The following is a 72,089-nucleotide window of genomic DNA, read 5'->3' as shown; positions in this document are numbered from 1 at the left end:
TTGACTCCTCATCATCTTGAAAACACACCTACACATGTTTGCAGGCACAGTCAGGTATAAAGTCTTTAATATATTTCCATTTACCTTAGTGTCCCTGTTGCACTTCTACAGAAATTTCTGATTATTCTGAAAATCATCTAACACACCCCAAAGAGCTATTAGGCTTTTCCAAACTACTGCAATGCAAATAACAACTAGAAAACTTAATTCTAATACTTCGACCTGGAAGCTGGGGTAATAGAAAATCCACAAACCTGTTGATCCTGCACTTTAGAAAGTATATAGTGAACACAAAAAACCTCCTAAAATATTAAAAAATAGAAAAGCTTGATTAGGGACGATTCATAAATTCTGAGTGATTACTTCAGTCTGTATAATTTGATTCGGCAGAGCTCAAAGATTTCTCTCTCCTCGCCTTGATACTGATGGAAAACAAGGTTTTTTATTAACTTATTAAACAGGGGTGTAGAATAATCCTTTACTATTATCTTAATTATTAGTCATTTCTTCTTCTCCCCTGTACACACACTTCCACAATTTACACGGTTAAAAATAACAACAACACACTGTTGGTTTATTTTCTGCATCTTCTAATGTACACCTGTTTGTTGCTCATCAGCTGTCATTTACTTAGCAAGAATATAATTATGATGCTCTAATTTATATGTAAAAAAAGTTCACAACTTCATTTGGAAAGAAGGGAGCTGAGGGAAAGAGATGCAATGTTTGTATATCAGGGATCCACAACTTTCTGGAAAGCTAAAACCACATAAAGACAGAAACTGCAAAAATTAAGATAGTGTGGGCTAATACTTGTGTCTACCTAGAGTTTTTCTGAGCAAAATCTACATGTATATTCAGGAGTCCCAAAAATCCAATCAATCATCTAGTTTTTATGAAAACATCTAGAAAGGTTAAGTAGCGAACTCTCCAAAAAAACAATGGAGTTTTGCTGCTGACTTCAGTCACACCATCCACATGAAGTCCAAACTTCATTTTCAGGTAGCTCAGTAAACCAATTTTGCCTGTAGGGGTTCTGAAATAACTTGAAAGTTTTTTTTTCCTGGAAAATAAGCCTTCTACAATCCTATTACCTGTGTGTGACTAGTTGCTTACATGCTCACCCAAGAAATTTCTGAAATTATTTTTTGTGAGTGGAATCGCATTTGCTGGGGAATTTAAATTCCAAAGATAGCATGCTCTCCACATTTGATGGAATGCCCTTAGGTAGTAGCTGCAATGCAAACTTGACCCCTTCACAGGAGAGATCCTTGGAAAAATTATATTCTGACCCCAAAGCATTCTTGTTATATCTTCATGATTTTAGTATCAGGGAAAAGGTGTCAATTCAATGCTGGTTGAACTTGCCTTTGGTCTCTTTGCTTGTTGTCATATCCTAGAACCTGGTTGTCCTATTGACATATGACAAGGCTGGAGACTCAGAAGGAGGTAATTTGTCACACAGGCAAGACATTTACAGTTTTGTTAAACATTTACAGTACTGTTAAACATTTACAGTTTACATTTACAGCTTAATGTCCAACATAGGTTCTTTCCATCTTTAGGATCACGTTTGTGCTGTAGAGGTTTTCCAGCACTGTTTAGGAGCACATATGCAAGAAAAGGATTTTAGAAACAAATACAGGCCATTCCTTCCCAACAGATTCCTCAAACTTCAACAAAGTCCATGGATCTAACCACACTTATGTAGCTTGGGGGTCTTTGGGGGTTATTTTTTGTTATTTTGATTTTAGCTATTACAGAACACAGTGTGTACCTTTTGTGAAGGCTTTCTCTGGAGATTTGGAAACTCTTTCAGCACTCTGAGTATCACAAAACATTTTCTTTAATTCTCAATTGATTTTGATTGTCAGGTTGAACAGAAGAGGAAATTAGAATTCGGGACAGATATTTCAGTCGCACCACTCGAAAAATCTGAAACATACCCATGTGTGCTAACTTGTAGTGACAAGGAATTAGAGCAGTCTTTGGTAGGATGGCAACTCTGCCAGGAAGCTGACAATAGCAGGTTGTGAAAGGTGCAGGGTCGAGGGCTACATCAAATTTAGGATAATGAAGGTTTTGCTCCCAGAGACAGAGAATGCTCTTCAGCAGCACATAGAAATGTTGTGACTGTGACAGATCTGGGGGAGATATTTGATTTGCAACACAAAACTGAGTTATTTTCTACCTTTCTGCTAAGGATCTTGCTGAAGAAACTGAAAAGTACTTTGGCCCCTGGCACCTCTTTGACTTCTCATTATCATCAGAAAATGGAGTAGCTTAAGAACAAATATTTATAGTATAGACATGCTCTGAGGGCCTGTGATGGGATTCCTTTCCTCAGCCTGGTGCAACAGAGCTTCTGTGGAACAAGAATTTTGACCAGCTTGTCCTCATGGCATGATCATAGTGTGATTGGTGAGATGGTTTAATTTAATTCTTTTAATGGAGCAGGAAAAAAGCAACCTGCTCTTAGAACATAGCATATTGTGTTTTGCAGCACGAAACAGGACATTTGGGTTGAAATCATGGTTTGTAGAAGCAACTGATAAGTTTAGAGACCTTTACTATCAGAGCTGTTCTCTCCTTTCTGTGCAGGACCAGCAAAATCCCAGTACGCAAAATGTTCTGCTTTCCTTGTCCACTTCAGACACCTTTACAAGATGCCAACCCAGCAATCTCTATCACAATATTTTTTTTCTGCTATGGCAAAGAACTCGGTTTATGACATTACAGATGTCCAGTTTCACCCTCCTTCTCTCTGCAAGGCCATTGGAGCTTTTTTAACAAGAAAGATTTTATTCTGTAAAATGCACACAAATCTGTAGCTAAAATATTTTGTCATCTAATAAACTGGACACTATCGATTTGGTCTTAAGCAATGAGAAAAGTAAATTCACCACTCAGAAGGTAAAAGTTTCAATCAGAAAATAAAACTTTTTGAGAAAATTGTGCAAAAATACACATTGCTTTGCAGGTGTGGAGGAAATTTTTGGCTGGTTTTTGTTGCCAACCAAAGAGAGAACTCCCAAAGACTGTCCTGTGTCTCTGCATGTCCCTTTCCTCAGTGAGCTGCCCTTCTGGCTGAGACTTACCAAGAGTTCAAAATACAGTGGCCCAGAGAAATAATTTCACTTCTTTTTGGTTGTTTGTTTGTTTGCTTGTTAACTGATCATCTCTCATTATGCTACAAATACCAGTGCACGTGTGTACAAAACCAGTGTCCAAAGCCATTCTAATGGGAGAGTGCTGGAGTAGATGGGAGGGGCTGTCACTTTGTGCTGGAGTCACAAGTACATGAAAATGTACCCAACTCTGTATCTTCTGGTCAGGAGTGGTTGTGTTGTATGGCCAAAGCACATTTAGTTCATAAAGGTGTTTGTATTCCTGACCAACTCACTGGTTGTGGCAGAAAAGAGAACACTGCTAAGAACCTGGCTTACAATATTTCACTCCCAGCTGAACCCTAGTGAAAGCCCACGTCTCTGCCACAATTAGCTGCTAAACTTTGAGCAGCCTTTTAAAAAAAACAGTGGGTTTTGTGAATGATCCTTGTAATTATTATAGCATCTGGAAAAAACAAGGAAACTGAAGTCAATGTGTGTATTCCCTGGGTAGTGATGGAATGTAACACCATCTTGCCCTATTAATAACCTGTCCTTTTTTTATGATGCCTGCTGATATCCAATAAGTGTATAGGGCAAGGTAAAAATATGAGTACAAGTTCAAATCAAGAAAAGATGAATTAACACTGTAAATAGCTACATACACAGTTAAATTTGAGCTGACAACTAGAAAATAAAGCAAAACCCTTGCAAATCTGTAATCTGTTCCAGCTGGAAGGGGATTTCAGTTCCTGTTGTGAAGATAAAATGTACTGGGTTCCCATGGCAAGGTCTTGGTGTGAGGCGAGACTACAGGGTGGCTGCTATGAGAAGCTGCTGGAAGTTTTCCTGATGGATCCAGTGCTGTCCAGCTCTGAGATGGATGCACTGCTGGCCAAGGCTGAGCCCAACAAGGAGGGTGGTGCTGCCCAGCCAAGGTGCTGCTCATCAAGGCTGAGTCCTAAAGAGCATTTCTGTGATATTTATGCGGCCTGAGGAGATATGGAGAATGCTCCAAGACAAGTCGGTACTGCCCGTGAGGGTAACTGTGTCATGACCCACTCCTGGAGTCAAGGGTAAGTCCTTAATTCTTGTTAATTAATCTCTTGAGGCTGATCAGAGTGAAAAGGCACTGAATGATTGATGTTTGTATATATATATGTATCTGTTGTGTTTATTTTTGAATTTGGTGTAATGGAAAGCAGGTGTGTAGCCATTTTGGTTATTATTATCTGTAGTAATATGACAGCATGAAAGCATAAAATATCACTTAATAAAGGAATATAGGGGAAAGAATGGAAGAAGAGAAGCAATATGTGCAATCACCACCCATGGATTTAGAACAAGACTTGCTTGTCACCTTTGGACAAAGTGATGATCAAACATCTTGATCCATTGAGAGTGGGGATGGGAATCTCACAAAACACAAAATGCAGTAGATAAGCTCAGACTCAGGTGGGAATGCCCAAGAACTTCCTCTGGTGAGGGGAGTAAAAAAAGCACTGTCTTTCGATCATACACAGTACTCTGGTGGAAGCCTCAGAAATGAGTCTGGGTGTGTTTGTGGGGTCTTTGATGGTTTCAGCCAATATCAACCCAAATACAGACCAACGGAAATACAGACAAAAAATGAGTCCGCATTACTTAACCTGTATTTTTACATTACCTAAGAGCTTTTAATTTCTATTTTGTGTTTTAGATATGACTTATGAATTTTTATTAGAATTATTATAATTAGGATATTAAATGCATGAATTTGAGACCACAGACAATAACTCAAAACTACCATATCTTGGAATGGTGCTGGTTCATGGAATTTGAAAAAGGTATGACCCAAGCTTTTCTTCCAGTCCCAGATTTTTCCATATCTTTTGGGATAGTTTAAGAGGCATGGTAATAGCCATGTATTAAATGTATTTTTCTTTGTATTTTATTCTTAACAAGGTTAAAAAGTTAACATACATATCCTGTATTCCTTTGTAATTTATCTATTCATTTAACTATCAAAGTGCTGTAATCTGCTACAATTTCCCTCCTCGCTCCTTCCCCCCTTTTTCCTGCAGTTTGTCATGCAGTTCATTTCTCAGCTTTGAAACATGATGGACTGAAGCAATTTAGGTGCAATATATATGCATTTTTTCCTTAGTTGTGGCCGCATTGAATACTCCTGATAAACAAATGAGAATAAGAAAGAAAGTTCCTTTGTGAAGTCAGGCATAACTCTGAAATCCCTTGAGCTATTAGAGTGCATCTGTTTTTATCCATATAGTACAAAATGAACAGAGATGCTTACAAAATTAAATGTCACAGGTTCAAACCTACTTAGATGCAGTAAAATAGAAGCTCAGAGTTGAAGGAATTTAAGTTGCTGTAGATTCTTGGTTTTAACACAAAATGGATTCATCATCACATTTCCAACATGGCTGAAAACTTAAGTTATATCTCCTTGTTGTTGAATAGGCTCCTCTTAAATGTGTGTCAGTCTGTGTTCTCATAGCAGAAATGAAAAGCAAAGGGAAAAGCACCAGTGTGTGTGGGGAGGAAAACATGAATTCTGCTAGATCAACCTTGGTAAAAAACAAATAGGCAGGGACGTTTAGGGTTAGGCCAAAATAATCTTCCTTCAAGTGGCTCGAAGGAAAAGCATTGTTAACAGGGGAACATGACAATTCCGGAGTAATCATGTATTTCCCTGGCAAGGCCCTCACAGCACCTGAAATTCACTGGTAGCGAAACTTCCCACTGACTGATGTTAAAGAGATTTTTGCTTTCGCATATATTCATAGCTCTGTAGACTATTATTGTATAATTAAGTAGTTTCTTAGCCAGCTCCAGTACTTTTTTAGGCAAACACATTCGTGGAATCCTATTCTAATCCTGCTTCCTCAGTGAAACAAGGCCTTATAACATTCCCATGAATTTAGACATAAACAATATGGGGCTGGAAGCCAAGTGGGAGCCTTCAGTAGGGGGCTGAACTAAGAGGGGAATTACTTCATCAACTGTGTTTCTAACTTGGGATTCTCGTCAATTATGCCAATTTTCTACATTTATAAATTGTTGAATTCCTATATCACATGTGCATTCCACCATAATTGTACCTGAAGGACGTTCATGGTCGTATCATGGTCATAATAAATGGTAAGCTCTATTTTTTTTTTTTTAATTTTAATCTTGTTTGGCTTGTGATTTTAAGGTGGATAAAAATCTCACAGCAGCACAAAATCTCACAGGCTGGAAGGATCTTCAGAGTTTCCTTGGACCAACCTGCTCCCAGGAGTGGGTACTATAACAAACAGCTGCTCAGGGCTATGTTTGGTCAAGCTTTTGACCTCTTCCAAGACAGACTCTGTGATTCCTTGAAAGCATACAAGCAGCCTAATACTATTTTTTTTTAATTGACATCTAATTGAAATGTTCTTTCTTTCTTCTTTTTTCTTTTTTTTTTTTTTTTCTGAAAAGAGCCTGGATCTTTATTCTCTGCATTCCTCTATTACATAGAAAACTAAATATAAATAACTGCTTGAAACAGTAGAATATTTTCTTTATAAAATGTAAACATATGTCAGTAAAACCTAGATATATGCTTCTCAGAGCCTGGATTTTTCATTAATCCTAATTTTGGTGTAAATCAGGAAGACTTAATCCCATTTACTTTTAAATCTCTTAGACTTTAAAAGGCCTTAATATCTATTATGCTAAATCAAATAAAACTGAGGCCTTAGCTTCAAGTGGTTGAAGACAGGCAATATTTAATTACTTTTGGAAGACATATGTAGGTCATCTTTTTAAATACAGAAATAAACCAGCCTATGCTTATGTAAAGCTGTTTGGCCTTAATATCTAAAATACACCATGACTAATTCAGCAAGTCATTAACTTCTTTTCCACTGCTGGAACCAGAGAACTCACAACTCTGACTGGAAGATCTGACACCAAAAACATTTAAATTTATGGGCTGATGAATACAAAGAGTAATGGCTGTGGTTATCCAACAGACCTTTCACAAGTGAGTGATCTGTATTTACATTAGAACTCAGATGATTTACAAATGCCAAGGTGCCACATTTTAATTTCACGATATACACACGTCAGGAGATTTTTTATTCAATATATCATACCCATAAGCCTTTGCACTGCATTTTATATGAAATAAAAAATGAGTAACAAATTAAACCACAGTCACAAAACAGTCAATGGACAATATAAGGAAAATAGGGCTATGTTTCAGTTATTATTGCTGTCAATGTCCGTCTTTGTATTCTGGAAGGAGTCTGGCTTCTTGAAAGATGAAGGAGATTTTGAGGTATTTATCACAGTTATTTCCATTCTCAACTTTCATGGATCAAAATGTTAGGAAGGGTTACAAAAACATTTTCAGTTAAAAAGTTAGATCCTAAAATGCATTGAAACATATGCTTTCCTCAAGGAGACCCTAGCAGTTTTTCTAATGCAACTTCTGTCATGTTACCCATATCAACATTTCAAATCAAATAAATGGAATCTGTTTAGTTAGTTTAAAAAAATAAAATAAAAAAAAAAGTTTAAATATCTATTAGGTCAGGAGTAAGAAAACCTTCTATTTTTGTTTTCCTACTACAAAATATTAACTTTTTAATAATGCATGAAGCATTAATCTACCTACAATAGATGAGGCATAACAGGGCTAATGGACCAAAATTGACAGCAAGCTGACCAGTATTTCTCAACTTATATTAACAGGGAAATACATCTCAGGGGGATATTTTTCCTTCCAGAAGTTAGAAGAAAGAAGTGAACAAAAGAAAACCTCAAACGAAAAGAAGAAAAGAAAAGGAAAAGAAAAGAAAAGAAAAGAAAAGAAAAGAAAAGAAAAGAAAAGAAAAGAAAAGAAAAGAAAAGAAAAGAAAAGAAAAGAAAAGAAAAGAAAAGAAAAGAAAAGAAAAGAAAAGAAAAGAACCACACCACCAAAGACATCCAAAAAGAAAACCAGCAGTGTAGAAGGATTCAGATCTTTAAACATAATGGCATCTAGAAATGTAATTCCTAAAAACACCCATCTTTAGATGAATCTGGTCTGTGTCTCAAAGTTCTGAATTAACAACTTTTAAAAAAGCTTTCAAATACACGCAGAGATTTAAATGTAAGGTTCCCAATCAGTAGCTGAAGACTAAAAATACCTTGAATTAATTTAATGGATGACAGCTAATAAACATTTTTCTACCAGAAAGAAGGCATAGCATCACTCTGGAAAAGATCATGACTCTTGTTGCTAAGGGTGAAATTAGAAATATGAAACTAAGGTAAGAAACCTATCTAAGTCATCTGAGAGAGAGCAAAATGGAGCAAGACTTCTTCTAAAGAGCCTGGTATTAAAAGACATTTATTAATTATTTTTAGAAGAGAAGAGGTTAAGGCCTTTAAATAATTTTATAAGTTAAAATTTTTTCTTTCCCTTTTAGAGTTCATTTACTCAACTTGCAAGCCTTTCTTTGCATCACTAATATAAGTAATTTACATTCATCAAGTCTGCTGTATATAGAGGAAAGATCCATTTTATTTTGAATAGAAAAGGTCACACAAAAAATCAAAACATACAGAGTCCTAATGGACAGAAATGACAGCGCTCTTATTCTTCTCCATGATGACATAATTTCATTTCAGAGAACAGAAGAGCTTCCTTTACTTTTTTCCTTTTTTCCCAGATGAACGTCTTTTGACAGAAAAACCTACAATTAATACTATATAAAAATGATATGTAATTAATTGCATCAAAGTGGTATGAGCTATATGAGCATTAACTTTGAGTGATGTGCAAGCCTTGCTCTGCTACTGCTATCAGCTCAGTGATTTTATGATTCCTGTCAGCAATGGATGATAAAACAAAGAAGATAAAGAGAACTAGGCATATTTCTCCTTTGTTACAGTAGAGAAAGGGCTAGTTTAAAGAGACAGGCAATTTAGTGAGTTTGAAAGACATGCTGAACCTAATTACAATGTTCTAATCAATCCTTATTCTTTTAAGTTTTTATTTTCTATAACCTCAGAAGCTTAATTCTTTCTGGGTACCTTCCAGCAATTCTTTCAGAGATGAATACCTCTAAAAAGAGCCCAAACCCAAAAAAACACTTAAAAATCCCAACAAACCAACAAAAAGCCTCTGTGCTCTGTTGATTCATTAGTTTCAAACACCTATCATAGAAACTCTGCTATCATACAGAAGAGCTAAATTATAGGAATAGGAATTAATCAGTTATAGAATCTAATTTCTCCTTTTAATGATCCTCGTATCAGAAGTACTTCTTGGCCCTCTAAATACCTAAAATGGGAAATACAGGGACAAGAATGCTGATCAGCCTCTCCTGGAAAAGAAAAGAAGCAAGAATAAATATTGACTTGACTTTCTGTCCTTCTGTCAGATATCATCAAAAAGAGAACTGCAGCTGCCAGCACCAAGCAGGTGTTTTGCATCAGCTGTAAGGAGGATCACCAGAGTGAACACTGTGGGAACTTCAAGGTTTGAGCTGAAGGGATACTAAACTGAAGTCATAATTCAGATTTGTAGTAAGAGAAGCAGGTAAGGCTATTGAATGAACCCATTCAAATGATAATGGTGCGTCTTAAATTTCAGATCTGGTTACTTCTTTCAATGAAAGCAGGGTATTTGTGGGGGTAATACATATAAGATAATGCCTCAATGCCTCCAGTCTTTCAAACCACCTTTTTTTTTTTTTTTTTTTTCCTGTATTCAGAGTTCTAGAACCTGAGTAAGGCTATTGCTAACAACTGGAATTACCCAGGGGCTTTAATAAGACATCTTGTGCCGGGCTGATGCTGGCTGGATGCCAGGTGCCCACCCATTCTGCTCTGTCACTCCTTTCTTCAGCTGGACAGGGGAGAGAAAATATAATAGTAGGTTGAGAATAGGGCAAGGAGACATGACTCACCAATTACTGTCACAGGCAAAACAGACTCAAACCAGACAAATTTACTTAAATATAACCAAATCAGAGCAGGTCAATGATAAACGTACCCAAATCTTAAAACACCTTTCCCCCGCACCCTGTGTTTCTCACAGGCTCAAATTCAGCGTTGAGTTCCCTCTCTCCTCCCCACCAGAGGCACATTGGGATGGGGAACGGGGCTGTGCTCAGCCCATCTATTTATCTCTGCTGTTCCTTCCTCATCACACTCTTCCCCTGCTCCAGCCCTCCCACAGGGCTCAGTCCTTCAGGCAGTTCCACAGTGTGTCCTGCATCTCTTGCTATACAAAAAAATCCTGCTGCTGTAGGCTTTCAATACAGGTACTTCCACAAAGCCCAATGGAAGGATTGTTCCTGTTTAATTACTAAAAAATATGAGTGCATCCAGAAAGATATTTCTGTACTTAGCAATTTTATCTCAGATTGGATTGGTGGAATCAAAATATTCAGGCTGGAATAGTGAAATTTGTATACACAATTATAGCTGTGTAAAAGGAAAAACTTTTCCATTGGACTAAAACTTTCCATTGGACTAAAATCTTGCTCCACAGCTTTGAATTAATGTATTTCCTCTCTTCAGTTCCTATATCTGTCAACATATTTTTTTTTCAATCCTAATTTCATGATATTATTTCTCTATTGGTAATTTGCCTTATTTATGCTGTATTTTTCCCTTTTAGTTCTTACTAATACTGTCAATGATTCCAAATTCAGTATAATTTGAAGGATTTTGTTGAGCTGTTTACCATCCTAGTACCTGTCCTCAATCTGATGGTGATTTTTCAACTGTAAGCTTTACCTTTGTAACTCTGCCTGTCATGGCCATTGTGCACGTGTGTTAGTATTAAGGACACTAGTTGTTTTTTAATTAATTTTGACAGAGAGGATTTTTACTCTAAACCAATCAAGCAGTTAATCTTGTGCAGTGTTGATCCACGGCCCAAGGGAGACCTTCCCAATGAAAAGGAATTAAAGCTTTTGCACAAAGGACTGGTAAGTACAATTTGTACATCAGGAAAGACAGGAGCAGATCAGAGGAGTGAAAAGTCCATTCTGTTGGGGTGAAATAAAATAATGGGACTTTTTAAGGTAACAAAATAAAAAAAATTAAATATGGATAACCAGGTTTAATCTTGTATGTGAACTCAGCTTTATAATTTAAGACCAGTGTAAAAGAAAATATCTTGGTAACAGCAATGAATAAACATTTAAATATTTTATTTTATTGCACCGAAAGTGAAATGTACCAAGATATCAGTTTAAGTTAAACTTCATGCTAGAGGCCCTAGTCAATGTCATATATTTCTACATACCTCGGTTTAGCCTAGTCTCAAATTATTTTGTATTGCAGTTATTGAATTAAAGCAAACATGATTTTCCATAATTTGGGAGACTAAGTTATTGGAATGGCAGTCACCATATTCTTCCTTTTCTCAGTTGTCTGTTGTCGGGCACCATCAGTTTTGTGGAAAAGTAGATATTTGATATTTATTCTGACATATAGAAATACTTTTGGTTTCATCCTTGTTTATTCTGAGAACAATTAGAATGATCCTTCTAATTTTTAATGTATGATCACAGAAGGGAGCTAAGATGTAGGAAATGTATGTAAGACAGCACTATCTTGCAGAGCAGAACAAAATAAAAAAGTTGATATTGACTCCTTTCTGCATCTGGATTCTCTAATAAGTAACCCAGAGTGTCTTTTCTTTATTATGACTCACCATTTTCATCAAAAGGTAGAAATTTAATTTGCTTAGAAATGTCTGTTTTGTAAATTGGGCTGCTATAAAATGCCCATTTCAAAAGCTCTTGGAAAAAAAAAAAAAAAAAGCCAACAAAAAAAAAACACAACAAAAACAACCAATTACACTTATCTAGCTGCAGTACTATAAAAATTCTCCTCCTCAGGATGCTACACTGAGGAAGATAATGTTATTCACCAAAAATTTTGTTTTCTGAGGTTAGAGGGATATTACCCAACTAATACAATGAAAAGAACAGAGAAGACAAAACCAGAAATTATCTGAAGAAACTCATTTTAATACATGCATCAATCACAGTCATATCTCATAGCTTGAAATCAGAAAAGGTTGGGTTTGGGGTGATTAAACAAATGTCCACATTTCTCAAAGCATCTCTGAAGAAATGCACATTTATTGCACTATTTTTCTGTTGGTCACATGCAAAAATAGCACCAAATAGCTGCAGCATATGGCCCCCAAAACTGAAGTTCCCTGCTGGTAAGTGCAATAATTTATAAAATAGAGGTATCAAAAATAGGGTTTCTAGTTTCATTTTTAATCTGCTGCAAATGCAATATTTAATGCAAATACAATATAGGGAAGTTGATTTACCCTTCTTCATTATTGCAATCATAATACAAAGGGAATGCAATATTTCTATAAATGTCTATTTGTTCAGGTTAGCAAAAAAAAAGGTCGATAATTATATGAACATGGTAATAAAATGAAAAATGGAAGTGTTTTGTAATGGATTATTACATTTTATGACCATACATTTATTTTACATAATTCAAACTGTTTCATCCCTACTGTGTGTAAGGAAAAAAAAACCCTGTAATATGTAGGTATTAATTTTAAAATGGAGTCAGGTAAAGACAATCAGCTTAATGAAACGACAAAGAAATTTGAATTTTCCTGGTTTTAACATGTTTGCAGTTAAGACAGACTGAGTGGACAATTCAATGCAAGCAATACATGGGGGTGAGTTTTGGCTAAAAGAAGAAAAGAATTATTTTGTCATAGTCTCAGATTCAAACTGATCCTGAATTTCAGTCTCCCTTACTGCAGCTTATCACTAAAAGCAGAGAGCACCGATTCAACATTAGTGTGAAACATGCTGTACCAGTAAACCCGATCAAATTGCAGCCTTATACAGAGATTGCTTTTTCCCAGTTTATCAGGCAAGGACGAATTGTCTCAAGGACAGAAGACTGAGGGCAGAAGAAATTGGTGGTTTGATACAGCTTTGAGCCCCACCAGCCCATTCACAGCTTTCCTGAGGTTTTTGAGCAACAGGTTCGACCTCTCTTGGCTCTTCCCACAAAAAGGAGGGACACCAATTTCTCCCTTTATTGTGCACAAAGCTGAGAGGCTCCAACAGCAACTGGGGACTTGTGGCAATAATGGAGCTGAGATCCAATAATGGAATGCAGGGACGGGGAATCATAGGGTATACCATGAGACAGAAGGGTCATCACTCCCAACTCCTGGCCCTGCACGGGACAGCACTAATAGCCCTAACATGTGCTGAGAGCTGTCCTAAATCTTTATTTAGTCTGCCAGTCTTGGGCTGTGACACCTTCCCTGGGGAACAGAACCCTAGGACACGTAAATACAGACTCTGACCTCTCCAAAGGAGTGAGTGGAAAAAAACAGAAAACGTGTATCAACTCTGACTAGTAAATAGTTGTTTGAATGGAATAAGGACTCAGCTCAGGTTTAATCAGGGTTGTTGATCTATTTGGTTTCTTCCTAGGCATCTAGGGAAAAATAAGTTAAGGAGCACTGGACATATCTAGAATTGCACTGTCACTTTTGTTCTAAAAGTGTTTGACACATTCATTAATTTTCATATTTTCAAGTAACAGGTAAAATAAGTAAAGCCAGGTGAAATAATTCAAGGCCAGGTAGGACAGGACATTGAGCAACCTACTCCAGTAGAAGGTGTCCCTGCCCATGGCAAGGTAGGGAATGAGAGGGTTTATAATGCTCCTTCCATTACAGGATTCTAAGATTCTATAATTTATCATTTCTCTAAGCATTATAGAGTTATAGTATTTAATTTTTTCCAGTACCCTTCTCGTTCTTCTCATATTTTATTATCTCCATTAGACTAAAAGCTCATGGATGTCCTTCAGTAGGAAAAGGCTGCTTTGTGTCTTGTGTTTTGGTTGTAGCCACAACAACAACAAGGTTGTTGTACACAGTTGATGTTTGTCCTGTTCCCGTGTCCACTGGCAGACAGGGAGGGTCAGGAAAATGGGGTTTTGGTTTTGCCCTGTGCTGGAATTCTTTGGAGCCAGCTTTATGTTGTGAAAATAGTAATGCCATCAGACACAATGAAAAAAATGAATTGGACTCAACAGGTGAGACGTTGGTGGCGTGTTACCACCAAAACTGAGAATCCAGAAGCTGTTTTACTTAATAACTTAATCCCAGAAGCCATCATGGTGATACTACAAGATTTATTTGTCTATGATAAAAATACATTAATTACAAAATGGAGTTAATGATTGTCTAGAATCATAAACTATCTTCAGTTGGAATAGACACATAAGGATCCTCAAGATGAACTCTCTCTCATTATATTAACCCTACCTCTATTATCCTTACCACCACCCCTTACAGAGAACTGACACATTTCTTGGCATTTCTTTGAACAAGTTATCTGACTTTAATTATTCCTACAGTCTTTTTCTCTTCATTCTTTTTCTACAAGTGTGAAAGAACAGCTGCTACCTGACAGAATTATTTTAATTGTTTGCATGCCATAAAAATGTTAAAAGCAATTTTAATTTTAACAGTAAATAGGTTTTATTGCCAAGTTATGCTTTTGCTTATAGCTATATGGCAACGGGTGGTTAAAAGAGTATTTGATTCTGTACTATTATTTCTCCTGTATCCACTGTATAATCAATGAAGCGATACTATTTTGCCCTCAGGAATGAAAAAAAAAAAAAAAAAAAAAAAGAAAAGCTAATGGAAGCAATTAAAATATATGAATAATACTGACACCTCTTTATTATCTTTCAGGTGCACTCAGAATTATCCAACACATTAAGTGGTAATGATGCAGGTAGAGTTATTTTCCAGTTGACATGATTAGTTCTGCAGCCCAGACACATTTATCTTGTGCTTTGAAGCCCTTCACACTAAGTTATTGGATTTGGGAAATAAAGTAAATAGATATATGAAATGACCTCATCCCTAACATTGAAAGACATGGATAAGAATGGCATTTCCATGGTCTACAACACTACTCAAAGTTATGTGAGTTATTCTTGATTTTCTGCTGTGTTCTGTAGACTAAAGAATTTCAGGGAAGGATGGTGTAAAGAATAGACATCTAGGGCTACAGATGCGAAAGTGTTTCACCTTGTTGTCTGACCTCTGTGTGATGCAGATTTCTTCATGTTTACATCCCCAAAATGTCCTTGTGCTCACAAGATATTCACTCTGTGTTGAAGGAAGATTGCTGTTCCTTAGTGTTCCCTGAATTTTGTGATGCTGATGTCTTCACCTGAGCTTGTGTTTTCCAGCTTCTGTGGTTTTTCTGTTGTCTGGAGGAGGACTGTACAGTAAGGCCTTCCTAGAAATTTACATGCTGTCAGGAATATATTGACATCAGGACAAGCCCTGAAAAATCAGATACATATCCATGATGTGTGAGCAACCATCCTAAATTGCTTGAGCACAATTTTTTGAGACCAGCATTCACTGAAACACAGAGGAGTATGATGTGTTGTGAGTCACAATATTATGAACAATATTAATAATAAATTGGGAGTATGAATAGAAATTAAAGGTGAGCATGAAGCTGCATTATTGTCTTGAATGAAGAGGGCCTTGACATTGCTTTGTTCTTTATAACTCTTAAATGCTAGCTCTTTAAAGGTCCTGTGGGGAATCTAGAGTATTCACAGAATCACAGAATCATTTAGATTGAAAAGACCTCTGAGATGTGGCCAAAGTGTGGACCTGGTACTTGGTCTTGTAGAACCCCAATTTGATTGATTTACTAGAGCTGTGGTCTCCAGCAGGGATCAAAACTCAGGAAATATTTCAAGCATTCAGGATAAAAAAAAGTTTGTGCCATTAAATAAAAATTCAACAGTTAAGACATGGCTTTAACTCTATATCCAAGTTTATACTGTTATCTGCAGCAGTAGCAAAGTGAGAGACTCTGGAGAGCACCAAATTAATGAGACAAGACAGAGACATGGAGGGGATGCAGACTAAAAGAGAGTAGATTTTGATTTGATATTCGAGGAAGTTCTGGGTTCTGAGGGTGGTGAGGTCCTGGCACAGGGTGCCCAGAGAAGCTGTGGCTGCCCCATCCCTGGAAGTGTTCAAAACCAGGCTGGACAGAGCTTGGAGCAGTCATGGATAACAGAATGTGTCCCTGCCCATGGCAGAGGTGGAAAAAGATGATCTTGAAGGTTTCTTCAACCTAAACCATTCTCTGACTCTATAACTCTATGCTTCCATGCTTCCATGCTTCTATGACTAATTATTCATGATGGAACAAAAAGCAGGTGTTATTACTAAAGGAAACAAACTGCTGGTTTTTAAGATTCCCTTTGTGACGACGCTTAGTGCCTGCGCTATTTTCTGCACACATTATGTATTTGCCCTGGTGAGAAATGGTGTCTCCTTTCCAAAAGATGACTTTTCTCTAATACATGTTGTGATTCTGTATGCTGGAAGTCATTGAGGGCCCCCACCTGTTAAAGGCAGGAACTGGGTACCAGCACAGCTTCATCTCATTTAAGTGTTGTGCTGTGCATTGTGGATATGACAGCTTTTATAACTGCCTGTATTTCTAAGCATCCTCGTGTAATTTATCTTATTCAGCTCATTGTTATTATTTCTGGCACCTGAATAAAAGGTGTTTTTATTGTCCTCAAATATTTGCTTTCTTAGCTTGATTGGCCTATAAGCTCAACAGTTTACTCTTGGATCATGCTGAAACTCTGGCCCTCCTTCGTGCCTCCCATGTGATCAGGCAATCAATAAGGAAGTATAGGGTTTTCTTTATTTATTTTAGAGCCTAAGTACTGCATTACATGGCAACTATCACCTAGCAATTGGAGTTGAACAAAGGAACAATACATTTCCTATTTTAAAAAAGTCAAAAAGAAAACTTGCTCCAAATGGTGTCATCAAGATTCTTGATTTATAAAAAGGATGATAATGCTGGTTTAACAAAATGACACAGAGGAAGTGGTTTATTTAGTCCATGAAATGAATATTTTTTTAATCAGAATGACCAGTTGAAGCTACAGAGATGAAAAATTCCAAATTTCTCAGACAGCTGAGTGGATGGATAAAGATGTCACTGCTTGGAAAACGGGACATTGACTATAACGGGTGGAAACTTGGAAATTAAACTAAGAGTGTCTAAGAATGGAACCTTTCATTTTTCATTGAAAAATGAAATAAATGCCATTTTTTTAATTAAGAGGAATAAGATTCAAAAACTACCAGCTTGTTGCCTCTTGAATGCAGTCCTGAGAGTTTTGGGCTCAGAAATGTTTGGGCTTTTTCCAAGCTGCACCTTCAGCAAAAGCACATTTTCCTTTTTGAACTTATTTTAAGGAAAAGAAATATTTGAATTCAATAAGCGACTTATGTAAAGTCTCAGGAGGTACAAAGGAAACTGGGGTGCTTTTGGGGAACACATGGAAAATACAGTGCAATTATCCACATTGCTCACTGGAAACACAACCTGTCTCGCTCTAGTCCCTGATCGTGTTTGGGATTGTCCAGAAGAGTGTTAATTGTAACAGACCAAAATTGTGTAAGGTAATGTGTTAATTGTTAATTGATGTGCACAGCTAAAGTTGGTGCTGAAGCCATTGTCCAGCTATTCCACCTTCTTATTTGACCTAATTGAGAGCTCTGAATACTCTCTGGAGCAAACACAAAAATAAAACAAACCACCAAATAAACAAACAAACAAACAAACCAAACAAACAAAAAACCCAAACCAAAGCCCTAAGTGTGTTAAGTTCTGAGGTTACAGTTGAGCATCATATTTTATTTTATTTTTTTACCCTAGTAGTTTCTGAATAAGAAATGAGAGGATTGAAAATGAGGATGTCTGATCACTCAGGATCCTTCAAGATGCATTCAGGCTCCTACCACTTATGTGGATGTTTTGTTCCATTTTTCGATTCACAAACCCCTCTGAACCTTCTCAACTATCACTGAGATGTCCAGTCAAACATCTTAGGCAAGATTTATGCAAGGTGTCAATTTTTGTGCAGTTGTTATAGCTGGCAAATAAAAATGAGATTCCTTGTAATTGAAAAGGATGGCTACGATTTTTAAAAAAGCAAGACCGTAAATGTCAGTAAGCTGCTTTTTTCCTTTTCAGATGTTGTGTTTTTGCTGACATTTAAGCCCTGTGGCTTGCCATAAGAGGATTCACTTGACTGAGCATAAACCTCTGTGTTGTATTTGTTTATGTTTGAGCTAGTCACCTTAGCTAATTACAGATGAAGGTGAGAAATAAGGAGCTCTAGAAGTCAGTCAGTGTTTCACCCAAAGCTTATCCCTTGTTTCTTTTGTCTCTTTCCATTTTCCTGTATCTTTATTCCTCTTAGCTCAAAGTCAGTGTTGCACTTCACATGGCTGATAGAAAAAGATCTTATTTCCCAAGGGAAGAGGAGGAAAAGAATGGAGAAAAATAAACACATACAGGGGGATGAGAAAGGGAGAGAGAACTTTTCTAGCAGCTTCTTATGTTTTCCTCCCTTTGCTGGGCTTGAATATCTACTCTCTCCAAATTATTGTCAGTTAAATGGACAGTTTCCATCGGAAGCATTACTGTCTCATTTCACACTAATTTTTAGAAAGATCTAAAATTCTGTGGAGTCTCACTTTGCCATAATTCTGTCTCCTCTCTTTATACCTGATCTTTGTTCCTGTGTGTTTGTTAGACATGAGTGCATTGTGGCTCACCTGTCACTTTACAAAAGCTGCAGTAACTCCAGACACCAGAGAACCCTTTTATTCCAAAGGCTGAACAAAGACAACAAATACAATCCCATTTCTCCCTGACAATGCTGTTGTGGAAAATTTCAGGAGAGTTTTCTTCAGCTGCCTGGAGAATGGGAATTGTTGGCTCCTGATGCACGTGTAGGTTAAAGAAATTCCTTATTTAACAGTAGCTGCCATAAGTTGTTACCTCCTTCTCCAAAGTTAACAGCAACCTGGGATTCTGCAAAAGGACTGAGGACTCAAGAGAGCCAAGCTTCATTTCTCTGTGTGCCTTCCCACAAATATGGAATGACTTTGAGAACAGGGAGAACATTCTTGGGTTTATGACAGAGCAGGTACTTGCAGAGCTTGGTGAGAGAGTGTTCTCAGAGCTATGCAAGCATGGGAACCCTCCTCTCAGCTTCCCAAAGGGGAAAAGCTGGAGAAATCTCTATTTCTCTGTTCTTGTTTCCAAGTCCTTTCAGCATAGCTATAATGTTTTATTAAACAGCTGCATAAATATGGCACACTTATAGGATGCTGCAGGAATTGTTTAGTATTGTTTAATGCAATTTTTCCCTCCAGATAAATTTAGGATTTTCATTCAGCTCACTTTTCTTTCCAAGCTTTCTGAAAGTTCTCAGCAAGTAAAACTTGACCTCTTCCAAGAGTTCAGGGGTCAACTCTTCTGATTTCTAAAATTTCCATTGTGTCAGGTAAATGGACAAATCCAAAACTAAATTCATCTAAAACTGATTGATCTTTGTATGCCATCACCTTTGAGGTTTTATTGATTTTTTTTCATTTAATTTAATTATTTTTCTCTTGTTTTTAATGATATAAAAGCATATTGCTTAGGAATTGTAGCTTCTTTTTACATGATGTTAAAATCTAAAATGAAATGCCAAGTTATCTGCTGGTAGAAAAAAATAACTCAAATAAATTGTGACAATAGATTAAAAAAAGGAAATAAATATTCATGAACATTTTAAAATTTGAATTTACAAGAAATAAATATAGTAAATTGCTTTGGGGAAAGTATGCAAATACTGAGGAAACAATTATTAATGCTCTGATAATATATCCTCATTTTTGTGATTCATTGTTTAAAAATTTGCATTGAGCCTCTATAATAAAATCCCACATTTTAGAGTACCTGGATTTTGTTTAATTTGAGGAAAAAACCCAACTAATATTAGCAATTATGGAGAAATGTGTAAGCACATATACCTGCTTGAAATCACATTGGGACATAAACTTGATGGTTGTTTCTGACCCATCTGTTTCCCATAATTGCATAATAATATATGCATTTTGGGCCAGCAGGAATTCCCCTGGGAGCCCTTGGTCTGCCTCAAATGACCAGGCATAGCCCATGCTCACCCTGCAGCACAGTTTTATGGGGCACATGTGCTTTCCTTCTCACTGAGGCAAAATTGGGCTGCCCACACCTTTGGGTTGAAGGAGAAAAAGCTCTGGAAGCTGCAGGTGTGATAAGGCAGGTGTGATAAGGCTCCAAGGCAACAGAGCTCCTGTGCCACATGAAAGAGCAGGGTGAAGCCCAGGCTCTGATTAAGAGTGGCATTGCTCCTCACTGTCTAGACAGTCAGTTTCATTTATAAGCAGAAGCTGATGCACAGATAATTTCTTTATTTTGTCCTATAAATCTGTTTGTGTGTGTGCTTTTGTGACACAATACTGAATGCATACAAATAAACCAGGTCTAGAGAAGATGTGGCAAATAAATATGTGAACATGCCTGTATACCTCTGAAAGAGAGAGAAAAGTCATTTTCATAGTTAGGCGAGTCCTTAGAGCAAATGTTGCCCTGAGGAGTTGTGAGCTCTGCATCCCTGGAATTTCTCAAGGCCAGCTTGGATGGGGCTCTCAGTGCTGACCTTGTGGCTGTCACCCTACAGATGTCAGAGGGGTTGAAACTAGAGGGTCTTTACATCTCTTCCCACACAAACCATTCTGCGATTCTGTCCTGTGAAATGAGAGAAGAAGGAAATTATGGTGTTTCTCATAAATATGGAATTGTCTCTGATTAATTATCTTGAGCAGGGAGCACTGCAAGAGGCATGTTTATGGCGCTGCTTCATGCTTATATTCATGCACGCTGTTTTAAAGAAATACTGCAAGCCTATTTATTCTCTACTTGTCTGTAGCATCTGAGAAATACACTTAAAGGCGTCAGGGGATGTGCACAATCAAAGGCAAAGCTGTTAGAAGAAAATGAATTTCCAAACACTGCTCCACAGCTTGCTTTCTGCCTAGTGATCAGCTCCCCACTGTCAGCTTCATTGCAAAAGCAGCTTTTCACCTGGTCAAGGGTGGGAGTTTTGGTGCCTTCCACTGACTCCTATTTCTGAAAAAAAAATCCTACAGGTCTGTATGCTTTCAAAATCAGACTTGAAGACGTGCATTTTTAGAGGTTGTTGGTATTGTAAATGTGAATAATGTTTGGAGTGATTTAGCTTTAAAAAGCAGTATAGAGGTTTCTTGAAGATATTTTTCAAGATTTTTGATGACCTGTGAAGTTTGTTGCTACAAAACGAACACAGAAAATTTGATTTTGGGCAAGGAATTTTTCATTTAGTAGTGTATTTAGGGGAAAATTTTGCTTAGTTATCATGGAATTGCAAAACCACAAACTGGTTTATCTTGAACCTTAAAGATTTTCTAGTTCCAACCCTTCTGCCAGGGGTTTGATAACAACATGTAGGCAAAATAATTTGAGAAACAACAAATCACTTGCAGTGCATTTATCTGTCACAACTTTGATATTGATTAGTAGCTGTACAATTGTGCCAATCTTTTTTAAGACTTAAGGGGCAGAATGATACCAAATTCTCTGCAGTTTTTTCTCTCCCTAAATCCTTGCATATGATTTAGCTGAATAATCCATGCCTAAAGACTATCCCAAAAAACCCTAAAACCTAGTTACTGCATAGTCAATATGGGGGGTTTTTTTCCCTTATTTTGAGTCCTTTCATGATGTTTAGCCAGTCCTTCCATGATGGCATGGGATGGAAATTCATCTGCACATGGAGTTCAGAGCCACCTGCCCATAGCAAGGGGTTTGACTCCAGCAGTCACTAAACATAAAGTGAGCTCCCCGTAGGTGTTACACACATTTCAAAATGCAGGGATTTGATGGAGCATATTTTCAAAGCAGTCTCTTTTTCATACAGTGAAGCATAATGTAAGTTGTCACTTTATAACCAGCAATCTAGGTGATCGGCAAATGTATTTTATTGTGGAAAGAAAAATATAATGGGGTTTATTTTGTTTGTTTGTTGTTTGTGTTTGTTTGGGTTTTTTTTAATGTTTAAGGTATGCAGCTTTGCTTTCCCTTATAATAAATGATGTCTTGGAGAGCCCATGCTAAGTTGATGTGGTGATTGATGGCCAAGTCATATAATACAGCCAGAATGAAATGAAATTTCATCATTCCTCTATCCTCATGAAAAACCATACTTTGAGGTTTTCCTGTGAGGGCTCACACTTAATTTATTGTAATATTTATATTATAATGCTGAAGTGATTGCTATTACAAATGCCATTTTCATCAACAAAAGATGATCATCGCAACTTTTTTTTACCAGAGTCCATTAGAAATTGAGACCACCAAGTTTAAGTGATTATATTTATTTAATGGTAGAAAATTTCTTGTAATAACCCATAGAAACTGCTTCACTGTAAGAAATGGCTGGTGAGAAGGCATTTGTAAAAATGCATGCCAAGTGTATCAGTAATCATGCAGATGTTTTTAAAAATCTCCCTCTGCTGTGCTGAAACCTATCAGAAAGTTCAAAGATATATTAAAGCAGGACTGTGCTCACATCTTTGGTCTCAGGCCAGAAGGAAGTGCCAAGTGCATGTCAGGTTTGCTGTGGAGCCAGCTGGACCTTCTGTTTGCCCACCAGGCAGTAAAAGTGCAGCAAGCAGGGAGTGAAGATTCATGCTGAAGGTGCAGGTGTTGCACAAGTACTCATGAGAACTCTTTTATAAAAAAAATATTAATTTTTTGGGATCATAGCACAGAGTATTGTTGACTTGAAGTATGCAATCTTTCCAATGGGGTGGCCAATCGCTGTCTAGTCAGCAGCAGCAGCATTTTTATCTAGATCAATTGGGGCACCACAGAGTTTTTCCTAACCTCACATTTGTTCAACTAGACATCTCCCAGTTATGCTGTTTACAAGCACTTTAATTCTGGATTTTGTGCTTTGACAAGAATCACAGGATGGCAGAAGAGCTTGGGTTGGAAGGGACCCTAAAGTTCATCCAGCCCCATCCCCTACACCTTCCACTATCCCAGGCTGCTCCAAACCCCATCCAACCCGGCCTTGGACATATCCAGGGATCCAGGGGCAGCCCCAGCTGCTCTGGGTACCCTGTGCCAGGTCATCTCCACGCTCACAGGGAAGAAAACACGAGGAAGGTGGTACCTGTGACCTGTTAGAACATCTTAGAAAGTATATGAAGCAGTGTCTTCCCTTTCTGGTGTTCCCATACTGATGTTCAAAGCTCATAGAGTTGGACCCAAATACATCAGAGTCCACAAGAGAGTAGTTTCTATTATCTGAGCTACAGAATGAACAACTCTGCTGTTACTGCTATTCATATAAAAACATGGAGATTTTTAGCTAAACTTCAGGATTTTCAGATCAGCTCTGACTAAGTTGTTTCTGTTCTGGAAATCTCACTCAGGAGATGTTTTAAGCTCTCTGAGCTCTACAATTACTTCTTGGATGACTGAACAGGTCAAGAGGGACAGAGGGGATTAAGATTCTCCCCTTATAATGAAAGACATTCACGCAAGAATATTTTTATAAATCATTTCAATCTTTGCAAACAGACAGCAAGGACCTACTTAAAGAATTTTCACACTGAACTAAGTTCTGGGCAATGTAAGCCAAGCACTGCTGAATGTTTTTATCTTCTCAAAATGTAAATTCAGAGTAGGTCCTGTACAAGCATGGAAGTATTCTAATTACTTTGATTCCTCTAGAAAAACACAAGGAAGTGAATTTATACTTTTAAGTGCATTTGAATGTTTTAATGCACGGCTATTTTTGCCCTTGGTTGAAGTGGTTGCAAAAAATTACGGTGCTTTAGACAACTTCTTTTACCCTAGTTAGAAGTTGTAATATCTGATATTTCAGAACATTTTCATTTGCTGGAGTGAATATTATATTGGTTTAACTTTGCTATTTAATAAATTAAAATTTTATAATTATAACATTTTCGATAAAATTATATAAAACAGCTATGTCAGTTGCATAATCCAAATTTGTTTATGTATTTTTCTATTTTATTTTAATTCCAGTAATTCTCTTGGCTGCTTTACTCTATTTTTAAGAAATATACTTAACAATATGAGCTAACCAACAAATTTGCATAAACAATTCTATTTACTTAACAGCGCTGAATTAAAAATTCTGTATGATCAGCTGGGATCAAAACAAAGGAGACTTCCAAGCTCTTCTAGAGACTTGTTTTAATTTAGGTAAGATTTGAACCAGTCCAGAACTTCCAGTAGGGAATTTCTTAATATCACTGGCTCCCATTTACGTTACTGATTCTGCTGCTGAATAACATAAAATGCAGAAAGAGATTTGGGAGAGAAATCTGAACACAAGATTACTTTCATTGCCATGAGAGCCTTAAGCTGAAGTTGCCTCTGGTCTCTCCAGTTATTAGTTCCTCCTGTGCACTGGCAGTTTCCAAAGTAAGGTTTATGAAAGAAGAGTCTTCAAAGTAACATCTTGCCTGAGATTAGTAAATAGTCTGTGGAGAAAAGATAAAAGCTTGAGACTATACCAATGCATTCTGATTACTTTATCTATCAAAACAAACAAATAAACAAAAACACAAAACAAAACAGAACCGGAACCAAATAAAAATAAAAAACAAACAAAAAATCCCAAGAAAAACAAACAGAAACCACATCAACTTAAAACAAAAACAATCAAACAAAAACCAACAAAAAACAACAAATAAACAAAAATCTCTCAAAACCAAACAAAGAACTGAAACAAATGAAAAATGTATTGGGAACCAAATGAAAACAAAAAACAAACAAAAAATCCCAAGAAAAACAAACAGAAACCAAACCAAATTAAAACAAAAACAATCAAACAAAAACCAACAAAAACCAACAAAAACCAACAAAAACCCAAAAATCTCCCAAAAACAAACAAAGAACTGAAACAAATGAAAAATGTATTGGGAAAACACCATTGTCCTTCACCTTTCAATAGCAATTCTTCTCAAGGGTGTGAGAGCAAAAACGTACACGCCTGTTTTAACTTCGGAAATTTCTTTTTTTATGGAATGAGCTGTTTTCTTCTGTTGTTGCGTAAGGAAAATCATCTCAGATTCAGTTCATCTTCCCTTGTCCCCGTTTTCTGGGTGAGCATCCTGAAGCTGGGGAGTGGGAGCTGGTCCAGGATGATGAGGGTACTGCTGAGACATCAGACATGAACTGCAGACCCCACAGGGACCTTCCACAGAGGATTTCAGGCTCCCCTCTGGGAATGAGGGAGCTGTGACTGTCTGCCTTTAGATGGAGTGTCAAAAATTTGCCCTATTTTTCAACAGGTCTCTGGAGTTCCTGCTGTACCACGTGAGGAAGTTGGCCAGGGGGTAACCTGAAAAGATATCTTGCATATCCCTTTTAATTGGGATGTAAGATAATAAAAGTGGATGTATGACAACTAATTAGAAAATTCCCTTGCTGAAAAGCTTATCTCTTTATGCTTCACTCAAATTGGGTACACTTTTGCTCTCCAAGATAAAAAAAAAAAATAATGCAGCACAAAAACACACTCACAACCTGTTACTTTGACAGTTGTAAAGTTTGAGAAAAAGCTGATTTATCACCCACTGGCTTCTGGTTTCTGAGGCGGTGGGTGAAATCATCTGGCACATCCAAATAAACGGAGCTCTTGGCTGAGCAAGGGAACATGTGATCTGTGTAACTGCATCTCAGCGTGAAGTTTGGGATGTGCTGTGAAGTGCACCATTATCCAAAATAAACAGCTGGCTCCATTAGGAGTTAAGAAAGGGAACTGATAACAAGCCTGTTCTCCCTAGGATAATAAACATCTATTGACTTTGCAGGTAATAATTCAGAAAAGCTAAATGGATTCTTGCTATTCACTCCAGACTTGTTTAATGGTAACAACTGAAGATTAGTTTCTACTCCAAATTACTGCTAATTGAATCTTGCTCTCAGTGTTTGTTTCTAGCTTTATCTGACTCTTCAGGCTTATCTGCAGCTCTGTAAATGTTTTGTGTTAATTCCAAAACAGTGGCAATAAAATTCGTCGTGCTTCTCACATCCTTTTCCATTACTCATGTGTACTCCATTCCTTATTCACTGATACTTCAAAGAAAATTACATGAGGTGGAAATATCAGCATTACTGACACACAAAATACTGAGACAGATGGGGTTCTAATTTGAAGTCAAATGCCTGATGCAAAGACACACATTCCCAGCACTTAGTCCTGCTGCAAGCTCAGAATAAAATCTAATATTTCAGTTCTCAGACATGCAGAGCCAGTGCAAAAGTAGCAGTGTCCTGTCTCAAATAATGAGCAGAAGAACTGTGCTGCTCCACCAGTCTCAATGACATGTGAGACAAACCAGCCAGCTCTAGGTAACAAGGGAGAGAGGAAAAAATACATCCTTTGGGTCTTCTTGATACTCTATAGTTGTTGCAAACTGGCATAGAAAGTGAATTAATGTCTTAAAGTGACTCCTAATATTGCCCATAACCAAAGAAATCACATAAACACAAGAGTGACTGTAGTCACTCCTTAAATTTAAAAATAAGGATTTCAGACATCCCAAGTCACACTTAAAGTTTTTCATTACAGAACATGCCTGTGTATGCATTTGACTTAACATTTTGAGTGTTTTTCAGGCTGCTCTGTTACTTCAGTAGCTGCCAGGAAGGAACATGATGCACTAATTTTCTTCCATTTAATGGAAACTTACCAAGCCTTACTAAAACACAGTGCAGAGAAATGATGTAATCCATTGCCCTAGAATTCATATCACACTCACTGAAAGCTTTCAGCATTGTAGATGTGCAGGCTTTCATTATAAATTTAGGTCATGTTACTCACGCCTCCTGCTCATCTCCTCAGCTCATCTTTGTGCAGAATATGCTTAAGTGCATTACAGTATTCCTCTGTCTGGAATTTGATTTCATTGATGGAGTCTGCTCCTTGGCCTGCAGTTGCATCTTTCTGCAGGATCAGAATGATGGAGAGAAAATGGCAGATTAAACAACTTCAAACCATGAAAGTTAACCCATTCACCAAGTCTACAAATTTTTGTTTATTGTCTTCTGGTGCCTTTCACATTTGGAATGACAGTTTACTTGCGTGGTGGTTTGACCAGGAAGAAGTGGGAATTCTGGGATGCTGTGGTCAAACCAATGGGTGCTCCGATTTTGATATTGGCACCTGATGTGGCCAGTGGGGTTTGGACACACCTCTGAGAAGACACAGGGGTTAAAAACCAGAGCTTCGGCCCTGGGAGGCTCTCTTGGGACTTGGAGGGACGGAGGTCGGATCTCCCTCCCCCGTCCAGCCGCTGCTGCTGGGCAGGGGAGGGGCAGCCCTGCGGTAGGCCTGGGCCTGGACAGAGATGGGGGGTGAGGAGGCCCTGGAGGATGGAAGGGTGGAGGAGCCCCAAGAGACATCGGGCAGCCATCCCCACCCAGGAGAGAGAGAGAGGAGAGCGGGCGTCTGAATTTGACAGCGGCCGGCCCTGGAGGAAAAGGGGGGGAATGCAGAGAGGAGGGGCCGGGGCTGGAGCAGCAGCGAGTGTGGGAGTGCCGGAGATCTGGGACAGGCAGAGACTGAAATGTTTAACCCTTTCTTTCATGATTGGGACCTCGCAAAAATGCTGATCCTCCTGGAGCTGAATAAGAAGAGAGTTAAGAGATGAGATAACCAAGAACTAGGCCCGAAGGACGTGGAGAAGGCTGGCCGAGTGGGGAGAGATGATTGGAGTGGCCTTTTGGCTGGACTTTTCTTGTGTAGCCACAGACTGAACCAGTTTTATTCCTGTAACACAGAGACTGCATTTAGGGGGAGGCAGTGCCTCAGAACCAGGAGGGTTCATTGTGGGGACCCCTCGGCCCCAGGGGGTTGGAAAAAAATGGGGGGGACAGATGTCCCAAAGCACAGACTGTGCCTTTTTTGGAGTGAGACAAGGCATCCTTTAAAGACAACCCTAGAAGCAGCTCTGGTCCATGCACAGTGGTGAGAGCACTGCGCATAGAAGGAAGATGTCACAAGCGGCAAAAGGACTTTCCGGGCAGTGCTGAGTGACATGGAAGCACACGAGGTTTCAACGTGTTTCCAGGGGAAGCCTGTGCTGCAAGAAGGACTCCTCTCCTCTCCATGGACTGAAGTTTGAGTATTCTAAAGGGTGGTGCCAGACTGGGCAGTTGGTGATTTGGGGGAATGTATCAGATTGGGAAATTTTTGGGTGGTGGGGAGGAGGAAAGTACTTTTTTGTAAGATTTTTAATTTTTTTTCCCTTATAGGATTTTCCTTCTTTTCTTGTAGTTTAGGTAATAAAGTTTTCTTTATGTTTAAGCTGGAGCCTGCTTTGCTTATTCCTGGTCACATCTCACAGCAGACACCAGGGAGAGGGTATTCTCGTGGGGGCACTGGCTCTGTGCCAGGCCCAAACCATGACAACTTGTGAGCCATGATGATGCAGGAGAGAAGAAAAGGGTCATAAAATATTCTAGTAATCTAGGTGCAGAACTGCAATATCAACTTGACCATTCTACTAACTATGCAAAGACAGAGGGTGAACTTCCTTATTGTCTCCCATCTAAATGAGTGAATGAAGAAAACAGGGAAAAACTCCAGTTCTTTCACAGTCAACAACCAGTGGGCACATTTCATTGCTGATGGGGCTATAGGATGCTTTACTTGCACCACATCTTTAAGACAGTTTGGTTGTAATGAGGGAATCTGGCATTTGCCAAATTTGTCTGGTAGTCTCACTTTTAAAAATGGTTTGTCACAATGTCTGCGGAAAGACATATTTTCAGGATGGGAGAACAACCCATGCTTAATCAAAATGTGACAATAGTGACAGCATGTTAGATGACTAAAAAGCATGTCTTGTCAAGGCCTTGGTAACTGTCAATAATTTCAGATAAAATGACCGTGTGATGCAGTGAACTGAGCAAACAACATTTATCAGCTTTTAATTGGTAGCCTGCCATTAGTTTATTAATATCCAGCAGTGTGTACTGCCTTAATTCAGATGGACAAGTAAAGTAAGTGAGTAAAATAACCAGATTGCATTTACTGTATGATGCAATGATCCTACAGGTACAGACACTGTTCTTTTTCCCTGCCACTATCTTTGTCCTTGAAGCTTAAATTCAATTAAACAGACCTTCAAAGGAAAAATCTTGAGGGCAAAGGGAGGCAAAACCCCTTTTAAAATATGAGGAGATTTCTAATATCTTCTATCAGAAATATCCAATGTTGAATTAACATCTGGCTCAGTTCAAGCAGCTGGATCCCTCTACAGTTGTGTGTTTTTCCTAAACAGCGTGTCCAGAAATGACATGAAAGAGATGAGAAAAGTCACCCCTTAGAGTCTCTTGCTATTCTCTGCTCACTGCAATAGAAACCAAAATTATGGCTTTTAAAGAAATAGTTGACTTTTTAATCATTAAAGAAGAGATGGTCCTACTAGTGTAAGTTCCTTTATATGAAAAAAAATTGAGCTGTTTTTCTAGGGTGGGGTTTCCCTAGGACAAAAAAATGACAAAAATCGTGCAGCTGAAAGAAGATGTTGAGTGTATGTCAGAACATGAAGAGTTGTCACAGCTACCATATTTTGTAGCAAAACATGGATGTCAGAACATATTCCTATGCAGGAAGTTATTGAAGTTATTGTATTCCTATTGAAAGTCCAAGAGATTTTAAATTACATTTCACTATATTGGAAAAATAAGAAAGATAGGACTTCAGGACTTGTTCCATCAGAATTTCTGACTACTTCCATTATTGACAGAACTGCCACCTTAAAGTGTCTCGCTGAAAATATCCCAGACAATCCCTCTGTGAGAAAAAAGGCAGAATAATTTCAAGCTAAGATCAAAGCATAAACATTTAAGAGTTAGAACAAAATTCAGAAGGTGATTTGTCTATCTTCACATTAAATGGTCCCAGCCAAAAACCTGTTACAGATTCCTATGCTTGTTGTCCAGAATGAAATCCTGGGCCCTGTGACATATCAGAGGTCATATTATACTGAATTTTGGAAATCAACTATGAGTCTGTAGAAAATTCATATTATCTCACAAAGTTTTCAGTCACTCTATCTGATGTTTTTCTAGCTTGTTTGAAAATACTTTTTCATTTACAACGAAAATTGCATCTTTAATTTTATATGTAAATCTTTCAATTTACATATGTAAAGCTTTCTCTATTGCAAAAATAATTATACAACATGATTGCAAAGTTAGTTTTACTGCATTTATAAGGCAGAGGAACAATTAAATGTAATCATGTTATAAGCAATGTTTTAACCTAGCTTAGTGACTGGCATTAATATTCAATCCTTAATATATTTGTTTCCTTCATCAGGGTCTAGGAAAAATAATTTCTTAAAAAAATCAGAATGCAACCAACCCCAAGAAAAAGTCTTTGTTTGCTTTTAATTTAAGTTTCATATTAATTATAAAATCAGCATGAAATAAATGAGACTCAAATGTCTCATTTTCATTTCTGGTTTTTTATTTGGTGGCTTTGTTTTAGGTTTTGGTTTGGTTTTTTTTTTTTTCCTTCAGTGATTTTGTTTTATGTATTTGTGGGAAACTGTTGCTGATTGCATTTGTTCCTCTGGATCTTCTCAGTTGCTCCATGGTGGCCAAAATACAGCTAGAACTAGAGAAATGAGAATGGCTACCAGTCCTGGGTACAGGATTATGTACTTCTAATCCATGGGAAGTACTGAAGTAAGGATTATAAATGATTCTTCTAGCTCTGCCTCAATTTAACCTTCAGTAAGTTTCAAATTTAAACAAAAGAAAATTATAAGTGCTTCTGTGAAGTTCAAGTGATTAAGGATTTGAATCTCTTTGAGATTCTCAGATAAACTGTGCTTAGAAGGTTAAACAAAGCAAAAGTAGTAGCAATACTGAAAGTATAATTATTTAATGTCTCATCAGCATTAATTTAAATGGTATTTATTATAACTACCTTTGCCTGGAATACTGTTTCATTTGTACAAAATGTAGCCTTTTCTATGGACAGGTGCTTTTGGATGGCTACTGTGCAACATCAGATATGCAATTAATATAAGGTGTAATTAATACAAGTTGCCTTCTTCTCCTCTGAGCAAGCCGTGTATGAGCAGGCAAAGCTGGCTGGTTTCAGCAGACAATTCTACAGCTGGCACATGGATGTCTGCTCCCCAAGGACATATGTAAATCCAGCAATGCAAGAAAATCCCTTCTTCCTTTTTTTTTTTTTTTTATCCCTTTCCACTGCTGTGATTCAGAGTTGAATACATTGACCTTTTCCCCCTGCATAAACTTTCAGTAGCAAGACACTGAGACAAGCCAGACACCCACTCACTCATCCAGTAAATGTTATTAAGGGGACAAGAGTGCAGATTACTTGAAAACACAGTGGCCAGAAGCTCAAACAAGATATTTGTGAGGTGCCCACCTCCTAATTTTGCTATACCTATATTTTATCTTTAGAACATGCTGAGAAGTCATCTTCTTGCCAGCACTAAGCAAAATGGGGTCATAACTCCCCTTGATCTGATGGCTGTGTTTTTCCTAGTGCAGCCCAGTGTGTGGCTTGCCTTATTGACAAAAAAATGTGCTGCTGGCTTATGTGTGTATTGTCACCCACTGTTACTCCAGGTGCTTTTCAGCAGAGCTCACAGTTTGTTTCTAGCCCATGCCAGCTCACAGGCAGGTCTGTTCTGTCCTGTGCAGCTCTTTGCACTTTTTCTTGCTGAACTTCCAGGATTCTCTAATAATCCAGTTTTAATTTCAGCAAGGTCTCAGGGAAATGAGGATCTGCTGTTGATTTTCCACCTCCTTCTCCCTTTGAATCATTCAGAAATTTGCTGAGGAATCACATTCTCAGCAACTGATGGTGTTATTGAGCAGTATTGGCCCAAGTATTGATGCCTGTCATGCTCCACCTTTTACCAGCTGCCAAACAGTCATGGAGCCATTGATCAGCATTCAGTGAGACCAGAAGTCTGGACAATTGTCAGCTCATCACAGAGTCTGGCCAGCACGTGCTCCTTCAACTTGTCAATGAGGCTGGCGGTGGGAGAGTTTTATTTAAAGTTTCAGTGAAGTAATGAGTTACCTCAGCCTCTCTGCTTGCCTCTCATCCATGCAGATGGCCATGGGCAGCCTTTAGGCGTGGAGGGCTCAGCACAGAAAGATGTGGACCTTGTAGAGTGGGCCCAGGGGAGGCCACAAGGATGCTCAGAGGGCTGGAGCCCCTATAGTAAGGGTCCTAGAAAAATATCTGTATTGTATTTGAAGATCTGTGTATAGGCCTTGCCCTGAAAAGCCCCAGTTGTTTTTGATGGGCTGCAGCTGCGATGTCCTTAATTAGGCCGCAGCTGTAGATAGTGAAGATAACTGGGATAAATGGGGGTGGGCTTGGCCAGTCAGGGAGAGCCTGGAAGGAGCCCTGACGAAGAAGAAGAAGACAAAGAAGAAGAAGACGGAGAAGAAGAAGAAGAAGACAAAGAAGAAGAAGAAGAAGACAAAGAAGAAGATGAAGAATAAGAAGAACAAGACCAAGAAGAAGAAGAAAACGAAGAAGAAGAAGAGGAGGAAGAAGAAGACCAAGAAGAAGAAGAAGAAGAAGACCAAGAAGAAGTAGAAGACGAAGAAGAAGGAAGAAGACCAAGAAGAAGAAGAAGAAGAAGAAGAAGACAAAGAAGAATACCAAGAAGAAGAATAATAAGAAGAAGAAGATGAAGAAGAAGAAGAAGAAGAAGATGAAGAAGACAAAGAAGAAGAAGAAGACCAAGAAGAAGAAGAAGACGAAGAAGAAGAAGAAGACCAAGAAGAACAAGAAGAAGAAGAAGACAAAGAAGAAGAAGAAGACCAAGAAGAAGAAGAAGACAAAGAAGAAGAAGAAGACCAAGAAGAAGAAGAAGAAGAAGAAGAAGAAGAAGACCAAGAAGAACAAGAAGAAGAAGAAGACAAAGAAGAAGAAGAAGACCAAGAAGAAGAAGAAGACAAAGAAGAAGAAGAAGACCAAGAAGAAGAAGAAGAAGAAGAAGAAGAAGAAGACCAAGAAGAACAAGAAGAAGAAGAAGACAAAGAAGAAGAAGAAGACCAAGAAGAAGAAGAAGAAGAAGAAGAAGAAGAAGACCAAGAAGAAGAAGAAGAAGAAGAAGACGAAGAAGAAGAAGACCAAGAAGAAGAAGAACAAGAACAAGAACAAGACCGAGAAGAAGAAGAAGAACTGCCCCCAAGGAATATCACCGAGAAGGTACGGGACTTTGGAAATATGATTGTGACAGTATGGGACTCTGGAAATCAGATAACAACACCCCTTTGCTGAGGAGCCAGGCTGGGAGAGCTGGGGGTGTTCACCTGGAAAAGGGAAGGATCCTAGGGGAAATTTATAGCAGCCTCTGGTACTTACAGAGGGTTTATAAGAAAGCAGAGTGAGTGACTTTACACACAGCCAGTGATAGCACAGTAGCGGATGTCTTTAAACTGAAAGATGAGATATTTAGATTAGGTATTAGGAAGAAATCAGATTAGATATTAGGAAGCCCTGGCACAGGGTACCCAGAGAAGCTGTTGCTGTCCCTGGATCCCTGGCAGTGTCCAAGGTCAGGTTGGACAGGGCTTCAAGCAAGCTGGGCTAGTAGAAGGTGTCCTTGCCCATGGCAGGGGGTGGAATGAGGCTCTATGTCATTTACAATGTCACTATTTCCATGTAATACATTTATCAAAACGTTATTGTTGTTTCTGTCCTTCACTCCTTTCCAGTTGCTGCATTTAACTACAGCTGCTCAAACACTTATTCACAGATCTTCTGTTCTCTAGTTTCTTGGTTTGACAAAATGTGAGAGAGATCTGCTCACACGCTGAGATTACAGAAAAAATAAAAATATTTATTTTCAAATACAATTTACTGAGCAACTGTTTGCTGCGCCACTACAATGAAAAATAATTTTTGCTATTTTTCACTGTGTTGGCTCAATGAGATTAAAATGAGATTAAAGGCAAAGGGAAATAGATTAAAAGAGAAAACACAAAAATTGGTATATTCCAAACAGATGGCTGCAAAACTTTGCACAGTGATTCATGAATCTTATGTTCTACACAAAGGAGTCAGTTTGAGGGAAAAGCCATTTCACATGCACTCTAACAGAACAACTTTACTTACTGAAGACCTGTTGGTTTATGGTTTTTTTAGAAAACAGGCCAGTATTTTGATATAAAACATTTCCTGAGTAAACTTTCACATGTTACAATTACAGCAGCTTGATACAGCTGGAGCACAATATAAGATGGTGCTTATTAATGTCAGTACCACCCTTTAATAGCCTCTCTCCCACTGCGGTGAAAAAACTTCCAGCAGAAAAAAAGGACTGTGTCATCTTGATAAACTCTTACATGTGCTTGTGCTCAAGCCACATATTCAAAATTATTTCCTTTTAAAGGAACGCAGCTATTATCCAAGAAGACTTTTTTTAAGAGGCCCTCAGATACTCAGATAATCCATCCTGACTTCTGGTGTATTTAGCTCAAGGAATTAGTGTTCCTGATCCCTGAAGCATGGCTGTGTTGTCTGCCTGAGCTGCAGTTTATCTTTTAAATTTGCTTAAAGACACAAACCATCTACCACATACCTACATCAGTTGTTAAAATGATTAATCCCCCACAGGTTTCAGAGGTAGGGAACTCTAAAGGGATTAATCACCACTTCCTTTCCCCTGTTTTGCTTGAGAAGGAGATGAAGATAGAGAGCTACATGCAAGGAAGATTAAAATGAAGTTGAAATTTCCTACAGCTTTTGTTAAGAAAAACTCAAAAAAAAAAAATGAGACTAGTGTTAAGGAGGAAAAGATTTAACAATATTCAGAAAATAGGATTGAGGGTGAAAGTGCTGGAAAAAACATAATACATCACCTTGATAGAATCCCAAGCCCTTGACAATGATAAGGAAGGAGTTTTGCCACCATCTATTGGTGAGTGGGAGAAAGAGACAGAGGCAGAAAATTTGTTTCCTTCCCTCTCCAATAAAACCAATATTTTCATTATTTCCTGAATTCATATATATTTTGGATGCAGCTTAGTGAATGATTGATCTCCCTCTTATGTGACAAAGAATCACTCGCATCTTTGATGTGACCACAGCAAAGATTCATCCTAATCAATTCCTCTATTTTAGAATCAGTAATGGAAAGAGAAGGTGGAAGAAAATGACAAAGGACTTTGACTGCATTAGATCTCGTTCCATAGACATTTCCTGACTTGTAAATGACACTTCCTTCCTACCCTGAGAAAGGAGGTGCAGTTGAACTCTCCCCTGAGCTTGGTTACTGGTTATTAATCTGCCCATGCTGAGCTACTCCCCCTCCTTTCTGGAGCCAGTCTGCTGAGATTGCACAGCACTGCAGGAAGGGACAGCCATCAGATTCCTTGAATGGTTTGGGTTGGAAGAGACCTAAAAAATCATGGAGTGCCAACCCCCTGCCATGGACAGGACTCCTTCCACTGTCCCAGGCTGCTCCCAGCCCCATCCAGCCTGGCCTGGGACACTGCCAGGGATCCAGGGGCAGCCACAGCTGCTCTGGGCACCCTGGGCCAGTCAAGAATTTTTTCCCACTATCCCACCTAACCCTGTCCTCTGCCATGTGAAACCTTCCTCCCTTATCCTCCCTCACTCCAGACCCTTCTCCAAAGTCCTTTTCCATCTCTCTTGCAGTCCCTTCAGGCACTGGAATGAGATCTAAGATCTCCCTGGAGCCTTCTCTTCTCCAGGCTGAACAACCCCAACACCCTCAGCTTGTCTATCTCTATGTCCCTACACAAAGAGGTACCTAACAGGGTCACATCACCACAACCATACCTCAAAATTATAGGTCCTGCTCTAAGTCAGGTTAAAAAAGAAATCAATAGCAATGAAATCCTCTAATGCTCTGTAAATCCCAAGAGAATTAAATTAATTTAGAGGATTGGAGCTGTTCTTCCTAGCAGGCACCATACTATTAGTATTTATTCCCTCTTAAATGAAAACGTGCTTTCAGGGCAGAAAAAATTGTGTTTCTTGTATAGTGTAAGAGCAGTTAACATATGCCATAGATGTATTGCTGCTTTTTCCTCTAGACATTCAGCAATCAAAATCTATGTAGTGTGTGCCTGGATAGATTCTTGGATCAGCAGCAGCTGCAGGAACACAGAAACCTCCTAACTCGCAGTGTTTTTTGCTGTCTGCTTTGTTTCACAATCCTGACTTAAGTATCTAAGTCTCTGTAAACCTTAGTGAGCCCCAAAATAGGGTGTTCAAAGAAAGCTGCATAAATTTGCAGGCTGCTGCTAGTGACCAAAAAGCTTTCCTCCCTTCTCTTATGCTCTGTTCCCAAACTGTTTCCTAGTCTGATGGAAGACAAAAAACAAATTCAATAAAATGTAATCCCTCCCATGCTCACCTCTGGCACCTGGATCCCTGAGTGTGAATAGAGACTCGTGGCTCAGTACACAATGGAAATGCTTTTTCAGTATAAATTTTAACATCTGCTCTTGAGGCTCATTTGGCCACACTCAACAACACCCTGGAATGTGGTCATAGGTTTTCTTTTCAGGAAAACCAAACTGAACCTTGTGTAACAGGGACCACAGTAGTGTGTGGCATAGGAAAACATTTTTTTACCCTTTTCCATCTTGATTTTAATCTATTTCCACTTTTAAATTATTTATTTATTTATTTACTCTGTCTGCTAACATATGGAGACAACCAAAAGAGGCATCTTCAATAACTGAGTTGCAGAAGGGCAGATAAGTTTGACAAAAGCCAAACCTAATAAAATCATGAAATCACTGCAAGGGAGTTGCAGGTCACTGGGTTTCAGGTGTTTTATTCTTAATTGAATATTCTAAAGTATTCTTATTCAGGTTTAGAAGTTTTATTCTTGATTGTTAACAGTGAGTTCTGTGGAGACACTGGGAAGTGTGAAGAACACAATACTGCTGCATCATCTGTGTTTCCTGAGCTGGTGGGAAGAGAAGTGGAGGCAGCTTTGTCCTCTCCTGATCATGAAGCAGAAGAGGGATGTTCTGCTGTTTGCAGAAATAGAAGAATATGTATAAAAGGCCATAAAGTTAACAGAATAGTTTGGGCTGGGCCTTTAGAGTCATCCAGTCCAACTTCCTGCCATGAGCAGGGACAGCTGCTAGATAAGGTTGCTCAGAGCCCCATCCAAATTAACCCTGAATGATTCCAGGAAAGGGGCAGCCTCAGTTTTCATGGACAATCTGTGCTAGTGTTTCACCACCCTCACTGTAAAGGATGTGTGAAGACAGCAGACATGTAGGTTTTTAAGCTGATGTATTAACATTCACTCATCTAGACAATCAAAACTGGCTCTCATCCAAATTTCAGCTACAATTTGAGCAAAACTCAGCTCTTTTCAGCCCACTCTCCACAAAAGAGCAGAAAACACTGGCTCAGCTTTTCCAGGTTGTCAGTCAGATTTGTCTCTTGGTCTTACAAATGCCATGTGAGAACTTGGAATGTGGGGTAAATTGTAAGCAAAGGAGAAGAAAGGAGGATCCCACCTTCTCCAGCTGTGGTGTGGCGTCACAGACATATTTTCATTAAAAACCTTTCCTTAAGATTTTTTCCTCCTGAGAAGCTGAGAGGCCTCAGGAACAAAATATAAATAATGGTTATCTGCTGTTGCGGAATGCAACAGGTGCATCTGTGATTGGTCTCATGTAGATGTTTGGAATTAATGGCCAATCACATCCCAGCTGGCTCAGACAGAGAGTCTGAGGCAGCTGCCTTTGTTATCATTCTTTTCTTTTCTGTTTTTGGATTAGCTATCCTTCTGAGATGAAACTTCTCCTTCTATTCTTTTTGTATAGTTGAATGTAACATATATCACAAAATAATTAATCAAGGCTTCTGTAACATGGAGTCAGATCTACATGTCTTCCCTCACCCTAAGACCCCCGTGAACACCATCACAGCGTGGGTATGGTCTGGTTGTGTTGGTGGCATTGGGCTCCTGCAGAAATCAGGAATTCATGGTTCAGTGGCTCCTGCCTGATGAGATTTGAGCAGGATCCAGGGTTTATTAGCTCAGTGCTGCCAGGGACAAGCAAATGGCCTTGTGAATATCCAGCAGTGAGGATTTTAGCTGCTGGCTGCAGCTGCTGTGTGTTCCTAGGGGACCTTAATGCCAAACCCCTATGGGAGGCATAGAAGTTCCTGGCATCTCCTTACTATGCATTTAGGTCTAAACCAGCAGCCCTTTAGTGGCTTGTGTTTTCTTTTTGAGGTGCCATTAGGTGCACTGCAAATCCAACCTGACTCAAATCAAAACCCCACACTGAGATTGTGTTGCTGGAAAAGCTTCACAAAATGCAAAATTACAAGAGAGAGCCCTTCAAGGGCCAGGCATGTATGAAAAAGAGCAACAGGCTCAGATAAAAAGGAAGCCTTTGTGTTCTACAGCAGACAGGAGCTGTGACAAATAAAAGTGGTGGGTGTTGTGCTGTGCTGGGATGCAGGGAAACAGAAGACCTGTGCGAGAGGGAATGGATTCTACAGAAAGCTACTGCCCAGAAACAAAGATTTTGTCTATCTGCTGGACACTCACCTGCCTATTCTCTTCCCTTTTATAAATATAGTTGTAATTTGGACTCTTAAGTATGGCTCACAGTGTAAACTATATACTGGGCTACCTTGGCACAAAAGGACTTGCAGAAAAGAGTTAAATGCTTAAAGAACACTTCAAAATACTGCCTAAAACATGCTCTTCCTTCCAGGGTTTTAGTAGGATTGACTTCTGGAAAGCCAAACAATCCATTTGTTTCACACTTTTCAATTTTTGAAAATCCAGGCAAGCACAGTAGATAAACACTACAGAATCTAACCCAAATGCACCAGGAAAAGTACTTTATGCATCTTCTATGGCAGTGTTGGCTGTTAACAGAAGATATGTCCCACAATGTCAAAGGAGCCTGCATGTATAACTATTAATCAGTTTTTTGGTCAGAGTTTCCACATCTCAATATTGTCATTAAGTGAATTAATGAAGATCAGAGATAATGGAATATTTATGCAAATTATCTTAAGAAAATATCTTCAACCTTTCCAGAGCTTATAAGTCTTTATTATCATAATGCTCTTGACATGTATCTCATCTGAAGACTACATTAGTTATTTCAGTAATGTTAGTCCTGAATTAATCATGTCTGCACTTGGTGCTTTTTGGTTGTTAATTTGGAAGGGGTGGGGGAGAGACAGTGAGGAGGGGGAGTTGTTACGTGTTCTAAAACACATAAAAGTAGCCCTATTTCTTAAAGGTGCTGGTCTACCTAAGAAATCAACCTAAAATCTTAGGCTAACAGGCACAGATGGCTACAATATTAAAAGCCTTGTCACAGGGTATAAATTTTTAATAACCTTTGCCAGATTTAGCTGTGTTTATTTGTGCATTTTCTTCTTTTCCCTGATCTATAAATTAAAATAAACCCACCAAAACAACAAAACAAAACCTGCACTATCAACATTTCCCTAACTCCCAATATAAGAAAGTAATTCTTGGCCTTTTTTTGGTTGTCTTTGCGAACTTGTGATGTTTTTATGGGGCTGGGCTAGAAGAAACTGCATGTTTTGAGGTTTGGGGATTTTTTCCTTAATTATTATTCAAATCAGTAAGGTGCAATGAAAACAATATTTACAGAAAAGTCATTTGCTACCACTGGGGCTCACTGTATTCCTCCAGCTCCATGCCTGGGAACAAAAATAGACCTTGAGCCCTAAGGTGCAGGAGAGTCAGCAAAGTTTCTGTGCTTGCTTGCAGACGGAGCCCCGAGTTCACAGTGCACAGCAGATGTTGTGATCCCTGTGCTGGCAGGCATGTGAGGCATCACCTCTGCCACCACCAAATGCTCTTTCCCACACGCCTTTATTGATGCATGAAACAGCCTTTTGCAAGGCTGTGTGGAAATGCGCAATTAAAAGCTCTGTTTGCCTTCGCCTTCTCTGCCCTATTTAAAAATTCCACTTAGCCACGGGTGTGTATCCAGCAGTCAGCCCCGTATAAAAGTATTTCATTCCAGATTTGCTGAAATGCAGAGCAGGTTTCATGCCTGAGGATTTGCCCTCCACTCACACAAGGGTGTGGGTTTTCTGTGCCTCTCCACAAAAGCACACACAGAGACTACGTCATGGGAAATCTAATGGCTGGGAATGCTGATGAAAACCAAATGCAGATGGCCATCCAGCATTTCTTGTTTGCAGATGATTATAAAATACACATATTTTTAAGCGCAAGAAAGACACATTAATCAAATGAGATTCCATAAAGCAAATAACCACCCGCATCTACAGCTACTCAGATATATCTGGCTGATAATGCTGCTAACCAGAAATCAGGAAAAGCTATAAAATAATCCTTAGCCTCTTCAGATGATGGGAAAAAGGAAAAGCAGATGAAGGACCACTTCAGTGCCTGCAGAGTAGGTCTTTATAAATGCAGCTTCCTTAAAATGATGAAAACCTAGAGAAGAGGGCATAAAAGTTGAAAATGTATAGAGAAAATTCCAAAGATAACTGAAAACTGAGCCAATATTTTAAAATTACAATTGCTTTAAAATAATAACAGTTTATACATTAAAGTGCATTGGAACAATGATATGGACAGTGGGGAGAAAGGTGTGAAGAAGCCAAAGCCTTTTTCTCTTATATTAGAAACAAGTTTTCACAGGAAAAAATTTGTTTGCCATCTGTGTTCATTGTGTGTCTGCCTTTACTTTTAACTCACAGTTCCTCATGGCAAATGTGGAACAATATGGGATATCACTCAGGAAAAGCTCCAAGCAATGAATGCTCTGGGTGAGAAATGGAGAGGGGTGACTGTTGTGATCCATCACCTTCCTCATGGTAAAAGTGTTTCTGTCTAAAATCCTAAAAGTGACAGAGTTTAAATATTCTCATAGTTTTGGGAAAGGTATTGCACTGTGTGAAATCAAGATAATCTTTTCAGTTGATGTCTGTTGAATTACATTAAAATACAATTCATTTGGCCTGCATGCAGAATTTTTTAAAAACCAGCAGCACAGCCATTGAAATTAGTTCAATGGTCATATTTCATGGTCTCATTTAAGCACAATTTTTTTTTCTCAAACGTGTGGCAGTTATGTGACACTGATTCTCACTATTCTCCAGGATCCATTTTGGTTAAAAAAAAAGACCCAACAAGAATTATTTATAATGCTGATCTCCATAAAACAGGGTTAGCATTCCTCAGGAAACATGGCATGTGAACACAGTGATAAGCACGGGGTGATCACCAGAATGCATAAAGTGTCTGTGAACTTGGGACTAAATACTGTAAATATAATCTTTATGACACTGCATCTCCTTTTCCACAAAAATTAAGAGAAATCTTTCATGTTTGTGTTGAGTCAGACCTGAGAAATGCATGAATGCCTTTATGTCCTTACACAGGGAATTTTCAGGCTCTGGTTTTTATGTTCAGCTAGAACACCTGTGTGAAAAACATCTCTGTGTTTTTGCTAATGCATTCCACCTTAAATGTGGTTTCCAGTCCAGTGGCACAAGAGATCCCAGAAGTTATTGAGGAGTTTCTGGGAAAGCACGCATAAATGGAGAGTCTTCCTCCTGAAATTTCACAAACTGAGACAGAGTGGAAGAGATGCTGGTAGCACACAAAAAGGGATGGTGATTAATTTAGGATCTATTCTTTATGTTAAATCTCTCCTTGGTTTTTTCTCATTTGCTGATATTTGTGAATCTGTTAAGAAACAACAGGCGCTTTTGTAATTTTTGGTTTTGGCAGCCACTGGGGACTTTTCTAATGCATATCAGGCTGAGTTTTTTGATTTATTAGTCATAATCTCTGACATTTGTCTTCTTTCAGCTTCTGTACCATTTACTATGTCCACTGATGCAGTTATCACATATCTCTGACAGTCAACACTGTTCTGAGACACAGCCACAGCAGACCAGTGCCAGGATTGGGAATGGGATCCTGAGCAACAGATTAAAACATGTAAATTCAGATCAGTAGGGCACAGGAAGCTCTTCAGGGAGACAAACCCAGGTTTCCTTTCTAAGGAGAGCTGGCTGATTCTCCAGATTCTCTTGATTGCATTGTGCATTTGCTAGATCAGATTGACTATCAACAAACAGGAGGTACTACAGAGCCTCTCACCTCCAGATGTGTGTGAACAACTTTGGGGGGTTCTTGGAGGCTCTAGTAGAGCTTCTTATCCCAAAAAGACCTTTTTCTTGCACTAAAGTACCTCAAATATCACACAAAATCTCAGGAACTGTGTTCTTGCAGGGAGGAAATATTCAGCTCTTATTCAGAGTCAAGTTTTTCCTCACCCTATGGATAATACCTTTTAAAAAATTTGCTTTGCACCTAACTTCATGCACTTGCCAAGATTCTATGTCAGTCTGTCTGTTTCTGCAAATCAGAGTTTTTCAGAAGATGAAATTATTTCAACAATTTACCACATTTGTAAGATCCAGGGACTGCTTGCATTAGGCAGTCTTAGTTTGATATTGTTACCTGGCTCACTGAAGTGAGAATATATCCATTATAATCGCATTTCCTGTTCACTTTAAGGAATAATATGGGTAGTAGAGAAACCATTCAGTTATTACCATCAATTCCAATGTCTTTAATTTTCTTTGCTCAGTTTGCTGCGGTCAGTGCCTGGAAAACATGCAATTGTCTTCAGCTGTTAGTAGGGTTTTTTTAAAGGTTGTTTTGTGCTGGTTTTTGTTTGTTTGTTTGTTTTGGTTTTTTTTTTGGTGGTGGTGGTGGTTTAGTTTGGGTTTTGAGGGTGTGATGGGTTTTGTGTTTATATTGTTGTTCTTATTCTGGTTTGAGGTTTGGGTTTGGATTTGGTTTTGCATTTTTTTGCCATAGAGCTAAATATTTATTTTCATGTTGGGGAAAGGAAAAACACTCAATTCTGATGAAAACAGGAAAATGATACTATGTCTGTCCTTGAAATTTGATATTTCTTATGGCAGGGTAAACACTATCTCAAATCTGTGAGTGAAAACATAAGAAATAATGCATGTCAACATGATCCTCACTTAATCCTAGCATGCTTGTCATTTTAATAAGTGATGTTTTGCATTAGTTTATAGCGCCGGGCATTGGGTGAATTATTTATTTTAAAAAAAACCCAAAACCCTGTTGGTAAAAGGCAGCCTGCAAGGTCACCTATAGATCCTAATCATGAATTATCCCTGCAGGCTGCTCCTGCCCACACACGACCTTCTGCTGCCATCTGCATCTGCCCAGCTGAATGAACCACCACGATCATGAATGGGAGATGGAATTTCAAGGCCCTAAAAGGCGAGGGGCGGCCGTGATCTGCACCACCATTTCCTTCAGGTTGTTTGACGGTGCTATGATGGAAATTTAGAGGAAATGACAGGGAGGTTGGTGAAACTCAGCACTAGGAGGGAACACATCACAGGGAAGAGTTTCCAGCGGCATCAGTAAGACGTGAGTCACCGCCTGCATGCTTAGGTTGCTATCTGTGGCTGCAGCCTCTCTGGAAATAATTCCCTCACCAAAATCTCCCCAAAGAGCAAGTGCAAATTAGATGTAATGGAGTTATCTTGCGTTGCTACCTGCTAGCGGGTGCATGTAACCTGGTAAAAGTTAATCATTTACACAAGACTTTTAGTAAAGCAGGAACTAGAGTTGTGCATAAAAGAGGGCTGTACATAGAAACAAAACCATCATGCCAGATTAAGGTGATAGGGGAAATGGGATTTCTAAAGTAAACAAAGCACATGCAAACAGGAGAGAGGAAAGCAAGAACATAATTTATATTTACAACTGACCTAAATTTACATTTAGGGGAGCAGAAAAGAATGAAACTTTTATCAGACCTCATTGGGAAAGCCTAGATAAGAACAGGCAGAATTCTGTATTAGAGGCAACAGACTGGACTGTGGAGGAAGGTGTCAGGGTGTTATTAACAAGTTGAGATGAGAATTTCAAGGCATACTATGAACACTGGCTTGAACTTGTAATTGAAAAATATTGAAAGGCAAGACTTTTGAAAGGGTGCTTTCCCAGATTTGGTTCATAAAGACATCAGTAAGAAAATTAATCAAAGACAGGGAAAACAAAAGGAAAGGAAAAAAACCCAAAAACAACTAACCGACCAAACAAATAACAAAAGAAAAAAAAAGAAAAAAGAAAAACCTGATCCAAATCCCAAAGCAACCTGAATTGTCCTGGGAGAGAAAGAAAGAGTCAGTAACCATTTTAAGCAGAAGAAGTGGAGAGATATAAGCCATAGGTGTAAGACATGTGAGTTCGCATGGATCACACTGAAATCACATTTTAGACTACAAGTAACACCACAGCCACCAAGAAAAATAAGGAGTCACCAAAACCAATGTGGGTTTGTGGAAAACAGCACAGCTCAGGCACTGCTGCACCACTCAGTCATGCAGTGTAGACATCCAGCATAAAACGTGCCTTTAGATTTAAATATTTAGAGCTGTGTAGGCAAATTATGATTACTGATACTAAAACTATAATGATAGCTTCTTCCTCTGGGAAGGTGGAGAGAGAGCAGTATTCTCAAGCAGAAGGTAATATTTCATAGTGAGTCAAAAGAAAGATGGAATTTGGAGGAGAACTCCCATGTGGGGACTCAGGATCACACTACACCAATTCCCATTAATCCTTATGGGTCCCTTGAAGAAGAAGAAAATAATCCTGCAAAGAAGAGGTATTCCTACATTCATTACAAGATTCTCTAAGGAGATCAGTGATGAAACAGTGGCAAAAGAGCTAGTCCAGGAATACAATTCAGGAATATAATTCAGGAACTTGCATGAGCTTTTAAGGACATTGAAAAGAAACAGCAAACAAAACTGATGGCAGGTATATTTTCTTTGGTTTCTGCTCAGGATGCACGAGAACAAAGCTGACTCTCCCTGCTCTATATCACCCATTTCCATGTAAATTGAATCTGTAATGCATGAATTTTAAATGTTTTATTTGATATAAGACGAAAAATGAGAGCAAGAAATAGGGGAGTAATAATTTGATGAGTATGGTCAGGAAAAGGGCACACTGTATTTAATGTCTTTTGATTTCTCAAATAGTCCTAAGAACCATTATGAACTTGCCAGTATCACAGTGGGAAAGGAGCTTCACATTGCATATGAATGCTCACCTGTTGTGAAACCTGTGAATCCCAGGGACATTTGGTACATGGTGCTGCAGCATATGAATAGAAAATCGACAACTTTCCAAGGTGCAAAGGAAGCAAATATCTAAATACTTCTTGTCCTGCAGATCAACTGCAGGACTCTGCAGTCTAAGCAGCAGATGAAGGCACATTTTTCTCAAGAGTCCTGACAAGCATGGCAGAGAGGTAGGCAGAATTAAGGTAACATGCTCTCTGGAACCTTTAGGCTCCAAGTGGATTTGTAATCTGAGCATCAGCTTCAGAAGGGATGCTCAGGAAAATACTGAATGTGCTGATGTATACAAATAATCAATAATGTATGCTGTTGGTGCCCTAATGGCATGATGTTAGAGTAAAAAACTGTCCAGATGAGACCTTGCCCATTGATGGGTAAACTGAGCAAGGCTTATTTTCCAAAATATACCACATACAGCTGGCTGTTTGGAGCCAGGGAGGAATTCCTTTCTTGCAATAGTATTTCTGTGGCTGTGCAAGGATCAGGAATACAGACAGAACTCAGTGGGGATGTCATGTTATAGGCAGCAGGGTCGTTCAGAGTGCCATCCAACAGGTGACACATCTCTCACGTGCGACACAGCCCAGGATTGGCAATGCTGGGGAGCAGGACACAGGTGTCCTCACCACTGCCGTGCCAAGGGCTCTCTCCGCCCTCAATTCTGCAGCCTGTGGTTTCTACTTTGGTGTGTGCTGTTCTTTTCCTTCCTTGCATTGTGTCATTAAAGTCTCTGCAATTTATAGTTCATAAGGTCAAAATCTACCGTGTGTGACAGCAATGTCACATATATTCCCATTAAATATTATTGAATGATAGGCAGGCACAAAGCTCCACAAGCAATCATGGAATTAATGAATGGTTTGGGTTGGAAGGGACCTGAAAGATCACCCATTTCCAACCTCCCTGCCATGGGAGGACACCCTCCAGTAGACAAGGCTGCTCAGTTATCGTGCAACACCTGGACCAGATCAAGTGTGGTCCAAGCAGTGCTAATAGCACCACAAGCAGGAGTAGCCAAGGAGCAGGTTCTGATGGAAACTAGATAGGTACTGTGAGAAAAAGTATTTGGGCTGGTCAACTACCAGACTGCAGAGGGCAAACAAATGATGATACTCATCTAAGGACCCTCTCATTGATCTCACCAATTTAAGGAAATACTTACCCTTTTCTCTTGTTTGGACTTTCCTTAAATTTTTGTTCTCCTCATCCCCAAGGTAATTTTGAAATCAAGATCTGCTCTCTGCTGTGGACTCCGCAAACCTGTGTAAGTTTCTTTGTGCTACATGACACATTCATTAGAGTACACATGTCAACTCAGTCTCACTTTTGACTCTTATTTTTCCTCCTTGATATTCTCTAAAATCTATCTGAACTGTCCATGCCACTTCCCTCTCCTGATCTCAAAACACCTTTTTCTCCAAAGATTTATAGAATCTCATTGATTTCAATAAAGAATGAATAAGAATTTAAACTAACGTTTTACACAAAATCCTGACCATATAAAGTATTTAAATTACAAAGTACATTAAAGCTAAGTATTGTTTTAAGGTCAAAAGGCAGACACGGTTTTTCCATATTAACTATCTCCATTAATCTGCACAGTGCTTGCCTTTGATGTATTAATATTAATGGACTGTTAGCCTCACCCAGGTTAAAACAGGGAGTGTATAATATATACCTTCATAATTGCCATTAGTCCTGATGAGGCTGATTCTTGTACATCTCCACATACAGAGAAGATCATATATCCTCCAGTCTCTTATAATATGCCATATGAATGATCATTTCCAGGAATTAATGAACTGCACAGCTCCTTTGTTCAAAGCACTGTGTTAAAAGTGTGCACAATGATGAAAGAAAAAAAATTCCTATATTTAAAGGTTTATAATTTTATTGGCCAATTCTTTACTGAAATAGGGCAGAATGTCTTGCAAAAGCTATGTCAGGGACAAAACCTTTAAGTGATTTACCTTTCTGTTTATTTTTATTTTTGTTAATAATCACAGCAACTCTGTTGACTCTTTGTACAGTCTAAAACAATAAGGTTTACTTTCTAGTTTTATTTTCTGAGTTGATGTATTTCAGTTTTTTCATACTTGGCCTACTTTGTAGAGTTCAAGTCTCAAACAACACAGAGAATTACCTCTGACATTAAGATTATGAAAACTGCGCTCTGACTTTGGGAAAAAATGAAAAGGATAAAAGCAAACCTCCTAGGTTTTTAAATATCCTGCCAAAGGCCTGAAATAATAGAATATCTTAGTTTTCACTTATTGCTCACAAAGACCAAAATGTAAGTATTTTTTTTTCCCTAGTAATAGAAAAGTGAAATGAAGAAAGGTTTTACTGTCAGCTGTTGTCCTTGGGTCTAGCCAGTGACCTTGTTCCAATTGCATGTGAATACAAGGAAATTTGCAAGGCTTTCTCCTGTGCTACTTCTAAATGATAAGAGGTAATTATGAGAAGCATCTGGGAATTACCTAGTATTAAAAAAATAGATTAGCATGCATGATCAGAATCTTAATACATTCAGTTCCTATCTATTTTTCTTTATATGCCTTGGAATATTAAAAAGGAAATTAGTAAGTGAATGGGGAGGTATTTTATATTGGTTTTGCTGGTTGTGGGTTTTATTAACAACACCCTTCTCTTTATTCCATATTGGTTTTATATAGGAAAGGAAAACTAAATTGAGCACATCAGATAACAGGGATATCAAAATGACTAAACATTAGTTGGAGGCATATTTTTGCTCCATAATTGGGAATAAAGAAAAAGGAATAGTATTAAGAAGTAACAACTGAGGCAGGAAAAAAAAAAATGCAAGAAATGTTCTTTGGTTTTAGATCCAAAGTATGTTGCCAGGGTAAATAGAAGTCAGATATGGGTAAAATCAGAAAGAGATAGAAAGACAAAATAAAGTGGTAAATGGAGGATATTTAAGGAGATAGGAAAGGACAGACTTGAAACTATTAATAGTTGCACAAAAGACATTGACTCCACTGTGGAGAAAAAGGAGGAAGAGGTTCAACAAAGATCCATTGGTCCATAGTGAGCATGGAAAACACCTTCTCAAAGAGCAGAGAATAATCACAATTTGTTCATCTACTGGAACAGGGAAAAGGTATTCTAACATATCATAATGGGCTAATGAGCTGTCTTGCAAATTGTTGATCAAGAGAAACACAATCTGAGTATCTCTCCCCCAAAGTGGGAGGAAAAATATTAAGATAAAGTTTTTCCCCAAGAAGGTGCTTGGGTACTGCCCAGGCTCCCCAGGGATGGGCACAGCTCTGAGGCTGCCAGAGCTCCAGGAGCCTTTGGGATGCACAGGGTGGGATTGTTGGAGTGTCTGTGCAGGGCTGGGAGTTGGACTTGATCGTCCTTTTAGTCCCTTCCCGCTCAGGATATTCTACGCTTCTCTGATTATATGAACATTTGTTCATGAAAAGGATTGCAAAGCTTTAAACAGGTTGCTCAGGGAAGTGATGAAATCATCACTGGAAGTGTTCAAAAGAGCACGTGGGTGTGGAACTTGAGGATATGGTTTGGTGGTGAACACAGTGGTGCTGGTTTATTGGTTGGACTCAATGATCTTAGAGGTGTTTTTTAAGATTAACAATCCTATGATTAGGTGATTCTAGCCATGAGCCATGTATTAGAATTGCCGGACTATTGCACTGGCTAAGCATTATTTCTTCCTGTTGCTGTATTCTCGAAGAGAACACAAAATAATCAATTTAGTGGGACAATAGTCATGCTTATTGCTTTCTATTTTAATAAAAAAATTATATTAATACTTATGATCAAATCCAAAATCCAGATTTTGTAAGAAGCGGAAATTAGAATATATGCTATTCTACTTTTTTCCAGCCATTAAGTCTCTGACTGAGACAGATAAATATTTCTTCATAAAAATATAAACACAACAAATGTGCTTCAAAAAGGCAGCAATACTTACTATGTTTCCAACAGAGAAGGGAACTTCAACTTTTTAAAACAGAACAATACTAAAGGAAGAATTAAGAAGACAGTACTTTGTGTAGTCACAAGAAAACTTTGTTTCATAAGCTTAAAAGTAGAATTGATTTCATATTTTATACCAGAAAAAACCAAAACTTTGCATAAAACTATTAAAAGTCTTCATAAAATGTGTCCCAAAGTTGCTTGACCTTTGCCCCCCATAATTTTATTCTTTATGACTGAATAACCAATGATGTAATTTAAAGAGCTCAGGGAAGGAAGAAACGGATAAGCAATGTGATTATGAAGGAAATATATGCCATGCAAATTTCTGAGTTCTCCTTGAATTGCTTCACCACATTATTCAGGGTTTCTTCTTCTACTTTGTGCATGTATTTGGTTTATAATATATACAGTTTTTTTAACTCTTATACACTTCAAATTCTGCTGCTTGATGACAGTGAGAAAACCTATTAAAAGACTTCTTGCCAACAGAAGTGAGCTGTGTTCATAGGGATAATCAAGGAACATATTCCCTGTGAGAAAAGTGTCTCATTTAACTTTCAAATAGGTAGCATGTAATTTGACAGGTTCATTTGGCACAAATTTGGAAAGGATTTCTCATGTTGTCCGAGATTTACATGATGTTCCGAGAATATATTTTCAGAAAAGCCTTTTTTAATGCTACATCTCCCAGCCTTTGTATCATTTTGTTGAATTATTCCTTTACCATTAGGAGTAGATGGGTGATGTAAATTGCCTTAAATTTGAATACACTTTAGAACCATGTTGGAGCCCCTAATGCACTACTAGCTATTCTAACTAAGCAGTAGATCAATACAGCTGATTAGGTAGATCACAGTAATGGAAAATCTGAACTGTTAAAAGACCCCACAAAATCTTCCCTTTGTTGAGGCATCTTCTGTGTGTCAGGCACAATCTACCAGCTGAATTGACAGAAAATTGAATAGCCCTCAAAATTCTAAAGGAAATTTCCCGAATTAGTAGAAGAATGAACAGGCCCAAAACTTCCAAATGAAATCCAGGCATATTAACTTCATGTAAGTAAAAATGTCTTCCTAAAATCCTCCCTGTGACAGAGAAAAAAGTGAAGATCCACATGTTTCCCTGTTTGCTAATCTTGAAGTCTGCTTTCACATTAACAAAGAAATTGTAAAAACTCCTCCCTGAAGGAAGGTCATAACTTTTCCAGCTAATTATATTTAAAACTCGTATAGAGTAACTGACAGATTAAGATCTCTGCTGCTGTGATGAAGTCAGCTGGATTACAGTAATTTGTACCAAGGACTACACCAAAGATCAAGGATGCAAAGACTGAAGACAGCAATAGCTGCTTCAGTAATTCCATTATGATGTTTTTCTAGATTCTGGAAACCTTGAATACACATAAACATTTAATAAACCCCAAATTTATCTACAATTTTCCAGCTACTTCTTTAGCTTTTGATTTTTCATAAACATTATTGACCAGCAGATCAATCATAACTCAAGAGATTACCTGTATTTAACTTGTGATATTACTTTCAGAAGTTTTGCACAACTTAACATTTATTTAATTGTGGATATCAGACCTACAAATAAAAATGAGAAAACAGAATTTGTTTTCATACCTATAGCCTGCATAATGACATATTTACCTTCTTCTATGAATTTGGATTATAGCCAGGATTTTCTGGTTTTTTCTGCTTTACTCAAGTTCTTCCCAGAGAATTTATAAAATATACATTAATAATAAAAGGTTATTTTTCATATTGCTTTACTGGTGTTGTTGAGACTCATGTTTCTAATGCTGAAATGTTTAATTTTGCACTGCCTAAATTCTGCACTGTCATTGTGTACTGCAGCTCATGCGATTGTGACTGCAGGAGAAGAGAGGATTTATATCTTTATTTTCCACATAACTGGAAATCTTTTTTCTGTGATTGGAAATATTTTCCTGTGATATTTTTTTCTGCGATCGTGTTGTTTCCAGCAATGCCAACATTGCAAAGGTAAGAAATAGTTAAAAATTCCCCCGGTGATCTACAAAGAATAAGAATGTGAAACAGGGTCTTTGCCTTTCAGTGGAACAAACCTCAGACATTCAAAGGCAGGGTCCTGAACAAAGGACCACCCGGGTTTTATTGAGCAGTCCGGGGTTTTCCTGCTGAGTGTCAGCTCCTGCTGTGTCCCCTGGCACCTGGCTGGCACCACCCTGCCCTGTGTGATGCAAGGATCAGAGCCAGTTCGCTGCATCTCGAGCCTGCAAGGGGGAGATCAACACCTCTGACCCAAGAAACCCCCAGCTCAAAAGGGGAAGATTGAGCATGCGGAGTAATCACCGTGAGAAGAGAGAACTGTTAATCAGTAGAAAGTAGAATATTAACTAATAAGAGAACCAGGTAACTTCTAGCCCCTGAACTCTGATTTCTTTTTTTGCTGAAATGCGTGCAAGTGTAAAGTTTTGACAATCAGTGTGCTTCATTTGTGAAAACCTCCACGTTGTACCCTGAGGAGAATAAACATTATCTCCTTTCTTTACTAGACCCTGTGTCTGTGTTTAGACACTCCTTAAACTGGTCACTCCAGAGCCTGGTTAGGTAATTAGAAATATCCACACCTCACTGAAGTGCATTGCAAGACTTTCCTGTTCAATGAGGTTATTATTTCAGATAGCAACATCCATTTTAAAATTTAAGCTGCTTGATAATTCTGAAATGTGTAATCTCTTTTTCTGAGATCTCTACAGTTGCCATCAGGGACACTTCTGCAGCTGATGTGCACATGAATCCAGCCCATAAGGCATGACACCTCAGACAGATCATCAGATTTTTGGTCTCCTTTCTTATTGTTCCACTAAGAATTAAAAATGTGAAATCAAGAATCTCCACCAGGACAGTGCCACGAGGCTTTCATGCATTCAGAAGACTGAAGGAAGGGTGTCACAGTCCTGGAGACCAGATACTCCTGCTGCACACATTTTAGAGGATCTTTACTGTGGAATAAATGCTGTCCAATGTAAGGCCCTGGATGTCTATGTGCAGCTGAAAACAGTTAGGTCAACACTTTTTTTTTTTTTTTTCCACAGATTAAATTACTTCCCATCAAAAGTCTAATTACTCAACAACAGCAATGTTCCTTCCAAAAGCCTTCAACCTCCCAACACTTCTTTCAAGTAATGACCAACAAATAAGGACACAAACACTTCTTTCCTTTTGTAACAGTTCACATTTTCCAGGGTCTTTTAGAATGAGCTTTGTCTTTTATTTCCACATTTTATAAGCCACTGTGCTCTGTGTAATCCATGTGGATGAAGTCCTTTAGCATGGGGATTCCCTGGCTTTTTTCAATCCTTGTGGGTTTTTAAGTGAACACAATACAAAAGGGATGAGCCCTGAAAATATCTTAGTTACATGCCAGAAAAACATGCAAAAGTATTTTTTTACCGTGGGAAAAAAATACATGTACATGACCATGGCCTCTGGAAAATCTGTATACATACAGCCTGAGGAATCTCTTCTCATGTATCCATCTCACAGTCTAGACACACTTAAGAGTAAACTCTCACTGTTATTAAAACTTTTACAACTTTTTTTTTGACAACTTTAAAGTTGTCAAAATCTTAACTTTGAGGCAATAGAAATTCAGAATAACATCATGTAGCTTGAGACTGTGCTAGGTTTCAGTGCACATATCTCTGCTTCACAGTGCAATAAAGTAACTTGAAAATGAGTTTATTATATTGCAGGAGGGACCCATCTTTCTAGTGTTTCCACCTGCAATAGGAATAATAGCCAATTAATATTTTATAAAACCTTGTGGAGCATGTAAAGCAGCAATTACTGTATCTGTAATAACAGGTCTATGAATATGTATGCTAGAATTCTCAACTTAGCTGTATACATGAAAGACTTGATCAAGATATATTAGGATAGGAATGAGGTGGGATACAGGGCCTTTGAAAACTAAATTTAATGGCATTTTCATAGGAAATATTCCTTCAACTGTAAAAATAAGGTGTGATAATGGAATTTTTGTATGGAAAAGAAAGCACTTGAGAATTTCCTTTGAGACTCAATATTCAGTTAAGGGTTTTTAACACAAAATGATCAGAACCTGTGGACATATGTGAAAAACACCGAGATGATCATTGTATCCTTTTTTCTTTCCTTTTTTTAATCATGTTCTGCTGACAGATTATAATTACTTCTGTCCAGCAATTCTTGAATCCAATGGTATTCACTAAAATTATAGCAGCATTAATGGGAAGAAATGTAATAAAACTCCTTTCTCAACATCCACATGAGAGAGCAATGAAGTCCTGTTAGGTGGGGAACAGATGGTTGAAACTTCTATTCCAACACGTTATGGCTGAGCTCATGGGCAATCTTTGCCTGGTGATGGAGGGTCCATTCCCAAAAAAACTTTAAACATAAGTAAAATCTTATTTTGGGATGATCACAAACAGTGCATGCCCCAGCACAAAAGAAACCACGAACAGAAAACCGTGTTGGAGCTGCATCCTGCACTCACCTGTGTGCTCCCCACCAGCTAGAAATTACCAGCCCTGCCAACAGTTCTTACATTGAATGCTTTGACTTTTTCTGTCTCTTAAAACATTGAAAACATTCATTCCTTCTGCTTTTTAGCGGACATTTATGACATTCATGTACATTACAAATTTCCCTAAGTTTGAATATGAGCCTCTATTTCTCTGTCTGCAATATTGTGTGGGATCCTACCAACTTGTCTCTATGCTGAAATAAAGAAGGATAAAGGGATCATGGGAGCACTGGCCACCAGGATCAAAGGATGGTGAGGTGGTCTCATGGTGTAAGTTCAGCTGGCAACTCACTCAGCCCTTTTTTCCCCCACACCTCAGTGAATGGGCAGGAGAATCAAAAGAAAAAGTTGTAAGTTAAAAACAGTTAAATAATTGAAAATAAAGCAAAATTTAATAATAATAGTAGTAAATAGTAATGATGACAACAAAAAGGGAAAAAACAAACAAGTGATGCTCAATACAATTGTTCACCACTTGCTGACCAATGCCAGATGCCATCCCAAGCCCAAACAGAGGATAGCATTTATTTCTTTATGTTTTTATACATTGAGAACTCACCAGATCCTTTAGGGTAGAGAGAAGCTGGTCTGAATAATGTTCCTAGGAGAATTAAGCTACCATAAAGGTAGTTTAGGATCCTACAGCATTTAACCCACAATGCTGTGACAGGGCAGGTATGTGAGGGTGATGGTGAAACCCCGGCACAGCCTGCCCAGGGCAGCTGTGTCTGCCTCATCCCTGGAAGTGTCCACAGCCAGGTCGGATGGGACTCGGAGTGACCTTGGGTAGTGGAAAGTGCCCCTGCCCATGGCAGGCACTTGGAACAGGATGGTCTGTAAGATCTCTTCCAACCCAACCCACTCTGTGATTCTGGGATTCTGTGATTGATTCTGTGTTTGAATCCCACACCACACAATGAATACAAGAGGCTGCAGCACCATCTTGACCAGCAAAGCCATCAAGTAGCAGACAAAACTTCATTTAATTTACCATATTGAAGTGAAATCCGACTCTGTTTTAAGACAAGATTTTCTGATGCTTTATCTGAAACCACCATATAAAAGAAAACATCGGCATTGGGCTAAGGATTAGAATCATATGATTGCTAATAAAAAATACATACTGAACTATCAAGCTTGTGCAAATTAAAGTTTTTTTTCTCTCTTTCTTAACACAGGATATAATATTCTATTTCATCAAGTGATTCTATCAGAATATTAAATTTTTCCATTAGCAGGATTAGACTTGGTCTTAATATTAAACTATGTACGTCAGTTCAATTAAACAAGATAGGTCCCCTCGCCCTGTTACCATGCTGGTATTATTCCAGCTAAAAACCTTTTCCTTACATTCAACAGGGATTTGAGCAGACCACAGCTCTGAGTACTAGGAGCTGTCCTGGGTAACTGTTGGTAATGAAGAGCAACAACTGGGAGGTAAATCCCTGCCATGAAATAGCCTTAAACAAAACCAACATTTTTATTTTTTATGGAGAAAACTACATGAAATGCCAAGCATGTGGATTTAATGAATATAACTTTATAAAACTATAAACAAGATAGGGTTTATATTTCTTTTTCCATTTTTTTAACAGCACAGTGGAAACAAATTAAATTTGCTCTGAGATGCACTGCTTACAACTATCATCTGTGTTGTAAACATCTCCTCTGTAATCAGAAATTCAATATGACAGACCACAAAGCCCACTGAGGTGTTAAGCTGAAAGGTAGGAGGAAAGCAGGGTGAGCCTTTTCTGGGGAAAACATATGGGTTTTTTCCCAATTGAAAAGCCTTAAATGAAATTCAATTAGTTGGTGACTGGAAAATGATGCGTGATGTCCAATTAGAAAATTATCTTATTAGAGTCATGATAACTCTGCAGCCCAGGGGTGGACACTCCATTTTGCAGGTAGTTCAGGCATCATATTTTTATTCTTTATATTACTTTATATTGTTAAGGCATAAATTAGCATGAATGGCCAAGCAAAAATCTGTGCTCACACAGCCTTCATTAAAACACCTTTTGATGTATTAGAAGCATCCTGCGGCCTTTCACTGAAACCTTTGAAGGGAGGTTTTAGTAATAAGAGAGTAACAAAACATATTAATGCTAGAAGCTGCTAACTTAACAAAACAAGTCCAAGCTATAATTCTGTCTGTTATCCAGGCATATGGATGAAAGTAATAGAGTGGGATGACCAGTGTGTTCTGCAAGCCAAAAGGCTGGTTTTGTCTAAGTCAAGTTTCATGCACAGAGTTTCTTAGTAATTTACATTTCTGAGGGAGTTCAGGCCATAAAAATTGGAAGAAAATTGATTAGAGTTGTGGTGGAAGGCTGTAAATAGGTTGCAACTTTGTTTAACAGAGGTTAAGGCATGAAATGAACAGGAGCAAAAAATTATTTGTTGGATATAAGTACCATGAGACACCTTGGAAGGAAAAAACTCAAGGTTAGAGCTTTAGCTAATGTGGAAAGTAGCAATGACATGTTTGTTCTCCAGGAACAGAGCTGGTATCAAGAAGTAATTGTACATTCCTATCCATAGAAAACCTCATGGAATTATAAAAAAAAAAAATGAACTGGTGTTTTGTTTGTGAATGTTTCAGGGAGTAAATTAGAAGTTTCTCCGTGTACAAAGGTTAATGACAATGATGTGAATTGTCATTAAGTGAATTGTCATTGACAATAATTGTCATCACTGCTATCAATGAAGATCTGGGAGTCTTTGGGCAGGAAGAAAATATTCTGAGGTAGACACATGATATTTATCACTTCCTTTCTCCCTCTTAGTAGTGGCTACATGTTGTCTTGTGACTGGTATGGCCTAGGGACAGTGCTGGGGCTGTGCAGCAGTTGTGTCCCTGTCTTTGTAAGAAGGCTGGAGGAATACATTGATTCAGGGTGACCTGACAAGTAATGAGTCTGCTCTGTCTGGCACTTGTAAAATCACATTAATGTAATTACTGGAGGTTTAAAGGGGTACAGGGTGATGAAAGACCTTGGCCCAGGGTCTCTGTGAATTCACTCTGCTCTAAGAAGCTTCATATCAAACTCCAGGCTGCAATGAGTTACCAGAGAGATGCTGTTAATTTACAGGCAGAAGAGGACCCTCATGCTAAAATTTTATTATGACTTTTTAAATTGAAATCTGCTTGAAATCAGAGTATATTTTCTCTTTACCCCATTGAAGGCAGTATTTCACCCCTGGCACAATTTTTAAAGGCTGATCTCATGAGTCTTTGAGGGAACTTGCATTTGAAAAAAAAAAATCTAACTATAATATTCTGATTGCAGTGAGGATTTTGTGTATTTCTGTAGCTAAAATATGAAAAATCCTTGTACATATTTTTTAATCTCATAATTTAAAAACTTTATAGCCAAGACTCCTAGTTTTTCAATGTTTTGACTGCCGATATTAAACAATGTAACTGCAAGGTACTGGAATAGATCAGCTTCCTAAAACATATTAATGTAATAAGCAATCAGCTTAAAATTGTTTGAAATAAACATGTCTACTTACTTAAATAAAGTCAGTTCATTTTCCTTCCCTTTGGTATGACTTACACCCTTTCCTGAGCACTTTAATCTTTTAGCATAATTAAAACCCACTAAACACTACTTCAGTTCATCATCCCCAACATCACTAATGGATCCTTCCTGCTCTCAGTGATCTGATGATTATGGGTAATATTTCTCTACAGAGAAGTCATTCATATCAGAAGCACATCGCAGAGTAAATTTAATTTGTAACTTATGTGCTGTAAATATAAACATCGCAGTGAAAAGGTTTGTCTTGTTTATGCTTTTATGTAGGCATATTCATTAAACCTGTATTTTCTATGGTTTATGACATTTATTCAAAATTGAAATGTCACACAGTCAGTTTGGTCTATATGACTACAGAGACTTGCTTGCTGGTTTTCCTTTTCATTATTACCCATTATCCTGATGTCTCTACTCCATCATGCTTGCAAAAAGTGTATAGCAGTTACTACTCACAACTTCTTGTGTTCTGTGTCTTTAATGGAAGGGAATATTTGGCTCCTACAGGAAAGGCATTTTATGGTGCTTCTGGGAACAGCTGGGATACATGACCTAGGCTGTAAATGAGATGCATCTTCCTTCTTCTGTTGTTCAGCTGTTGTTAAAAGTGTGTCTGGCTAGAAAGAGACTAGAACTTCTTTTGGTTACAGGAAAAAGTACAGATGGATTTGGGAATGTGGCTCTGTGTAAGCTTGAGGCTGAGATTTGCCTTTGAACTGTAGTCCAGCAATAGTGTAGTCCAGATGTAGTGCCATGTGATGATGAACAGTTCTCTTCCTGAGAGAGCGGGGGGATTCCTACAGCACCAGAGAGCTTGCAGATCCAAAGGTTTGTCATGCTCTCCATGGCGGAGACAACTCAGCAGCTCCATGCCCTCTGTTTTTTTGGAACTGAGCTGGGAGGTTCATATCAGTCCTCTGAGGAACCCTTAAATTAGCCAGAAACCTTTTATTGTGCTTTATTCTTGCCGAATTGTTTCAAGAAAAATTCACACTTTTGTGCACTGGCCTTCTGCTGAGAGCACGGCACTGAGAAAGTTTTGTTTCCACCCAGATATACTGATTTCAAGAACAGTCAAGACCTTCTCATGGGTGAACATCTGTGACTCAATGCCTTGAGGAAAGGTCCAGAAAGAAATCAAAAAAGAGGAAAGAGCAAGAATGAAATCAAATAAATAGGTGCCTGCCTGAGATGTAGGAGTCCTAATTCCAGTGTAGAGATATGAATAAGACAAAACAGAGCCTGGGACACAAAGCTGGGAAAGTATTGTCCAAACAGCAGTGAACTGCCAGAGAAACCAGTTTTCTGCTTTGTCTTCCAAGAATCGGCACTGGTACTTCTACTGTCTTTATATTAAAAAAAATATTAATAACAATAATAATAATAGTATTACTAGTTGATTCTTGGAAATAAAACACAATAATGTTGATGTGAGAATTGGAAATATCTGGGTGTCCTGGGTTGACTATATGATGCTTTTATCCCCAGTCGTCTCATTCTGTTTATGTTGAATAATAATAAGTTTTGCACCTTTAAGAGTGTTCCAGAGAGTGAAGGGGGGGAGAGAAGAAGCGCACAGTTTGTTTTCAGACACTGCACTCACTCCTCCACATTCCTGCTCCTGGACTGTGTCGTCTGCGGATGGACAGACAGCAGGACAGAGCTCTTCTTTTGCTTTTTAGTTAGTGTTAGCTAGCTGAGACAAAGAAGTTCTCTGGACTGTGTTTTTTTTCCCTTTTTCTTCAGACCTCTTGAAACTGCTCTGGCCTGAACCCCCAGGAGAGCACCGGCAGCTGCAGCTGTGGCCCACCGGGCCGGGCCGGGCCTGCGACAGTTCCAGCACTGAGGGACTGATCAGAGACTGAGTGAGCTGCAACCCGAGGACGGGGTTTTCTCAGTTTGTCATCTCTGTTAGAGTGGCAAGGGGTCTCATTGTTTTGATATTGTTTTGGTCTTATTGTTTAATAAACAGGTTTTTTCCACCCTTCTCCAAGGAGGTATTTTTTCCTCCCGAACCAGTTGTGGGGAGGGGCCGATTGGATCTGCTTTTCCCAGCGGAGCTCCTTTGGGGGATTCTTCCCCAAATTTGCTCTAAACCCGGACACTGGGTTTGTTTCTTCCAGTAAAACTTCAGCTTTCTTTTTCTATCTACTCCATGTTTTGCAACCTTGTTTCACTTTAATGTGATTTTGCAAAATTTCCAGGCCTCCTTGAAGTTTTCTGAATGATTTTCCTTTATAAAGGTTTAATCCCATGCTTTTGTCCTCAGCATTTTTAATAATGGTCAGCAATTAGGAAGAGAAATAAAAGTAAAAATCAGGAGCAGCTATCAAAGTGTTAATCAGATACATTATCACTCATTACTGCAGGAGCAGTGCTACTATTGATGTTAAAAAATATGAAAGCCAAGAATAAAGATGAGGTGGCTGAATTCAGGACTGACAGCATCCTACAGAAATTGAGAAGGTCCTAAAGTAGCTCATGTCTGTTTAAGTCACCCTGAGCTGTGTCTCTCATACAGTGTCTAAGAAGTGATTCAGGCATCACATTTTATAAAACATTTGCCTATTTTTCAATTCAAATTCTACATTTATTATTAATAGCTTAATGCTTGAATTCATATTCAGACAGAAACACTGTTTGTGCATTCAGGAGGAGTTATGACTCCCGCTGAAGTTCATGGAAAATCTCCCATGGATGTTGATAGGAAGCAAGGTTTCACCTTTCATATGAAGGCAAGATCTAACAAGCAATTGTTCTCATGTATTTTATATAAATAAGGAATCATATAACATACACATAGGGTTTGCTAATGTCTCCAGAGATACCTTCGTGGGCTTTTGCTGTTAAAGTTGATATATTGTGAGCTTGATAAAGATTTTAACTGTGTTATACTTAATCCCTGAGTAATATGAAACTTGTTGATTTTAATCAGAGAACAGCTGTTACACCAAAATTAAGTAAATTTAAGTTAGAAATACTTCCCTTCATCAAATATTGATGAAATTCTACAAAGTGCTGAGCTATAGGAAGGTAGCCAAGACTAGTTTAAGTTGCCTTAGAAAGAGATAAAGATTTTTTTTTTTTTTTCTTTTTTTTTGTGCAATAAGCCACTTTTGAACACTTTGAGATGAGAAATACATGGATAAATTGCAATGGGTCTGGAAAGGGCCAACAAAATATTTGGGTCCAGAGCATTTTCCCTGTGAGAATTTGGGGGAACTGACCATGAGCAGAAATGGCTTAGAGGGCATCCTTTCCATATCTGCAAGGAGCTTCTGAGTAGGTGGAGAGCATTTAATGAGGTTAGTGGCAGGAGGAAAAAAGAAAATGGTTGTAAATTAGAATGAGAATAGTTACAATTTGACATAAAGAAATATTTCTCAAGGCAAGAATAGTAAGGCATTAGAACAGGTTGCCTAAGAAAGCATTGAAATCTTTCACCCAGGAAGACACTGAGCTGTTGAAAGCTGACAGGAACTTCATCTGAATTCAGGGCAATCCTACCTCAAGCAGAAGACTGGAATAGAAACCTGCTAAGGTTCAAACATTAATCATTCTATTATATTAAGCTGGGAAAAATGGACTGCTAGAAGCAGTAAGATATGTTCTACTTCTATTTGTGACTCTTTCTCAAAATTTGAAGTAACATTTCATTTCTAGAATCTTGGATTGGTGAGGAAAGTGGGCAAAAGAGATTTCTTAAATTCATTCTAGGGTGTGTCCCTCACTGATGATGACTTGGTATAATGAAACCCTGGAGGGCTGCCATACTATACAACCACAGCTTTGTCAAGATTCTACAATCCTACACACAAATACAAATGAAGATTACAAGTTTCCTGGTTCTTGATTATGAAACCCATATTTTCTCTGAAAACTGCAATTTTTAGTTAAAAGTTAAGTGGGTATGATGGAGAATTTGTTAAGGAATTGTTATATACATTTTTATTCTGCATTTCTCTGATTGCTCTTGTTTAATACAGGACAGATTATTTTGATTCTCTGAAATAACATCGTAATTGAAAATAGCAAGTTCACCATTTACAAATATCCAGTAGGAACCAAATAATTTTTACTTCATAAAAATTTTCTCTTGCCATGTCCATAATCATCAAATTGAGAGATAACTGGGATTGTTCAGAAGAGAAGATTATTGACAAGTCTTCATGGCAGACCTTAGAGCTCCTTCTAGTACCTAAAGAGACTTCAGAAAAGCTGGAGAGGGACTTTGGGGAAGGGCCTGGAGTTACAGGACAAGGAGGAATGTCTTCCCACTGCTAGAGGGCAGGGTTAGATGGGATATATTGGAGGGAATTCTTGGCTGAGAAGGTGGTGAGGCCCTGCACAGGTTTCCCAGAGAAGCTGTGGATGGCTGCCCCACCCCTGGAAGTGTCCCAGGCCAGGCTGGATGAGGCTGGGAGTAACCTGGGCTAGTGGAAGATGTCCTGCATGTGGGAGGGAGTCAAAATTTGATGATTTGTAAGGTCCCTCCAAACCAAAACAAAACAACTGTGACTTCAATAATAGGTATTGATCAACTTGGGTATTCTCATTAAGTAAATAAAATCAGAATTTTTTTTATAGAAGCTACAATAGAAGCTACAATCTGCTTCTATTACTCTGCATAAAGCTGAATTTTCTTGCTTCTCCACTCTCTTTCCCTCCACAGCATCTAAAAAAAAGGAAAGAAAGAAAGAAAAAATGTTAATTAAATTCAGATGGAGTGTGTCAAGCATTGTCAAGATTTCAATGGCTACTTTAATCAGAAGTAAAACGCATATTGATTAAGATTCATAGTAATTAAAAGTCTTTTAAAAAAAGTTTTGATAAGAAAAATTGTACTACATTTCTAAACCTCCATCAATTTGTCAAGTACAAAATGTCAAAGCTGATGAATATACCTAATTGACATTAGCACTAACTTAGAGTAGAACACCAGAGAAAATAAGCAGAAATTTAACTACCATTTTCTCTTCTTCCTTTGATGCTTTGATAGATGGATAAAGCAGCTCTAGGTAAGGCCACTTATAACGCCTCCTGTCAGGGAATTTTGGAATTCATTATATGGTAAAAACAGTTATTAAGACAAAGGGTTCTGGTCAAATTATTTCTCTGTGGCACTAATGAGGATGTCTACATGCTCTCCACCATGACTTGTTATGTCTTTTTATTATTAGCACCCAGTTGGCAGGCAAGAAAACTGAAGTGCACCAGGCTGACATGACTTGTCCAAGGTCTCACATGTCATTGACCATGTGAAGACTTTAGAGCTGCTAACTCCTAGCTCTGGTCTATCTGCAAGGCTGCTGCTAATGCTGTTTAACCTTATCTTGTCCAATGTGGATATCATACTATTTTTCCATGACTTTTCTTTAATGGCAAAATATTTGCATTCAAATAATGCCCCTTGAAAGCAGGTATATCACCTTCACTGACAACTAAGTAATAGTAAATTGAATTATTAAAAAAAAATAATTCTAGTCCTTGGTGAAGTTGATTATTGGTGTGTTATAAAAGTAATTACAGCAATACTTTGAAACAACATGCCATTCCATAAGGATCATTGTTAGTTCTTACTTTTTAGGAAGAAGATAAAGTGAGTATGTGTAGATCTTCTTTAAAAAAGTGCACTTTAGAAGGAAAGCTGAAGACAATATAAAAAACAGAAGAAAATTAATAACCAGGAACTCAGCTGTTATTAATTCCTTGAAGCTTCCAGCTGTGTTTTGAGTTCCCCATTTACTCGTCTATTCTGCCATCTTGACTTCAGTAAAGATGAGATTGTTTGGACTGTAATCCTAGGCATAGAAAACAAAGTGTTCCCACTGGAACCAGAGGTTGGTTTTGTTACTGCAAGATAATAAAAGGAATCCACTTCCATCCAGCAACAACACAGATTTACAGAAATTCAATCAGTTATAGAAATCTAATATAATGAAATGCAACACTTGGACTTACCAGCAGAGGCTCTAGTTCTATTAGTTATTGAGATAATTTACCCCATCAGTTTGCTGTTCCAAGGAGCTCCAGAGACACATGTAACAGCTTCTTTCTTTACCTCCTCTTTGCCTCTAGAAATACCTCCCACTTTTTCTCCAGTGAAGAGATACTTGAGCAGAAATTAGTTCTCTCTTTCAGGGCTTCAGTCCCTCACATGCACTTGCAAAATGTTTGTTGAGCTGCACACCCAATATCTGCCTTCTTTTCACAGTTCCTGCACCTTCATCAGCTAATGTCCTGTGATCATTTTAAAAGTCATCTAGTCTAAAACATAATTTTACATAGGTGCATTATTTCAATTTTATCATTCAGTGTTTGGATAGGTCCACACTGAGTGTGTTGCACATGCTTATGGGTGCAGCGCAGAAAAAGAAGGAAGGACTGAAAAAAATTGATGGGAGTCTCCTTGTCTGAAGATAGGTGATAAAATAACTTATTCTTGAACTTGGATAATAGTATCATAACATCATGTAGGCTAGGAAGAACCTCTAAGATTATTGAGTTCAATGATTGAGCGCTGCCCAAGCCCACCACTAAACCATGTCTCTCAGTGCTACAGCCACATGTCTTTTAAATCCCTCTAGGGAAGATGACTCTGCAGCCTCCCTGCAGCTCCAGGTTGTGACAGCTTTTTTTTCCCCCCTCTAATACCAATTCTAAGCCTCCCTTGTTCAACTTGAGATGAATGCCAGCCTGGGTGTGGAGCATAGGTGAAAATCTCTGAGGATTTATATTTGGCGGTTTTCCACTGGTGCTGCAAAGAGCATATAGTTATTAACTCTCTGCAGTGGACACAGAAGGAGGCATAGGCAAGAAAGTGAATAGAAAAGATGGGGAAATAAAATCAAACAAAAGCAAATGGCTGCTGAATTTTAAAGTTCATTTCAGCATTAACTTGTATAGCTCAACACCAGGAGGAAAAGCAAAAGTGTTCAGCAAACTCAAGCAGAAAAGTAGAACAAATCTTGAGTCAGATTGATGATACCTCAGCAACTGTATTTCAAAGGGATTTAGATGGTTATACCCTATATTACACAGAAAGTGTGATAACTGTGCAAGTAAATGTTAATTTCCATGGAAATTACAACAATAAAGCACTTTGAGGTACTATCTTTCATGCAGCTAAGGTCCCAGGGTACTTTACTATTCAAAACAATTTAAAACAGCGACAGACAATGTTTTCTGTGTTTGATTTAAAATCAGCAATGAAAACCAGCTTTTTCATTTCTAAAAATGATAAACATTCTGCATTCAGAGACAAAACTTTTTCTATACTGCCTCTGATTCCATAGTGACCTGAACTCTGTACATTTAGTCTGCTTCTCAGCTTGCTGGTGCTGCTGGATGGACCTTCCATCTGTTTGTGAACATCAACCCTCCCAAAGGCAACAGATTTACAGCACAGATAATTTACAAAATGGTACTTAAAGTTCACTCTTCCTTTGTGTCTCGATCCATTAGTGGAGAAGCAAATGTCTTCCAAAACAACACTTTAACTGCAAACAGCACTAGACACTGTCTTGGGGATATCAGTCCTCGTTCTGCAGCACTCCAGAACTCAGGTGTCAGGAATGATCCTTACTTGCTCTTTTTTTTTTTTTTTTTTCTTTCCATAATCCTCACATTAAGTACCTCTTCTGTTTAAATGTCTGTACTGCAATAATTCTTCATAAAAAATGCCTCAGTAGATCCAGACTGTAGCAAATGCATCTTAATTCCTCATCCATTGAGAAGGCCCCAACTTCTTTTCTGTCTTCTTTTTGGGTAGTTCACATTGGTTTCTTTCTTTCATGTTGAAATTTTCATGATTCCAGACACGTGACTTTGAAGGGCTGAGTAACATCTAGATGCTCTTTTGCTTACTTTTCTTTATTACATTGGTGTCACATTTCATTAGCTGAAGATCTTCAGGATTTTTCATTACATTGATACCACGTTTTATTAGCTGCAGATCTTGTCTAAAACCTTTTGCACACTAGTTTTTTTTCTAAATGTAAATCCTCCATAAACACTCTGGAATTAATTCTGATTAAATTTTATCCAAATTTAAGACAGAAAAAAATAGGTAGCCTGATGGAATTTTCTCAAAACAGCTTACTTGGCATTAGTTGTAATTTATTTGCATATCAGTGTTTGAAGGGCTTTTTGCTATTTCCTAGCTATTTTTTCTGAGAGGAATAATTTGCCCTGAAAAGGCATTCAAAATTAACTGGAATTTGAGAATTTTAATACAGATTATATGGCTAACATGATGGCAAATTTTTACTCCTGAGAAAGATTCTTTTTATTCTGTAGATTACTTAAACCAGCATGGTTCAACTGCTGGCACAAGGCCTGGGTGTGATCCGTGGGTCCTTTTTATCTGAGAGATTATCACATCCTATTGTTCCTTGGCAAAAAAAATATTTTATGGAATATTTTGACTGGGATTCAATACACTCAAGTTGTATCACTTGAATGATACAACACACAGGACAAACAAAGGATGAGACTCAACCAGCATGGGTTTAGAAAAAGCAGGTCCTGCCTGATGAGGCTGGTCTGTGACGGGCAGTGACCTGCCTGCTGGGTGAGGGACAGGCTGTGGCTGTGCCTGCACTCCAGCAAAGCCTTTGGCTCCATCTCCCACGGCATCTCCTGGAAAAGCTGCAGCTCAGGGCCTGGGCAGCTTCATCCTCTCTGGGCTGGGAACTGGGGGCAGGTTCATCCTCTCTGGGCCGGGAACTGGGGGCAGCTTCATCCTCTCTGGGCTAGGAACTGGGGGCAGCTTCATCCTCTCTGGGCTGGGAACTGGGGGCAGGTTCATCCTCTCTGGGCTGGGAACTGGGGGCAGGTTCAGCCTCTCTGGGCTGGGAACTGGGGGCAGGTTCAGCCTCTCTGGGCTGGGAACTGGGGGCAGGTTCAGCCTCTCTGGGCTGGGAACTGGGGGCAGGTTCATCCTCTCTGGGCTGGGAACTGGGGGCAGGTTCAGCCTCTCTGGGCTGGGAACTGGCTGAGGGCCTGGCCCACAGGCTGCTGGGGATGGGCCCACACCCAGCTGGGAGCTGCCCACCGTGCTGTGCCCAGGGATCAGTGCTGGGTCTGCCCTGTTTAAAATCTTTACTGGGGATCTGGATGAGAGGATCGAGTCCACCCATGGTAAATTCATGGAGGACACCAGGCTGGGTGGGAGTGTGGATCTGCTGGGGGCAGGAAGGCTCTGCAGAGGGGTCTGGGCAGGCTGGATCCATGGCCTGAGGCCAATGGCGTGAGGGGCACCAAGGAGAAGAGCTGGGTCCTGCTTTGGGTCTCACCATTCCCTGCAGCTCCAGGCTGGGCAGAGGGGCTGGAAAGGCCCTTTGGGAAAGGCCCTGGGGGTGCTGGTGCCAGGGGCTGGACACGAGCCCAGGGTGCCCCGGGGGCAGGAGGCCAATGGCCCCTGGGCTGTCCCAGCCAGGCTGTGACACAGCCCCAGGGCAGGGCCTGTCCCTGTGCCGGCCCTGCTGAGGCAGCTCCAGTGCTGGGGACAGCTCTGGGCCCTCAGCACAAGAGAGACACCGAGGGGCTGGAGCGTGTCCAGGGCAGGGAACGGAGCTGGGAAGGGGCTGGAGCCCCAGGAGAGGCTGAGGGAGCTGGGAAGGGGCTGAGCCTGGAGCAAAGGAGGCTCAGGGGGGCCCTTGTGGCTCTGCACAGCTCCTGACAGGAGGGGACAGCCGGGGGGGTCGGGCTGTGCTCCAGGGAACAGGGACAGGAGCAGAGGGAACGGCCTCAGGCCGGGCCAAGGGAGGTTCAGGCTGAAGATCACAAAGATTTTCTTCTCTGAAGCTGTTGCCAGTTATTGGAAGGGACTGCCCAGGGAGGTGGTGGAGTACTCAACAAATTACTGGATGTGGCCCTCAGTGCTCTTGTGTGGTGGCGATCATTTAAAGGTTGGATTCAATGATCTTAGAGGTCTTTTCTAGCCTGAATGGTGCAGTGATTCCCACACCTTCCATATTACCTGTGAAATTCTGTTGTTTTCATATGAAAGAGATAGGGAGTCACAGCTCTTCCTCCAGTGCTTTTGCAGCCCAGCACCCATCAGCTAACGGGAACTGTCAGCCTTGTTCTCAGACCTGGTGGTGCCATAAGGAACCCAAAGCAGAAATTTGGTCTGTATTAAATTAAACTCCCTCACACCTGCAGGTGAATACTTATTGGGAACTTCCACCTGAAAATTTTTGGTTTTTTTAAAGGAGAGAGGGTAAGGACATACTTTTAACAGAACTGAAATTTCTACAAAATCTGTATTTTTTTTTTTCCCTAGATAGCATTATTTTTTGTTGAAATGCTTTGATTTGCAATAATGAGAAAAAAAAATAAATAGCATGCCAGTTTAGTTCAGACTGTGCTGTTGAAGATGTGGGTTGTACAAATAAATATATATATATTTTGGCCATTGAAGAAATTTGCTTCCTTTGACCCCAGGTGATGGTTCTAGTCCCCATGACGCAGGTTGCCTCCCTCTCACTTGTGTCAGTGCCATCTGGATTTGTTGCTAAAGAAAATTTTTCAATAATTACATCCTGGGCTGCCAGTAGTATCATCTGCAAGACCCATTTCTACTTTTTAGCCTTTGAGAGGCACAGGAGCAGATGGTGAGGGCTTACAGAAAGAACATGAAATGACCCCACTGATTTTGGCCAAAGATCCATATATTCATATAGTTTGAGACTCATCAAGGTTGGAAAAGTCCTGTAATATTATTGAGTCCAACCATTAACCCAGCACTGCCAGGTTCACCATCATACCATGCCCCTAACAACACATCTACACAGTTTGAACATTTTGAGGGATGTTATTTCCATCATTGCCCTGGGCAACATATTCCAATTCGTGAGAGCCCTTTCAGTGAATAAATATTCTCTGTATATTAAATATAAACCTGGCACAACTTGAGACCACGTCCTCTTGTCCTGTTAAGCTTCCACCTCCGCTTCTGGAGGAGGTCAAAAACAATGAATGAGGGGAAAATCATGCCCACTAAAAATATAAAGTGATAATTTTGCTGAATACTCCTCCACGTGTTGCTTGTGAACTTCCAGAAATGTTGATAATGGTGGTGTTAACAGCCTTCATGGATTGTCTTGTCCATCCTGCCCTTGAACCAAGGCGGACTCCAGAAACTGGAGCACCTCTCAGGACTATCCAGCACACCTCAGCACGGATTATTTGAGCAACCACATCCATTTACTTCATCTTGGACGGCCTGCATATGAAGTTCATCTGATGCTTTCAGTGATTTTACTGGAAAAACAATCCAAAGTGAATCTTACTGCCCCTTCCACAAGCTACTAATTTTTTTCCTTCTTGCATGTCTTGTTCCTCACTAATTTGTGACCTGGAATATTTCAGCTACCTGTCTACTGAGAATCCCACCTGCTCAGGATGTATCATACACAGTGATATAATTTACAATTTTCCAAATAGTGTTTTTTGCTCTTTTTCTCCTTTGGTTATTCTTCTTAACATGTTTTTTTTTTTGTTTTGGATGCTGCTGAACATTACACTGGTAGTTTCATGGACTGTCTATTATAAACTCCAATTTCATTTCTGAGCTGTAATAATTAGCACAGAGTACACTTCGTCTAACATAAAGATTAGGCTATTGTGGTTTAGTTTCCCCACATAAATCACTTTATGTTTGTTTGAAACAAACATTTTTTTTTCCCATTCTATCACTGATTCTTACCACCTCCTGTAATTCTTCAGGCAGCCTTCATCTTTCCTACAGGTAAATACTACAGTACCATTACCAAAATGTGATCTTCTGCTCTTTCAAGTCTCTTTCAATTAGTGTTAGGACTCTACCAACTAATTTACTAACCTGGTTTCCTTTAACATTTTCATTGTAAGGAGCTTTGACAGAAGCTTTTTGGAAAGAAAACTGGGCTCTATTAAGCAGCCTGATTCCCCTTCTCTGTGAGGTATTAAATTATAGTTTCATGATGTAGGACACTGCCCAAGCTCTGCAAAATCTCCCTGTCAAATGGAGCCATAAAAAGAATGAAATACTTTATCATTTTTGCAACTCTTCCACTATTTAGGCATTTTCTTTGAAATTTTTTGGGCATCAGTTTTTTTATCTCTCTGAATGGGGAAAATTTGCTGTTCCTCAAATAAAAGATGAGACACTTCAGTGAAGCAGTTACAGAAGAAACAAAGTACTTTAATAAACAGATAACTTAGAAAAAGTTTTAAAAAACTTACAATCTAGTGATTTTTTTTTTTAAATAGAAATTTGAATATTTCATGGGATATGTAAGGAGTACAATTTTATAAATTTAACAAAAAATAAAAGTATTAATACTAAGAGATTTAAAGAAGTTAAAAAAATCTAGTAGAATGTTATCATGTTTTATCCCATGAAAATTTTTGCCCTAATTTTTTGAGGAGTGAAGGTGAGGAATGAAATGTGTTAAGAAAGGAGAACATTGGAAGGATGTGAATAAAATGGCAGAGAAACACCGCTTCAAGGCAAAGATATTCTATCATCAGATCACTAATATAACTATGCTTAATAAAAAAACATGTCGTGAAAATATTTAATTTTCTATATTTTCTAATTTACATGCCCTGAATCTAAGCCACTTTGTTTTGATTTGTGGCCATCAGTAGATGGGGAAATGAAAAGCATTCTAATATAATTTCTACTCTGCAGCTATTGGACTTCCAGGCTCTCTAGCATTTTCTGGAATTTCATGCTCATTTCTTTGGAGAGCAGATCAAGGAGGGCTGTAGCAACTGTGTTCTGGAGATGGGTTGAGAGAGCTGGGGGTGCCCAGCCTGGAGCAAAGAAGGCTCTGGGGCCTGAAAGGGCTACAGGAGAGCTGGAGAGGGCCTGTAGGGACAGGACAAAGGCAATGGATTCCCACTGCCAGAGGGCAGGGCTAGTTTTGATGTCAGGAAGAAATTATTTCCTGAGACCAGCCATGGCTCTGCCATCCCTGGAAGTGTCCAAGGCCAGGCTGGACAGGGCTTGGAGAAACCTGGGATAGTGGAAAGTGTGCCTGACCATGGCAGTTGGAGTTGGACTCGATGGTCTTTATGATCCCTTCCGACCCAAACCATTCTGTGGTTCTGTGGTTTCCTTTTTCTGTCTACGAGGCAGTAGGACCAAATCCCTGCACATGACTTGGGCTTGTAGGTGCTGCCGTAAGCCTGCACAAAGCCAGGACAACAGAATTTCTGGAGGCAGAAGCAGAAATCCCTGTTTTATTTCCCCCTTCCCTTGAGCCAGCATTTCAGGTGTCTGTGCGCAGACTACAGGGATGCTGGAGTGGAACATACCAGGTAAGGTTTCCATTGGGTGGACAAAAAGATGATTAAATTTGAACCTGCCTTGAGTGTAATGACAGACATCTCAATGAGAACAATCTCATCCATTATTAAGAATTTACAAAGAAGTTGTCTCAATCAGAGTTAGTCTCCCGAGACACTATTTTTAGTCTGTGTAGAAAAAGAGGAAATTCTGGGAGAGACTCATTCAGCCTATTTTTATCTTTTACTTTAGAATGGAATGATTCACATCTAGTCTCCACTGACCACACTGAGAAGGGGGAGTATGGAGTGACTAAGTCAGATGGGGATCTCTCTGTTTAGTCTGGTGACTAACTACAAAAGTATGAATTATGCTTTTGCATGGAATTCAAGCACACAAAGTTAGATTGCAATATAGGCAGACAGAAAGAGACTAGCAGAGAGTCCTCAGCTCCTCTTCCAGATGAGTGAACACCATGTACAATATCCTGTTTACTTCTGGACACATTTCGCTTCTGGGTACATTTCCCAAGGCTCCTTTAAGCACAAGGTGTTCATATTCTGTAAAGGAGGGGAAAGGATTTTAAAAGTTGGTAAAAGGGAAAAGGCCACTCCTGTCACACAGATGTTCTCTAACACCTTTTGCCCATCTGTTTTGGTCAGTGTGTAGTAATTAGTATATCCTAAAGGTTTTTGTAATGGGTAAGATTCAAGGGTATGAACTGGCAGACTTCCTGTATTATAAATTCTGCATGTTTCTTTCAACATTCTACAAATATGTAATTCAGGAAGATTTTCATGGCATTTTTTTGTTTTTGTTGTTCACAAAAAAAGTAAATCAATGTAATGAAAAATTTACAGAAAAGGAAAACCATACTTAACATGGCAAAAAAGAGCAGCTGTTTTGCAGTTATTTTTAAGTTGGAAGATTGATATTGAAATTATTTTTTCTCTTACTAACTTGCTAGAGAAACTTTTCTTGTCACATATCTGAAAGATGTCTGTTTTTTTCTACAAAGCCCAGCAGTAATTCTTATTCCTTTAGATAGATGTGTTCTTGCTGTGCTAAATGGTCCTTCAATACTTCTGGCACCCCTGGTTTAGCTCAAATCCCAGGGGAACAGACCACAAGGCAGAAAACAGACCACTGAGTAATTTTGTACTCCAAATAAGCAAGCATATTTTTCTGAGAGACCTTGAGCCCATTTTATTTACATAGAATACTTAGTTCTCATGCTGCCATTTCAAGCTATTAAGGGTGAAAGGTCTGTCACTTTACAGAGCTGAAAAATTAATCCATTCCTGGCTGGAAAGAGCAGATTGATAAGCAGGGATGGGTTTGGATCAGAATAGGAGGTAAAAAATAATGGCCATCTCTGTTTTTAAAATTGAGATCCGGGTCAAAAATTGAGAA

This window comes from Melospiza melodia, chromosome Z, assembly GCF_035770615.1.
Source record: "Melospiza melodia melodia isolate bMelMel2 chromosome Z, bMelMel2.pri, whole genome shotgun sequence".
NCBI classification, from domain to species: Eukaryota; Metazoa; Chordata; class Aves; order Passeriformes; family Passerellidae; genus Melospiza; species Melospiza melodia.
This window is presented reverse-complemented; position numbering follows the sequence as displayed.